Source organism: Mustela erminea, chromosome 9 (genome assembly GCF_009829155.1).
Source record: "Mustela erminea isolate mMusErm1 chromosome 9, mMusErm1.Pri, whole genome shotgun sequence".
In the NCBI taxonomy this organism is placed as follows: domain Eukaryota; kingdom Metazoa; phylum Chordata; class Mammalia; order Carnivora; family Mustelidae; genus Mustela; species Mustela erminea.
In genome coordinates this window covers 40124947-40197035 of record NC_045622.1, presented here as the reverse complement: position 1 = coordinate 40197035, position 72089 = coordinate 40124947, and the positions used below count along the sequence as shown (strand labels likewise).

The 72089-nt window shown below is 36.2% G+C and overlaps 1 long non-coding RNA gene across 1 annotated transcript; it reads left to right on the top strand.

The window, feature by feature from the left end:
- The first annotated feature begins 28903 nt into the window (after positions 1-28903).
- LOC116598683 lies at positions 28904-48455 on the top strand. Its single transcript, XR_004289135.1, has 3 exons — positions 28904-28915; positions 45403-45408; positions 48382-48455. It is a non-coding gene; the product is annotated as an uncharacterized LOC116598683 (long non-coding RNA).
- Positions 48456-72089: the final 23634 nt, after the last annotated feature.

The window sequence follows — 72089 nt, the reverse complement described above, 5'->3', positions numbered from 1 at the left end:
TTTTTTTTCTTTTTTCTGAGATGGATTTCCTGCTCATGGTCCTTTCACTGTGAATACATATTCCCCACCAGTCGTCTTATACACTTCTCTACTTCTGCCACTTAACTCTCTCAATATTTTTACTAAGAAAACAAAAATGTATATTCACAATTCCCTTATAACATACTTTAGTGCTTATTGAAAAATTTCTCTCTCTTTCTTTTTTTAATTGAATTCTCTAGTGTAATGATCAGAGAACTGGGATCATTAGCATTTGTTTGGATAAAATTGGTTGGAAATTACCTGGAGTTAAAGTTATTGAATCTGGGGTACCTGGGTGGCTCAGTCGGTAAGTGTCTGCCTTCATCTCAGGTCAGGATCCCAGGGTCCTGGGATCGAGTCTTACATTGGGTTTCCTGCTCCCCGGGAAGCCTGGTTTCCCTCTCCTACTCCCCCTGCTTGTGTTCTTGCTCTTACAGTCTCTCTGTCAAATGAATAAATAAAATCTTTAAAAGAGAAATAAAATAAAATTATTGAATCTGAACTTAAAAATAGTGTACTTTCCTCATTTCACTTTACCTTTTGCAGAGATGATAACAGCGTCATATATGTTAAAGGGAACTCTAGAGTCCCACCTTCACTGCTGCCAGAGGGAAGGCAGAGGAATGCCCCATTTCCTTGCATTTGCATTATCACAATTACCTTTGAAAATGTTGTTTTAAGTCAGGTTGACAAAGCCCAGGCATTGTTAGAGGCTTTCTCCTTCCAGATGTACAGACTGCAGAGGTCTACTGAGAACAGATTTTTTGTTGTTATTGTTGTTACAGAGGGGAAGGACATTTCACACTTCTTAAAACTATTAACAAACACCTAAGCCCTAACATAAATGCCTTGTCAAGACCTCACTCATCTCACTTTTGAAAAATGTTTAGGAAAACTGAATGCAAGCAAATTTGGGGATGCATGATGCCTAATGTTTCTGTAAAGCAAACATTAGTTAATAAATTAGTCATTGAGAATTCCACTTGTATTTCTTTTAGGAAGGGAAATTATTTCAGATTAAAGACCATGTTTCTTACAGGGAATGCTCTTTTGTTTTTAAATATTGAGTTGAGAACATTTCTCCTGGGCCTATTTTTTGTACATCTGATATTTCCTCAGTATTCCAGACCCATCTTTCTCACTCTAAAACACAGAGGTTTCAATGCCCCCTACAAATCAACAACCTGTAGAGCGCTAAATATGAGACTGGGTCCCAAACTAGAAAATTTTCCTATGTTCTGTATGAATCATTTAGAACAATTATTCTTCAGAAATATAAGATGTAAGTATCTCTAAATATTCTATTTTGTCTTCAATCAGTTCTTCCATTCAGAATACACTTGCTTTCCTAATATATGCTCCACATGCTTATTTGGCCATGTGGGGTTACAGCAGTGAATAAACAAAGCAAAACAAATAGAAATAGGTAAATAAATTGCTGACCTCATCAAACACATCGTCGTTGAGGGAATGGGACAATGAAGAAATAAAATGTGTAAAATATCAGCTAGGGATAAAAAGCTCTGGAGAAAAATGAAGCAGGAAAAGGAGATAAATGGGCCAGAGGAGAGCTTACAGACCAGGATGGGGCAGGATCTGGACATCTATGGCTTCCGGTGAGAACTGCTATCAACTAGGCTAAGACACAGGAATTTTTTCTGTTGGTCCCAAGGCAGATTATAGTAGTGAGGTACATATATTGGGGAAGAAGTGGGGGTCGTAGTCCCAAGCTTCTTCCTTGTCAGACTTGCCAAAGGTGACTTGCAAAGCCAGTGATCTGGATCCCTCTCTGATTTATCCAGAGCAAGTGGAGCCCAAGGGTGAGCTCATGACTTCAACAGTCAGAGGCATGGGGGTCAGGGGCAGGGAGGAGGGCACAGTTCCTCATATTTCATGCCCAAATCCTTTGATTCTATGTCAATTACCAGAACTACTTCACAATATGGAATTTCAGGTTTAGAAAACTGCCTCCTGAAAGTTTTTCTTTCAGCCTTCAAGGCAGAATGGGGGTAAAAACTCAGTCACAAACCATTCTGCATTGAAACATTGCATTGAAACGATTACTTCTTTGTATGACCCATTAGAGGGTAGGATCCTCAATGCAAGAACAATATGTTGTTCAACTGTCTACCCTGTATGCTTGACTTAGGGTAAAAGTGAACAACTAATGTACCATATGAGAGAGGCTAAAGCACTATGCTCAGAGTGTTCTGCATTGGTCCTTGCCTGTAGAGACTAAACTCCTTAGCCAATCCTCCAAATTTATAAATCAACTGTGTTCCTGGCCTGACTTGACTCCTATTATATTATTCCACTATAAACCACATTCCAATCATATTGAATGGACTTCTGTTCCCTAAACACAATCAGATATGTTTTCAGCTTTGTATTTTGCTCAAGTTCTTCTCTGAGCTTGACATATATCATCCCTCTTACTTCTAATATGTCATTTTTAATTTACTACTCTAAACCAACTCTCATATATTTTTTTTTCCTGTAGAGTTTTCCTTAATATCTATTACATTCACCTATGTCATTAACCATTTCCTCCTCTGGGCACCCACAGACTGATGCGGGAGAACTTATTCCATCATGGTGTAATTGAAATTAGTTGTTTGCATAATTGTCACATTTCAAGAAACACTGTCTCTTATTTGTCAGCAAATCTCTTTTCTTCCCTGCTTCCCCTAAATCCCAGGGGAATCGAGTTCATTTTAAGATGAAAATGACTGGCAAAATTCCAGAAAAGAAGAAAGAGAGGGAGAAATAACAGATTTAGGATTTGTTGGTGGAGGCTGCCTTAAAGCTAAACAGACTCTCCATTGAATTTTCCTCTTTCAACGCTTTGAAAGACGGAGGAAGGAAGATATTCTTGGAGAAGCTCTTTTAATAAGATTTGATCCCAGACTCAGGCATGTAAAGAGAGTTATTTTTTCCTTCCTCTGTTACTTATATTATATAAACAAAGTAAATATCAAAATATTTAAAGCAAAACAAAGTATCAGTGTCTTTCCAACAATAAAGAAAAGAGTCAAGGACATGCAGGGTTTATGAAGAGAATTTGAATAAAAGAGAACATTCTGATAGGTAACAATTTTAAGATTTATTTTATGAAGAAAAGTCTATACTGAATGTAAAAATTGAATAGTTACTTTTTGAATCCTCATTAGTAGACATTAAATTTTATTATTAATTTATATAGAGTCTCAAGTAAATTATTGAAAATTCTAATAAAATAGAGATAACAAAGGTAAGTAGTTTCAGAAAGTCTATTACTTTCATAAAAAGAGCTCTGTGCTAGTGTATATACATAGAGAAACACATTTCAACAAAAAAGTCATGTAATTTGACATCAGTACCATGCCAATGTGTATGAAAACTGCCGGTTTCTTGACTCAGCCCAGAGCCTCAAGTGATAGCCCTAACGTACTCTAGTTAGGCCTGGCGTCCAAGTTAATCTAGTTAAATGTTTTATGAAATTCTGCTGTTATTGCAATTGTTCTCTGTGTTTTCTAGGTGATTCAAGAAAAAGTTTTAACAATCACAATTCATTGAAATACTTCACAAATCTTTGCCAGCAGAGCTGTTTCTGTCAGTTACACCCTGAATTTTCAATTTCCGCTGCTGTTCCTACTGCGGGTTCTGCTCTTCCTTTCCCTAATTCTACATTTCCTAATCCCTCCCAGAGACTTGCTAACCATCAGAACTAAAACCAGCCAACACTCCTTGAATTCTTACTACATGCTAGGACCTGCTAAGTCATTGGTAGCTATCAGTACATCATGTTATCGCGTTGGAAATAGCTTTGGTGGACTAACAAAACAATTCTCTAAGTTTCTTCTTCAAGTTTCAAATTAAAATATTTTTAAAATATTTATTTATTTATTTGAAAGAGAGAGAGAATGTGAGTAGGGGAAGGAGCAGAGGGAAAGGGAGATAGAGAATCTCAAGCAGACACCACACCTCAGCATGGAGCCCCACGAGGGGCTCCATCTCATCACCCTGAGATCATGACCTGAGCCAAAATCAAGAGTCAGACATTCAACCAATTGAGCCACCCTGGTGCCCCTCAGATTAAAACATTTTTTATGACAAAATTTTAATAATCATTACAAAGTTGCTTCTGGGCTATTATATCAACAATACAAACTCATATACTTAAAGACCTTACATATGTAACATAAATAAGTGAAGGAGACTAAATTTAAGGTAATAAGGAGTGGTAGTGACTATGGTAAACTAGAAGGTGTGTACATCATATACAGGAACTGAAATTCAAATTTACTATTTTTGAACAACTGTATAGGTTATAATGAAGGCCAATAAGTTCCCATTTTTTTCAAGATTTATTTATTTATTTGGGAGAGAGAGAGAAGAAGGAGCAGGGAGAGAGGGGGAATGAGAGAAGTAGACTCCCACTGAGTATGGACCCTGAGGCAGGACTCCATTCTAGGACCGATGAGATCCTGAAGTGAGCTGAAATCAAGAGTTGGATCCTTAACTAACTGACCCATCCAGGCACACCAGTTTCCATTTTTTTTTTTTTAATGAGAGTTGATGGTTATCATGATGATCATAAGGCAAAATGAGATTTTTGAGTATTTTTAGAATACCTTTAGATTTATTGAAAGGTTTCAAGGACAGTACAGAGTTCCTATGTAACCTCAACCCAGTTTATACTGTTGTTAACATCTTACATTCATATGGCACATTTGTAAAAACTAATAAACAGATATTTCATTTATTATTACTAAAGTGAATACTTTATTCATGTTTTTGTATCTTTCATTAATGCCATTTTTCTGTTCTAAGATTCCATAAGGGTATACATACAATCATCATCTCTGTTTAGAACCCTATAGCCTAACATCTTTTCTCAGATTTTCCTTGTTTTGAATGACTTTATATTTTTTTAAAAAAATCATTCATTTTGACTTTGGTGTTTTTTTATGGTAGACTGGGTAGACATGCCCCAGCTGAGAAAGTATCTGTTAGATTTCTCCACTGTAAAGAAGCTCTTTAAGAAACTCTTTTTTCCCCCTTTCCATATAGTACACTTTCAAAGATAATTACTCTTAAGGAGTTCACTCCTTAAGGAGCCTATCTTAAGGGATGATGTGTTAGGTTTCACCTCCTTGAGGAAGGAGTATCTACATAAATCATTTGAAATTCCTCTGTATAGGATATTTGTCTATTCTCTCTCATTTACTTATTTATTCAGTTATTTATTTATGTTACTATAGACTCATGGATATTTGTTTTATACTTTGGGTTATAACTCAATATGGTTTTATTTATTATCTTGTTCAAATTATTCTAGCTTTTGATACTGGAGGCTCTTCTAGCTATGTTTTGTGTCTCTTTGACACACATTCATCATTTTTGGTGTGGTTTGATACTTCCTTACCTTCTGTGCTAAAAATGCCCCAGGCTCATCTTGTATATTCCCTGCCCCAGACCTAGAATCAGCCATTTCCCCCAAAACCTCGGGTTGCTTTTGTTGGAGAATAGCACTAGAAACTAAGATCTGGGCACTGGATATATGCACTTCATATACAGATAGCTATAATTTTGATATTTCACTATTTGAATCTATAGTAAACTAACCATGAATAAATATTCATGTCTCTAACTCCAATCCAGAACCTCATGATTCATTCTAGCTTCCATCCCTTGCTTATTTGTTAGTCCCCACTCTAACAGGGAGACTCTTGGCTCCTATTACAGACCATACATTGACTTACTTGTTCAATCCAAGTATCTATCTATAGTGGTTTCAAAAAAAAAAATAAGATTTTATTTATTTATTTGACAGAGACAGAGAGAGATCACAAGCAGGCAGAGAGGCAGGCAGAGTGAGAGGGAGAAGCAGGCTCCTTACTGAGTGGAGAGCCTGATGTGGGGCTCAATCCCTGGACCCTGAGATCATGACCTGAGCTGAAAGCAGATGCTTAACCAACTGAGCCACCTAGGTGCCCCTCAAAATTTTTAACTTGCATTGCCACGGGAAACAATTTTACCAGTTTAAGAATAGTGGGGATGTATCTTTCTTTGGCCTTTAGTTTTACAATTTCTGCTAATTTTCAAAGTTATTGACGTCAGTAACCTCTACAACTCTTGCATTAGTGAAGTTATGTCATGCATTTTTAATAAGGATGGATTCTTTCCTCTGAGTCTGCATTCCATCCTGGATCCCTAGATCTCATTTACTTTTAAAATTTTTGTAACTATTAAGGTTCACTATTTGTGCTGTAAGAACTATGGGCTTTGACAAAAGCATGTATCCACCATTACAGTATTTCAGACTAATTTCATTGCCCTAAAAGTTACCTGTGCTTTGTCTTATTCAACACCTCCCGCTTTCAAACCTTGAAGCACCAGGCTGCTTTCCACCTCTGTAATTTTGTCTCTTCTATTGTGTCATGTAAATGGAATCACAGAGTATACAGACTTTTCAGAATGGCTTCTTTCACTTAGCTATATGCATTTAAGATCTTAAAAGTTCTGAACACAAGGGAAAAAATGTTACTATGTGAGCTGGTGGATGTTAACTGAACTTAAGGTGGTCATCATTTTGCAATAGATACATATATCAAATCATTATGTTGTACACTCTAGCATAATGTTATATGTCACTTATATCTTGGTAAAACTGGAGAAAATGAAGAGGGTCTCTTGTAGATAGCAAAAAATGGAATTTAATTTATGTTGCATGCACAGATAGTTTTTTATATTTTTTTAACCTCTAAATAGCACTCACCTATATGGATTTCTCCAGGTTAGTTTATCCATTTACCTACTGAAGAAGCTCTTGATTGCTTCAAGTTTTTGATGATCATGATCACTCTGATATAAATATATGTACACAGGTTTGTGTGTGGATATAAGTTTTTAAATTGAATGAGTAAATGGGTTGGGCTAAGACCCTGTATGATGAGTATAAGAATGTGTTTAGTTTATGCACTTGTGCTGAGCACAGCATAACTTGTAGACTTGAATCATTGTATTATACACTTGTAACTAATGTAACATCATGTGTCAACTATACCTCATTTAAAAAAATGTGCTTAGTTTTATAAGAGACTGCCAAAGAAACTGTCTTCCAAAATGTCTGTACTATTTTGAATTCATACCAGTAATGAATGAAAGCTCTTGATACTCTGTATTCTTGCCAGTGATTGACATTGTCTGTTTTCTGAGTTTTAGCCATTCTTACAGATATATAGTGATTCTTATTGTTTTAAATTACAATTTCTAATGAAAAATGATTTTGATCATCTTTTGATATCTTTATTTCCCATATGTATACATTTTTTGCTGAGGTGTCTATTTTTAAAGTTTTTGCCCAGTTTATGGGGGCTATGTTAAGACTGAGTTTCATAATTTTACTTTGTTCTGGATATAAGTCATGTTATCAGACATGTGATTAGTAAATATTTTTTTTTACTACTTTATGACTTGTCTTTTCATTCCCTTTAAAGTTTTGTTTTTTTTTTTTCAGGAAAAAAACATGTTTAATATTAATAAAGTTCAGTATATTATTTTCTCATAGGTTGTAATTTTTCCTTGTTTGCTTTTTCAAAAAAAATCACAAAATTTCTCTTAATTTTCTTCTAGATATTTTATAGTTCTGTGGTTTAATTTAAACTTAGACAAATGATACATTTTGAGTTAATTTTTATCTAAGGTGTAAGGCCTGTGTTTAGGATCATTTTTAAAAAAAATATGCATGTCACCATTTATTCCAGTCCCTTTATTGAAAAAAAGGTTATCCTTTCCCCATTCATTGTTCCATCTTTGTTCCTTTATCAAAGATCAATTGGTTATATTTGTCTGGGTCTATTTCTGACATCTTTATTCTGATATATTGGCTGATGTGTCTATTATTTTGCAAATACCACACTGTTTTGATTATGGTAACTTTAGAGTTAGCCTCAAATAGAGTAATGTGGGTCTTCCACATGTGTATCTTGTTGTTGGATGGAATATTCTAGAAATGCCAATTAGAACAAATTGATTTATAAGGCAGTTAAGTCATATATAATCCTTCTGCTTTTCTGCCAGTTTGACCATCCGTTACTGATAAAAACAGGTTGAAATTTCCAAATAGAATGTGTCTAGTTTTGGGCGCCTGGGTGGCTCAGTGGGTTAAGCCGCTGCCTTCGGCTCAGGTCATGATCCCAGGGTCCTGGGATCGAGTCCCACATCGGGCTCTCTGCTCAGCAGGGAGCCTGCTTCTCTCTCTCTCTCTCTCTCTCTCTCTCTGCCAGCCTCTCTACCTACCTGTGATCTCTCTCTGTCAAATAAATAAATAAAATCTTAAAAAAAAAAAAAAGAATGTGTCTAGTTTTCATTTCAGTCCTATCAGTTTTTGCCTCATGTTGTTTGATATTCTGTTGTTCGGTGTTATAGTGAGATCAATGGTGGCTCCCCAAAAGATTTATCCATATCCTAGAACCTGTGAATGTGACATTATTTGGGGAAAAAGCTCTTTCAGATATAATTAAATGAAAGATCTCAAAAGGGAATCATCCTGGGTTATCCAGGTAGACCCTAAAGGCAAAGGCAAGTGTCCTTATAAGAGACATATGGAAAAGAAATACAAAGGAAAGAGGAAAAGGTCAGGTGAAGACAGAGACACTCTGTGCTTACATAGCCCCAAGCCAAGGAACACCTGGAGCCACAGCAGAGGCAAGAAAGGAGTTTCACCTAGAAATTTCAGAGGACATGACCCTGCTGCCATCTCGATTTCAGACAATTGTCAAAGAATACATTTCTGTTGTTTTCTGCCACTCAGTGTGTAGTAATTTGTATGGTAGCCTCAAAAGTAAATACAGGTATATACATATTTAGAACCGTTAGGTCTTCTTAGAAATTTGACCCATTTACCATTATGTAATGTTCTATCTATCCCTCATGAAATGCTTTATTTGACCATGTGCTTTGTCTGAAATTAATATAGATATTACAGTTTTCTTCTGATTAATTAGTGTTAACATGGTAAGTCTTTCTCCATTTCTTTATCTTTAACATATATGAAATTTGACATTGAAAATGTGTTTCCTGAAAACAGTATATATTTTGGGTTGTGTGATTTGATCCCATCTGATGTATTTTTTTTAAGATTTTATTTATTTATTTGACAGAGAACAGGAGAGAGAGCAAGAGAAAGCACATGCAGGATGAGCAGGAGAAGGAGAGGGAGAAGCAGGTTCTCTGCTGAGCAAAGAGCCCGATGTGGAACTTGAACCCAGGACCCAGGGATCATGACCTGTGCCAAAGGCAGACACTTAACTGACTGAGCCACCCAGGCATCCCGCATCTAATGTATTTTTACTGGAATATTTAAACATTAACATTTTAAGTAATTATTGATATGGATTAAAATCTACTATCTTTGTAACTTTGTTACGCCTCCTTCTTTTTTTAGCTTCTCGAGTTTTAACTGAGCATCTTACATTTCCATTTCATTTCTAGTCTTAGAGTCTTGTTTTTTTACTTATTTCCACAACTTTTTGGTATTTTCCCTGTGGTTTAGGGTTTATCTTTTAAAATAATCGAGAACAACCTTCAGATAACACTATACTACTTCACATGTGTTGCAGGTACCTTATAATAGAGAATTCCCAATTCCTTCCCCCTTTCCCTTGTGACATTATTGTCATTCATTTTACTAATCCATATTCTATAATCACCCAGTACTTTTTTATTACTGCTTTAATCAAGCAGTTGCATTTTATATCAACCAAGAATAATAAAAATAATTGTTTTATTTTTATTTATTCTCTGATGTCTTTCTTTTTGTGTGTATCTGTTTCTGACCCATATAATTTTAATTCTTGAAGAACTTTTTAATATTTCCTATAGGACATATCTGTGGGCAATTAGTTCCCTCAGTTTTAGTTTGTGTGAGAAAGTATTTCTCTTTTATTTTTGAAGAATAATTTTATTGGATGTAGAATTTTAGCTTGTAGTTTTTCTTTTTGACACATTAAATATTTTATTTCACTCTCTTTTTGCTTATTTGGCCTCTATCAAGAGTAATCTTTTTTTTTTTAATGTTTTATTTATTTATTTATTTGAGAGAAATAGAGAGAGCAGGCATGCACGTGAGCGTGGGAGGAATAGAGGGGAATCTTCAAGCAGACTCCCCGCTGTGTGCAAAGCCCCATGTGGGTCTAGCCATGAAGCTCAAGTCCAGGACCCTGAGATTATGACTTGAGCCAGAATCAAGAGTCGGACACTTAAACAACTGAGCCACCCAGGTGGCCCAAGAGTAATTCTTATTTTTGCTCTTCTACAGGTGAAGTCTTCCAGCTCCACTGCTTTCAAGATGTTTTTTGTCCTCATTTTCTTCAGTGTGAATATCATTTGCCTTGATGTTTTTTGTTTGCTTGTTTGAGGCCGGAAGGTGAAGATGGTTTTATCTAGATTGGTCTTCTCCAATTTCCTTAGTCTTCTGCTGTGTTCTTTTTCTCTTCTCTTTCAGTATTCCAATTATGTGTAGTACAACTTTTGATATTATCTTTGGGTTCTTGGATGCTCTGATGTGTTTGTTGTTCCTGCTTTTATTGTTTTATTTCCCTTTGAGTTTCAGTTTGGGAAAGTTCTATTGACCTATCTTTTGAGGTCACCAGTTCTTCCTTCAGATATTTTGAATATACTGAGTAGCCTGTTGAATGCATTTAATCCTTATTATTAGTAGTATTGTTGTTGTTACTGTATTAATATTGTTGTTGTTGTTATTCTTTCTAGCACTTTCTTTCTTATTTTTTCTCTATCTTTGCTGACAGTCTTCTGGTCTTTACCCATTAGAACATTTAATATATTTCTCATAATTATTTTAAATTCCCTCTCTGAAAATTTCAATATTTGTTTCATATCTGAGTCTGATTGTGATTCTTGCTTTGCTCTTTCTTGCCATTTGGTATGCCTTGAGACTTTTTTGTTTAAACTTGGGCAATAGATTCTACAGCCTTTAGTTATAATCTCACCAGGAATTTGGTTATGTTAAATCTTTCTGTATCTATACCCACTGTAGGCTTCAAATCTCTCCAAAAAACAAAAATTGTTTTCCTTTCTTCTTTTGGCTGTGGGCTTTCCTGTGTACTGCTACTCAAAACCCATCTATAACTTGCAGCTTCAGATGCCATCCATTATTATTATGCTAGAGGTTTCTTAGTGTGGGGTACAGTGTAGATGAGAGGAAAATTCTACAAACTTCTGACTAACTCCTAGCCTTTCAGTGGGCCAGTGTTTCAGGGGTATGACCTTCACAAGTATTTTGTTCTCTCATCCAAGGTCATAATTGTTACTGTTGTTTTGTTGTTCTTGTTCTCTGCTTTCCCACACCATTTCCTGTTTGTGATACTGATTTTCTATTTTCTTCAAAGGCTTTACTTTTTTGCTTATTTATTTAGTTAGCTAGTTATTAGAGAGAGAAAGAGAGAGAGAGCACATGAGTGGGAGTGGGGAGGGGCAGAAGAAGAGGGAGAATCTCAAGCAAACTCCTTGCTGAGCCCAAAGCCTAGCTCAGGGCTTGATCTCATGACCATGAAATCATGACGTGAGCCAAAATCAAAGGTGGGAAGCATAGCCAACTGAGTCACCCAGCACCTGGGTTTTCTATTTTCTTGAAGCCATTTCCCTTGGGTAGAGGATTCCCCTTCCTTCAGCCAGAGTCAGGTTAACTGTGCTATGTAAAACTCCTGCCTCACAGACTAAGTCTTCATTAGAAAGACGATCTGGGTGGGTATCATGGAGGTCCTCTTTTCTTCTTTTGCTAAGATGGGGAGGAAATCCTCTGATTTTCTTAGTTGAAGCCTGTTAGGCCAACTGCAATGAAGCATGTAAAAATGTGGGGATTCTCCTATGATTGAGGTTCCCTAGCATCTCACATTCTTATGCTAGCCTGCACACCACATTCAACACTTCATCGGAATGACCAGTTAACTCTTTCCAGCGGTTTAGTGTGTCTAGTCACTTTTGGTCCAAATAAGTCAATGTCAGTTACGTTTCAGCATGTGCCTCTCTCTCCAGATTTTGGGAGATGCAATTAGCCCTGATGTCAGTTCTCTGCTGAGATGAGAAAAGTGACTGTTTTCCTGTTTATTCAGGTTTTTCTTATTTCTTTACATGTTGAATCTGAAACTAGAAGCCCTAAGTTACAAATTTTTGGTAGAAATATTTTTACCATCTGAATTCTGAATAATTTTATTGTGTATCTTTTATCAAATAGTAAAGGAATGGGAGCACCGGAAAATCCTAACAGTCTTATGACAATAAGATACCAAATGCAGAGGGTCTAACTTCACTGTCTAACTGCCAAGACTGAGGACACAGAACTTAAAAATGTGTACATACCTCACTGATGCAGTAAAGTCTCAGAAAACTCATTGGATGGCAGTTGGGATATACAGAAAAACAAACAGCTCCTTTACTCTATCCATAATTAATCTCCCTTAGAATGTCATTTACTGGTTAATTGGAAAATTAAACATTTTATTTAGTCCCATTAGGTAAACTTAGTCTGCTGAGTAGTTTAAATAGCTCCTCTAGGTAATATTATCACATGGTTAAAAATCATCAGAATTTCTCTGAACCCCTGATACATTCCCCAAGATTCTGTCTAGCTCCTTAATGGGAAAGATATGATTTATGAGATCCCATGGCTTATTTTTTGATTGAGAGGGACAAGATCCTCAGGTGTTTCTGATATTTTTTTATTGTATTCTATCTCTTCTGGCCAATGGGAGCTTTGTTGACTTCCATGCTGAAGTCTGGGGTTGGTATAACGTTGTCTTCCATACGTGCTTTCATCAGATACTTCATCTCAAGACCTTCTCCTAGTTTCTGCTGGCTGTAGATCCTTGAATATTTTCTCTATTCTCTATTCACACTGTGGCCCCCTTGGTCTTTGGGGAAGGGTACCGCTTCCCACCATGGCAGAATCCATGGAATCTTCTGGCTCTCATCTCACTTTTTACAGCACTGGGAACTGAAAAAAACTAAGACTGTCAAACTTAAATGGCTGCCTCCAAGGGTGGTGTCAGAATTGCCAGAAAAATGATTCTTCCTGATTCCTAATCTCATTGCAGGGGCCAAAACCCCTCTGTAAATGGTAATGTCTTCATTTGCCCAGAGCATCTCCATCTTCCTTGAGCTGAAGCCAGTAAAAAAAAAAAATGGAAATACATCGAATCCTCTAGTTCTCTTTCTTTTTTCTCTCCATTCTCCTTTTATTAATCCTTTTGGTCAAAAAGGATAATTCTTTCCTATTAAATCCTCTTTCTTGATTTCAAATTTCTAGCTAAGACTAAAATCTGAACACTTCATACTTGGCTTTTATTATTGAAAATATGCAGAGATAAAAAAAGAATTTGAAAAATCCTTTCTTAATATAAAACTTGGGGGATTACTTTCTTGAATTATAACTTTAAATACAAGTCACAAGTTGAGTATCTTTGTTGTTTGTTGTCATTGCATTCCTTACTTAAAAAAAAAAAAAAATGAAACTCTCCCTAGTTATCTTGGTTTAAGGAGAACAAAGCTTATGTATTTAAAAGTTTAAAAAACAGGGGCGCCTGGGTGGCTCAGTGGGTTAAAGCCTCTGCCTTCGGCTGAGGTCATGATCCCAGGGTCCTGGGATCGAGCCTTACATCGGGCTCTCTGCTCGTCAGGGAGCTTGCTTCCTGCTCTCTCTCTCTCTCTGCCCACCTCTCTGTCTGCTTGTGATCTCTGTCAAATAAATAAATAAAATCTTTAAAAAAAAAAACAAACACATTTTTGACTTCCAAAATGGTCACCCCCATTAAATTAGCAATCCTGATAGTTAGGTTTGTCCCTCATAGATGAAAAAACCAAGATTCATTAAGATTTTAAGTGTATTGCCTATGTTCACTTAAGGAACAGGGGGTGATGACAATATTGGTAACTAGGGCTTAACACAGAGCCTGGGTTATTTTCTCCATGCTGCTTCAAATTTTATCACCTGTGAGGTTCTCATCCTCCCTAAATTCAGAGAAGAGGAAGTTCCCTTATGCCTTCATAAAATGCATTCAACATTCATGCTATAAAATTTACTGATCTATACTATGTGTCAAGCACAGCACTAGTCACTAGGAATACAACTGTGAGGAAGACAGAAATAATTTGTCAACTTAGAAAGTCTTCCAGGAGATACAGACTCTCAACACAAAATTGAATAACTTCATAAGTGGAGAAAGATGGAGAAAGGACAGTGTATTCTTTATATTTTGCTTTGCATTTTTTCCCCCAAGTGCTTTTGTTTCCTTGTTATTTTTGTTTGTTTTGTTTTGTTTTCTGTCTACGTTACATTTCAAATATTGTGGTCATTGTCTTATATATATACAGGTCTTTTCTTCCTCTGGTCTATTTTCCCCTTAAAGGCCCTAAGGGCCTAGAGTAAGTTATTTCATAAATAGACAGCCACTGGAGTTTAAATAGTATTGAATTGAGAGTCAAAACAAACAAAACAAAAACCCAGGTTGGACTCTCAGCTCAGTTGCTTTATTAGCTGAATGACCTCAGGCAAGTTACCACACTGCACACTAAATTTTGTTCATCTATAAACTGAAGGTGATAATAACCACTTGGCAGAATTGTTATGCTAATCAAGTGAGTAATACATGTGCATAACACTTTAAGTGTACAAAGAGCTACAGATGTATAAGATAGTAAAGAATTATTTTGCAAGTGTTTAACATTCTAAAGACTTTAATTACATATGCTAAGCATCAAAAAGCAGACAGTATATTAAAAACCTTTTATAAAATATTTTTAAAGCCTTTTTTTTAACAAAATATTAGATTTCCTTATAATTGCAAGCCAACCTGTATACAAGTAAAGATTTTGTCATTCTAATCATGACTTCACATCTACAAAAGAGTTGCTTAAAGCATTACCTCCTTCGAGAGAAATGCAGTTATTCTTTTGGTTGTTTTCTAGAGAATTATCTTTCAGTGTGTTAAGTATCATCACACAAAATATGACAGAAAGTAGCCTCACATGGCAGCATACAGATTATCAGAGAAGGTTTCCTTGAAGACATGGCTCCTCTGACCAGTTCCTGCCATAGAATTTCATATGATGAGATTTAAAAGACAACTGCCTACAGTTTTTTGGTAACAATAATGAGACCTAGCATTTTATGTTCCAGTAGAAGTCATGTTACTCAATATTCCTGCTTTTTGTATCGCATGTGCTTCTTTCTCTAAGCCCTGGGCTACTCTGGAAAACACTATCCTGTACAGATGAGTTTGGTATCAACTAACATACTCTTATTCATAAACACCTAGAAAAACTAGGGACAAGGAATGTTCCAGGGCAGAGACTGGAGAGGGGAGTTGAGTTTGTACTTGCAGACTAATAAGCAATCCCACCCATGCACTGACTGACTGAAGTTACTGAAAGTCCATTCAGAATTCAACACTCAACTCACTTTTTGGATGCCATAAATTTGATGTAAGAAAAATTTATAGTATGGCTAGTTTCCCAGATATTGGAATTAAGTGAGTTGTTGAGGCTTATAGAAAGAAAACAATGTTTTAAAGACCGAATAACATATAAAGCATTTTTAAAAGACTGTGGTAATGGTAAATGGAATCTATAAATATGATCAGACCAGAAGTAGGATATCATAGGGAAACAGCTTATATGGTTTTACAAGATTGTGAGACCAGATAATACGTCAAAAAATGCACTGTCACAAGCTTGTTTTATTGAACTGGGGGGAATGGCTGTATTCTTCGTTACCCTGACAGGAGATCTAGGAAACCCAAATCAGACAAACTGTCTTCAGGCTTATCCTCAAAGCATCTAAAATGAATCAGATGAATAACCAGAAACTTAGTCAATTTGTAGAGTTTTTTGGCCGCTTCAGATTTCTTAAAGAACTCAAGAATGGTCATATGGATTAGAAAGCACAGCAAAGCATAGCAAAGTCATGTACACATCTCATCTCCCTAACTGGGCTGGTAACTCCCATACAGTGGATATTAGAGGAGGGGTGGCAATAAACTGTTGCTTTATAAATTTAAGGAGTTGCATGGATCACACCACAACAAATAAATGGAAAATTAAAAGATCAACAGTGATGTTTCCATTTTAGTAACAAGGACTCAAACAAGTATCTTGATATTAAATACATGAATCCAGACACAAAATTTTATCCTGAGACCATTGCTGTACATTGCAAGAAGGCTGGCGGGGGATCGTGCCCAGTCAAGGACTACGGCAGGTACCCATCCAAGAATTACAACGAGTTTCCAGAACATTGTTTAAGCAATCAAGCTGGCCTACCACATAATCCCTAATACCACCTAAGCCAATACCATATGGCTATCTGGCCAAAAATAATCTAAAAAAATTCTGAATCTTTGTATTTCTGGAAGAATGGGCTGAATCTACTAGTCTGAAACTTGAGAAAGAGTGAAAAAGACCTACATTTGGGTCTGAACACTAATTACATAAATATGAGGTGAAGAGTTCAGAGAAAAGCACAAAAAAATAGAAAATCTAGGATATTTAGTTGGTATAAGTTCCTAATCAATCAACCATGTGATATGGGTGCATAGATTTGAATTAAGAAACAACCCAGTTGGATAGTTGTCAGAAGCATCAATCTATAAATACTTCATGTCATTTTTCAGAAGAGGAAAGAGAGGTATGAAATTTAAGTAACTTGTCCCAAATCACAAATCCATTATTATAGCTGAAAATGGAGCCAGGTCTGACTCCAAACGCTGTGTGTTCTTTTTGTTTCCTGAAATCACACTAATGAGGGAATTCAAAACCATAATACAGGGGAAATAAATGATTAGAAGAACTGTAGATGTGTCCTCTAGGGATTAGAAGAGATGGAGAATGCTGAAGATAAGGAAAAGTCATGATTCTGCTATTCAGATATCTGATGATCCATTAATGACACAGGATAATAATATAGGAGCAAGGGGGTAGAATTTAAAGATAGCAAGCTATCCAGAGAGCTAGAAAAATCAAAAGAAATGAATGGGTTACCTACGGGGTAATGAGTTTTCTGTCAAGAAATGTGCTCAGGTAGAGGACAAATATTTGCCAAGAGAACTATTACCAAGAGGATTTAAATATTGTGAAATGGCCATACTACATGGTATTAAACTCTGACCCTCAGGGTTTTTATGAGTCTGATTAGAAAGGAAAAGCTTTCAACTAGTCTATCTCAAGACTTTAGTCCTGACTAAAAGTTAACCAAAATATGGCTACCAAGAGATAGAGGAAGGAGAGAAACAAGGAAAGAATCTGTTGGCTTCAGCAGGGCAACACCAGTTTAAGTATTACATAATATCATTGCCCATGATGCTTGGTTTCCCAAGAGATGCTCAATGATTTGATTTAGGAAACTGCATCATTTTTACTCACCTCAATACCTGTTTGATGTCCTGCTTCCCTCATGGACAAGATAACACCTATCATTGGTCTAATAATACTCTGCCCTGAGGTCTCCTACCTGTGCTTCCCTCCATTACTGACTGGCTGCATGACCCGATCAAGTTACAGCTGTCTCATGGGTGTGCTGAACAGTGCTAGCAGTCTTTCAATCTAATTTACTATAGGAATGAAAAGTAACTCAGGAATGATCTATACAGTGGTGACAATACACAGGAGAACTGGTGAACTCTAGAGCTTGGTGTTTGCAGCAAGAGATATCCAGGTCAGTAATTTAACATCCAGCTCAGAAAATAAAAATGCAAATATTCATTTTTAATATATAATTAGGTAATTTAGATATCACTGATTAGATAATTGAGATATGCATTGCAGAGAGCTAAGTGGTTGTGGGGATTCATGTAGTCTTTTCATGCTCTTTGATTATGGGAGCATCTCATGTAGACACAGTACCATTAATGGAGTCCTGGAGTTCTGATGAGGGATATCAGAATATCTGATAAGATATTCAGTAAGATAAGGTCAAGAGTAGGATAAGGTCAAGCCATCACAGTTCTATACCAAGCACTATCATAGCTGTTTGCACACATTATCACCAATAATCCTCATGTTGACCATAGAAAGTATGTACAATTATCCCCATTGCACATATAGGGACAATTTCATCAGTGAAAGACAATGATTGTCTCAGTTCAGCTCTTACTAATCACGCTATTTTGGCCACATGACTTAACTTCATTGGACATGCAACTTTTATTACATGAAATGTATGTAATAGTAAAGCCTACATTTTATTGCCTATGTATTTTAATACATAAAATGTGTAGAAGAAGGAGCATAATATTATGATAATGCTAGCAAAGAATTGTAGCAGAGCAAAACACTGTAATGGCATGACCTGTAAATTTGCATAATATGTGATCTGCAATTTCCAATTGTCTTTCCTTCACCCAACCAAAGCTTTCAATTGGAGGCAGCTAAAATTCTTGTATTTGGTGGGGATGGGCAGAAGAATTTAAAGGGTAGGGATAGTAAAAACAGGGAGGAAGGAAAAGTCAGGCTGAAAACTAATATCAAACAAACCCTTGTCAGGAAGCAAGGAGGCAAACTGTGGATCCTCCTGTCCCTGGAAATCTCCTGGTTCAGTTTCCCCCAATAGACCCAGGAAAACAAGTGTCAGAAAACCAGGACTTTTCTGGGAGTCCAAGACAGCTGGAGGACTCAGAATTATTTTCACCACTAGTTAAGCTACAGCTAAAACACAGTACCAGAGTACTTGAAGCAACAGCTTGAACTGGTCCCTGTTTGCATCACTGTGGCTACCCTGAATTCCCACTTGACAGGTTTACTTCGGGTATATCATTAATTTCCTTACAGTCAGCTCTTTGTTTTACTTGAATGAGATTTCTTTCACCAAATCTATCAAATCATAACAATATTTTCCTTTAATAATAACTACGATTATAGACTGAGATCTCCTGTGTCGTCACTGTTTTAATCACTCTTCAACTATTGTCTCATTTAGTAATATTGATTCTGTAACACTAGTACCATTACTATGTCCTTCTGTAGATGAGGACTTAAAGCTCAGAGAGGCTAAGCTAAAGCTAATCTATAAGGCTACACAGTGTTTCAGTTATCTATCGATGTGTAACAAACCACCCCCAAATTTAGCTTAAAAACAGCAGCCCTTTTTGCAGTACCTGTCAGAGATTTGGCTGGATGAACTGGGGGCAACACCACCATTTCTGAAGCCTCAGTCTGGATGCTTAAATGGTTGGAGCTGGATGGGGTGTCCTTGATGAGCCATATGTCTGTTTGAATTCTGGCTCTTATCTGTGTTCCCTGGTTTTTCTCCATAAGACTAGCATGAGCTCTGCGTCGTAATCTCAGGGTTTCGAGAGAAAATGTTCCAAAAGACAAGTCTGCTGCAAAAGTACTTCTTAAACCTCCATTTGCATTATGTTTGTTAATGTCTCATGGGCCACAAGTCACGTGAAAAAGTATGGTCACTGTAGGACAGAACTAAACAAAGTCTAGCAGACATGAAAAATTATACATGTATTCTGGAGACTCTGAGACCCAGCAGGAGGCACAATTATACCAAATCAGCATGAGTGTCTGGGTAGAGAGTTTGCCAGGTGAGATTAGCGGAAAGAAAATCATAGAACTATAGTATTTCAAAGAGATTCAGCCCTTCATTTTACATGTAAGTAAGTTGGGTTGTAATAGGAAAGGATCCAGGCTAAAAAAGCAAATCTAATTATTGGCAAAGGTTAGATTCAGAATGAATATCATTTGAATCCAAAGGAGAAACTCTTACAGAGTTTGAAGCGTGTGGAAATACTGGCAAAAAGTGAGAAGAATGCATGGGCCCAATGACGCTCTGGAGGGATAAGAACAGCCCAACAGCTTTGAGTCTAAAAATTTAGTCCTGAGAGTTTCTTTTAAGTAGCCCACTCAACAATGCATTATTAGACCCACATCCTTCGCCTGTCCTGGTCAGGCTGAACAGCCAAGTCTGTCCTCCACAACATGGCCCCGAATCCCTCTGCTTACTTGGGAGTACTTACATTCTGCTGTCTATCTACCTATCTACATTCACATCTCTGTCTTGGTGTGTAAACTCCTAGAGAATAAAAGGTCACTCATTTTAAATAGAGAGTAAGTAAAATTGAGGATGCAGTCAGTGTTTTAGGGTTATAAAAATGGTGGCACACATGCAGTCCCTAAATTCACAAGGGGGAATAATATGTCTAGAGCATCTACTAGCAGCAAAGTTCGCACGATTTTACATAAAGCTTTTATTTATCATCTTAAAAGGAAACTATAAGAAAGGGGTGTGTGTGTGTGTGTGTGTGTGTGTGTGTGTGTGTGTGTGTGTGTTTTCCTTTTTTTTCACAAAGGAAACTAAGTGTGAAATGGTTAAATGACCAGCCCAGCATCACAGAGCTAGTAAGTGGCACAGCCAGGATTTACAGTTTGACCACTATCCTCATGCTACCCTTTCTTTTATGCAATGAAACCATAATCACTTGGAAAACCAGGATAGTGTGTTTAAAACCTACTGGGGTTTAAATGTAGGGTCATACATTTATCCCTAATGTGGTCCTGCCGAAATGATATCAGCTGTCTGAGTCTCATTTGCAAAATGAGAGGCTAAACAAAATTATTTCTAATGTGCTCTCTATCTCCAGAATGTTTCTGGCATTCATTGACAATTTAAAATGCAATGCTATTCAATGCAACGCCATCTGGTGTTCATTGATAAGATTACTTGATGGTTCTTCCAAAAGGAAAGGGAAAAAAAAAAGTTGGTCCAAAGAACTCCAACCTACGCAAGTAATAAATATATACTATTTACCCAAGATGTCCCCTGCTGTGGATTTAATTCATTTCCTGTATAATGTATATAGAGTAGGTGTTATCAAGAGCATTAAAGTGACTGAATGGTTGCAAAGTTGTATACAGGGATAGATACGACCTTCACACACAAATGTGGTTGGTTATACCTGTACATTTCATATTCAAAATAAAAGCAGTAATAAGTACCATCATATTTTTAAGTAATTAGTGTTAAGTACATCCTAATCCCATGTAGCTACATGTATTTGAACAGTAACCAGCACTATTGTGTTTGAACTGTGTAATTACATACTGGATCTCTCAGTGACAGAAAATGTGTAATTACGAAGTTCTCCACAATATCAGAAAAAAACAGCTCTGTGGAGCTGAAGGAAATCACAATGGGATTGTACTGCCTGTGATCCTACATTTCCTAGTTCAGTGCCTACTCAACTTTCTATACAGTGTAATTAGGCATGGGGTTGGGTTGGAAGACAAACCATATCTAATATATTAACAGCAACACTTATTCACAAATAACGAAAGAATATTCCGCCAAGTTCATGCCAACAGTCTCCCTTGCATATAGTACAAGTAATTCACCACTCTGCATGGAGTAATGCTATTATATTTTCTGTCTTTTCAAACAAGATTCTAAAAATATTTTCCCAGGCCACTCGGAATGCATCCCCGGTGTTGCTATTATATGAGTTTTGTAGATTCATGAAACATAATGACATGGGGGAGTAAAGGGGATAGGAATGCTCAGTAAGAAAGAAGAAATGCAAACTGAATAGGAGTTGATGTTAGATTTCTTGTTTGCTCTCTCAATAGATGAGAAGCTCTGTAATGATTTTTAAAAGGTCATGGCTGCCATATGGCTTATTTTTTGTGATTCTCTGGCATTTAAATATAAAGACATTCGTTTACATTTATTTAAAGATTAATTCAGTACCTATGGAATTTGGGAGTGTGGTCTTTATAGCAACTCCAAGAAAACCTTAGGAGGGTAGAGGCTTCACAGGAACCACCGGGCAGCACTTGTGAGTCAGATGTCCAAGTCAGCAAGGGACAGTCCCATAATGCTTTGGTTAGGAGAGTGAATGTTCTGGAGAAGGTGGATGACAAGCAATCAAGGAGAAAGCATCTGGAAGGCCTTATGTTTAGTCTGGGCTTAGAAGGAATTTATATAATAAAATTCTCCAATCATTAAAAGTACTACCTAAAGGCAAACGTGCTGCAATAGAGTGGCCTGGGAACACAAAAGCTGTTTGAAGGAAAGTGGAGAAGAGGTGACTCTTCTGAGAGAGTAAGAGTTCAGCTTGAAGCTAAACCATGAGAAGGAGGGAGCTTCCCTGACTCTGGCAGGGCAAACGCAAGAGCAAAGGCCCTGGGCACAAGTAAAGAAAGAAACCCAGAGGATCTGAAGCAAACAGAGCTAGTAGACTGTTAGCAGTGACCCCCCTAATACTGAGTGTGGAAACCAGATTAAATGTCCTGGGTTCAAAAAGAGGGTGGTGTTATTTGAGAGTTAAACCGGGAAGGAGCAAGGATTCCTAATATCCAAACGGTAGAGTCAACTCAGATGTAAAAAGAGGTCTTACTGCAGTGAAATCCAATTTATTCTCCTCTTATTTCAAAGAAGTTATTCATTATTCTAATTATTCTAATTTAAAATATCTTATGCTACACGGCAATTCACCTCATCTTTGTATGCTTAAGTTTTTGGAGGTATTTCTTTTGCCATTTATCTCATTTCTACACAATTCAATAAGCATTAGTGAGATGGTGAAAAACATTTCAGGGTATTAAGGGCTATTTGTGGATTAATACACATGATTAGTTTATTAATGAACTTTTATTTAACCAAAATGTTTGGGCTTTGAATATTAAGATGTCCAGAGAGTTGTTTTTTCTTTCTTTTTAAATTCGACAGGAAGAAGATTCTATCATTCTTTCCTCTAGAAGCTATGGTCTTTGTTAGGGAGACCATACTGTGTGAAGCAATGAGAAACGGTTTGTGCCTAGCCCTGACTCTGCCACTTACAAAGCCTAGGAATTTGGTAAAAGTCATGAGACTCTCTAAGCCTGTTGCATCGTGATGTAAACTGAGAGCGCATGTTATGGTATCTCTCTTTATAATTTTCTCCAGTCTTCTAATGTTCTAAAACTATTATATTTCTGTTCCATCTTAAGAGAAATCAGAGAAGGAGATAAGTCATGAGGAACCCTGGACTTTGGGAAACAAACTGAGGGTTACAGAAAGGAGGGGGTGGGGTAATGCGGTAACTGGATGATAGGTACTAAGGAGGGCATGTGTTGTGATGAGCACTGGGTGTTAAATGCAACTAGTCAGTCACTGAACAACTCTACATCAAAAACTAATGATGTACTATATGTTGGCTAACTGAATATAATAATAATAACAAAAAAGAGAGACTCTCTGGACATCCTAACCCTTATAACAGAATTGTATTTTTTGCAGTAAAATATCCATACACACACACTCACACTACGTGTTAAGAATATATATTATTTAAAAAAAAAGATTTTATTTATTTGACAGGCAGAGATTCAAGTAGGCAGAGAGGCAAGCAGAGAGCGGGGGGGGGGGGGGGAGGGGTAGGGAAGCAGGCTCCCCGCTGAGCAGAGAGTCCAATGCAGGGCTCAGCCCCAGGACCCTGGAATCGTGACCCGAGCCAAAGGCAGAGGCTTTAACCCACTGAGCCATCCAGGCACCCCAAGAATATATATTCTTATAATGGATTTTTAAATATCTGATGTGTTTTTCCAATCCTAATGCAATTTGCAACTATAAGAATGTATTCTCCTCTTTCTACTACACATTTCCCCTTTTATTTCATGAGACAATATAGTTAGTTTCTCCTTCCACCTGACTTTCAGCGTCTTATATGTAATCATAACAGCTCTTTAGTCATCAGACAACCTCAAGTATCCCTATTATTTTTCTTTCCTTTCTCAAATGAGTGAAAGGTATCTCCCTTCCTCTCTCCTTTGTCATTTCCCATTCTTACTAAATGGTGGATTTAGAATTCAAGTTAGCTATTAACACCTAGAAAACTGATTTTTTAACTAAAAAAATTTTTAATTATTTTTACTGTTTTTCTTGGGAAACTTCTGGTATTTAACTACAATAAACAAACATATATAAAGTATTTATTTTTAAAAAGTCAACAAAAAATTCCCATATATTTCTGTGGCCTATATCACTTAAAAACACTAGCATGAACAGTTTTGTTCATTCTGAATTATGGTATTCTTAGTAAAAGTAGTTATTTTTCTCAACCTTAGGTCATGTTCTGTACTCCAAACATAAGCTGTCTGAAAACACCATGTAACAGATTTTTTTTTTTTTAAAGGATTTTTGACGCTTCCTGATTTCTGATTTAGAAAAAAAGTGAGAGACTCAGGCACTTTTGTGGTTAGCAGCAGATTAATGGGTTGAGGACCAAACCAATGTTTTTTTGTTTTGTTTTGTGTTCAATAAAAAGGTGGAGAAAATCTAACCATGAACACCTCCCATCCATGACCTTGGAACCCATAAGTTCAGTCCACAGTGGAGCATCCTTAGCGAAGACTATTGTTTCCAAAGGAGCCCTTAAGTTCTATAATCAGAAAGGTTTTGTTTGTTTTGTTTGTTTTGTTTTGTTTTTTTGCTTATGCTAAAGTATATAGAAGGTAAAATCCACCATTTTAACTATTTTTAGGTGCATAGTTTAGTGACATTAAGTACATTTTCATTATTGTGTGACCATCACCATCGTCCATCCGCCCATCTTCAGAACTTTTCCTCATCTTGCAAAATTGAAACTCTGTACCCATTAAATAATAACTCCCCATACCAGAAACTTCTAACTTTCACCCTCAGAATGGTAAACAGACAGAAAAGACATCTAAGAATAAACCACAGGAGAACTTATTCTCTCCTGAGGCTAAACATAAGATCTCACTCATGAGGGAATATAGGATGTAGTTCCACAGAAGACCACATTCTCCCTTGAACTTCATAGCTTCAAGGCAAGAACCAAGATCAATCCATTCCCTGCCTTGCTTCTTGGGCACAATTGCAAAGAGGAACAGGAGAAGCAGCTCATACAAGCATATGGATTGCGTGCATAATTTTCTAGCTATAAGTAGCCCAATGCTCCTCTCTAGCTTTGCACACCTGTCTACTGAGTACCAGATGGCACCACTCAGTGCAAAGGGACCCATCTCTCCTCCAGGAACTCATTTGTCCTTAAATGGAGTGCATACGTTTAAGTTAATCCTGTGGTGGAAAACCAGAAACTTTTCTGAAGTTAGTCTCCTCTTAAAATAAGTCAGAAGAGTAGGGAAACAGAACAAAGTTGAAGACAATGAAGGGAGAGAGACGACAATATTTACTAAATAGCACTATGTTAGAATAAATCCAGGGGCACCTGGATAGCTCAGTGGGTTAAATGTCTGACTTAAGCTCAGGTTATGATCTCAAGGTCAAGTCTTGTCTTGCGTCTGGCTCTGTGCTCAGTGGGGAGTTTGCATGAGGATTCTTTCCCTCCCCTTCTGCCCCTCCCTCTGCTCACACATGCTCTCTCTCTCTCTCAAATAAAGAAATAAATCTTTAAAAAAAATAGAGTATCTCTTTTATCCATACAGTTTTGTGAACTCTGTATTTTTATTCCAACTTTATAGGTAGTAAGCTAAAAATGTATAGCTCTTTACTTTTCCCAAGGCTACATGTCTATTAGAGTTCGGTTTGAAACTCACTCCACAGTCCTTTCCATTAGCTCTAAGGTCTGAAGAAAGATGTTTGGATGGAGTCTTCTAGCACTTTTCCGTGCATATGAAAGGATCATGTCACTGCTTCATGTATGGCATCAACACAAACATGAAGGACATGCTGGCCACTGACAGAATTGGAGACAAAACTAGATGGCTTACTCAAATGTGCTCTAAGCTTCTGAATTTACAAAGCTTATGATAATTAGCATGCCACTCTCGTAAACTTTTTCTACTTTTTAGAGGCACAAAATGTATAGAACTGAGTTGGCTCATCCAATATATTTCATGAAAGTTTTACTATTGAAAACTTGACTCATGGAAACTAGCACATCCAAGTTAAGGCGAAAATAAATCAGCATTGGCTGGTTTTTGTGCTATGCATTACATTAGTATTTGATCTATTTACTCTTCACTGTGCTAGGTAATCCAACTCTCTTCTAAACACTCTGGGGAAAGAATGATATGTCCCAGGAGGTGTGTGGATATGTGTGTTTGTGGTAGAGGATGGACGTAACAGGACTGAAGGACTGAAACAGACTTGGAGAGAAGCCTGTCTTCCCAGAGAGAATTGAAAACTATTTGATTCTTGACCATGAAATTTCCCTCCAGAGAAGGAGAGCATTTTAAACTCTGAAGTCATTCAGGGTTGCAAGAAACTTGCCTGGATAACAGCCAATAATTTGGGGGTGAGACACATCTCTGAGACATTAAGTCAGACCAAATGTATTCTTTTCATGGAAGAAGAACAGGAAGGAAAGAAAATCAGATGGTCTGGTTTCAATACTTGGTGAGATGTTCTTCAGGTTTTTTTTGGAGCAAGGAAGTGCTATGAGGAAACTTAGGTTTAACATAAAGATCTATTACTAATGGGGAATTTAAAGGTAAATCGTTTTATAGTAAAAAAATGAAGAATATGTTATTGTAGGGTAAATGATGAGCTAAGCATAAATAATGTTGGAGTTTTTATTCCAACTATAGTTTTTTTTTTTTTTAAGAATAGCCATTTTGAAAAAAAAAAAAAAAAAGAACAGCAATTTTATACATTATGGACACTACTGATAGAGACTATCAGCCAAAGCTTTGGATTTATTTTAATATTTGTAATATTTGAATTTGGATTTATTATAATATTTTTAAATTAACGTACTGAATGTTTATTATTTGTATCTAGGTTGAATGGAAATGGGTATGAAATGGATTATTTTTACTTTTTAATTTTAATTCCAGTAGAGTTAACATACAGTGTTAAAATAGCTTTGTGTACAATACAGGAATTTGATAATTCCATACATCACCAGGTGCTCATACAAGTGCCCTCCTTGATCCCCATTACCTATTTCACTTGTACCCTCACCCATCTCCCCTCTGGTAACCATCAATCTGTTCTCTACAGTTAAGAGTCTGTTTCTTGGTTTCTCTCTCTCTTTCTCTTTTTAACCTTTACTCATTTGTTTTGTTTCTTAAATTCCACATATGAGTGAAATCATATGGTATTTGTCTTTCTCTGCCTGGCTTATTTCACTTAGCATTATACTCTCCAGCTCCATCCATGTCACGCAAATGGCAATATTTCTTTCTTTTTTTAATGGTTGAATAATGTTCCAGGATATAAGATGGTTCAAATAAGCTCTTGAGCCATTTATTGAAGGACATTGTTCAAAAGTGTCACAGTGAAGTATCATGTCATTTTCCAAAAGGAAAGCCATATTAAGGTCAGACACTAGCCAGAAACTCTATGATTTCTCCAATGGGACAATAGAAAGATGTGATTCTGTATATATTTGAGGTGTACAATATGATAACTTAATATATGTATACATTGTGAAATAATTATGATAGTCTGACTAATTAATATGTTCCTCACATGTTTACCTCTTTCTTTCTTTCTTTCTTTCTTTTTTTTTTTGTGATAAGAGCACCTGGAATCTAACTTTTTAGTCAATTTCCAATATTTCATACAGTAATATTAAGAATAGTCATCATTCTGTGCATTAGATCTGTAGACATGGTCATCCTACATAACTGCAACTTTGTACCCTTTGGACAACATCCATGTCCCCCTTCTCTGTCCCTAGTAAGCACAGTTCTACCCTCCACTTCTGTGTATTCAGTGCATTTAAATTCTACAATAGGTGAGAAATAGCAGTTTTTCTCTTTCTGCCTCTGGGTTGTTTCACTTGATATAATGTCTTCCAGGTTCACCTATGTCATTTGCAAATGACAGAATATCCTTCTATTTTTAAGGCAGAATAACATTCCATTCCATTCCATTCCATTCCATTCCATTCCATTCCATTCCATTCCATCACAAATTCCTTACCCATTTATTCATTAATAGACATTTAGTTTGTTTCCATATATTGGCTATTGTGAAAAGCACGACAATGAACATGGGAGAACAGATATCTTTTTGAGGTATTTAATATTCTTTGAGTATATAGCCAGAAGAGGGATTAATGGATGATACAGTAGTTCTACTTTTCTTTTTTCTTCCTTTTGGTCACATCTAGAGCAGAATATCAAAACAAAACAAAACAAAATTTTAAAAAAATACATAAAAGAATTTGGGTAACAGAGAGGCACAATTAGCCATAGCTTCTCATGAATGAGTCAAGAAAATAATTTCTGGGCAATAATTTATAGAAAGATTTTGCAAAGCCTACTGGAGAAAAACAAACTTCCTTCTACCAAACAATTAATAAAAGTCTTAGAAAGTAAATAGAGAAAGATCATAAGGTTTTTGATATATGAGTAGTATTGAGGCATAGAACCTCATGATGTAAGCACAGTTTAAGAATGTGTATGGGACTTAGCAGAGAATGAAAGAAAAGAATAAGGATCAGACATGAACAGAGAATATTCTCTAAACCTTATTGGCTAACGTGTTTTATATTAAAGAGAAACTGGAAACTTAAAACCTAAACTCAGTGTAAAACATTTGTTGTTCATGTTATACACTCATGTTTGCATTGACTATACTGGAAACAACTTAAAGAGTTTTCATCCCATAGTTTGAACTCATTCAAGATAAACTTTGGTTGATTCCATGAAGGTCCAAAGTAAAAAATGACACTTGTATTCTGATGGATAACAAGGTTCATAAAACTAGCATCTAAATATACCAATAAGATCACTGTGATCAGAGCAGGTAAGAAAAGTTAGGATTATTCCTAGGTTAACATGCTTATGTTAACATGGATGCTGAACCCTGGAAAAGCTAAGATGACTGAGTATATTTTTCTACAGCACCTACTAATTGAGCAAAATTAAGTAAATTATTTAACCTCCCTGGTTTTTAGATTTCACATCTATACATATGTGTGTGTAATGATTAATGATATATGCCCATCTCTTTACAGAGCTAGTCTAAGTATTAAATGAAGTAAAAACAAATGTCCCTAAAAGAGTCCATACACTATAAGACACTATAACTGTGTGGCATCATGGCACTGGTAGAAACTATGCAAGGCTAGTAGACACTACTAGTTGTTGCTGATGGGATAACTATGACTATCTTTACTAAAACAACTAATACTACTTCTGTTACTGATCCCAGTATTGAAGTCATTTCTTAATGAATGGGATCTTCACCTTTGTCAAAGATGCTCAGCTGGTCATTTGATATGTCTATCTCCTCCAGAGTCCACTACAAAATAATAGATAAGGAATAAAAATAGTATAAATCAACAGAGATGAGACATAATGTGGTGACTGATTAAAAAAAAAAAAAAGAAGAAGGAAGGAAGAAAGAAAGGAATGAAGAAGGAAAAAAAAAATGGAAACCAGCAGTCACCGATTTTACAGTGAGGAAGAAAGTATAGCAGAAGTTCATGGGAAGGGGTTTTTCCTTGAAGATTTCAAGAAAGTTGTAAGATCCAGTGAAAGATAAAAGAGTGGGAATGAAAACAGGAATCATTTGAAAAATCTCTATACCGGATATCTGACTCCACCCTTGAAAGAATGTCAGCAGTTAGATGTTTACTTTACAGCCAGAATTTTTAAGCATTTTCCTGGAGAAGTTTATCTAGAAGCAGATACAAGGACATTCACAATCAGCAGATATGAGGAAAGGTGCAAGGGAGGCAGAGAACTTATAACAAGGAAGTAAAATGAACATTTGCCTCCTGCCTGTGGTTAGACATATGCCTCCCACTTGGTGCCTGAGCAGGAACAGTGACTGCCACATCCTTCCCCAGGGGGCTAATGGAAATGTCAACTCTAAATAAACTGAAGATCCTCAGAGAAATAATACATACACATTCATATTTTGGAGGGGTATCCTAGAAGAAGAGCTAGCTGGATACCCAGGTATTAGATCTAGCTCCTGATCCTTTGGTCTACCAGAACACAAAGGACTTCCAAGTTGCTATTATAATGCCTCCCTTTTTATATAAGAAGGGACAATTAAAGATCACCTGACACTTGAGGAAAGACCTCAAAATGAAAGTCACACACATAAAAAAAATTAGAAACATGGTATTTGTCCTGAGGAAAGACAGATAACTCTTTAAAATAATCAAACAAACAAACACTTTTAGCACTCTATCCACAAAGACAAGGTTAATGCATGAAAATATTTTAAGTTCTGTGAGAATAAAAATCAGAAAATAAGAACTCTTGAAAATTAAAGTATTGCAAAAAAAAGTTCAATGAAAAGTTGTAAAGAAATTTGAGAAAATTTTTAGAAAGCAGAACAAGACATAAAGTTAGAAAATATGAAATCAAATCTACTTAAAGGATCAAATCTAAAAAGAATAATTTCTGAATAGCATGGTCCTAGAAAGCACAGACGGATATAGTAAATGAAAGGAATTACCTAAGAAATTTCTGGGACAAAGCACATGAGTCTACAGACGTCCTAATGTAAACAGTGAAAAAATTTTATCCCAAGGCCAATTGTCATGAAAGTGCTAAATATCAGTGATAAAGGGAAGAGCTTCAAGTCTTCTAAAGAGAGGAGGGAACACACCACATATACGAGATAAGAATTACAGTGATTTCAGATTTCTCAGTAGCAACTATAGGTTCCAGAAGATGATTGTTTTCAAAATTCTGAAGGCAGAGAATTCAACCCTGAATACAATGCTAAGCCAGTATATCCACTCATTTTGACAGTAGAATATTTCTTGATTTTTTTCCATGAACTCAGAAATAAAAAAATATTTTATTTATATTTGTATATTTTGTATGTACATTATATATAATATATATGGTACTTTTTCTTTTAAGAAAAGAGTGTTGTGCTTCAGAAAGTAGGTATTAAACCACAAAAGTGGATCAATTCAGGAAAGAAAAGAATTAGGGAAAAGAGGTTCCCCATTAAAAATAGAGCTTTAATAAAATGATACGGCATTTGGAAAAAAATAAAAAAAGGCTACTTGGATAGCAAATTATGCAAGTGGAACTAAAGGTAAATTATAAAGACAAGAAGACCAAATAGTTAAATGAAAAAGGGAATATCATAATACTACTTGGTTCTGTCATTGTAACTACGTTGTTCTAATGACATAAAATTCAACTAATTCAACCATAGTGATATAAATATGGGAAGACTTTGAAAGTACCCTTAGAGTTCTAGATATTTATCTACCATAAAAGGGTACTTTTGTGTAAGAGTGATCAGTCTTCCTGGTTTGCCTGGTGCAGGATTTTGGGCATTAGAATCATGACAGTTCCTAAGAGGAAAGAATATTGTGAAAGGCAATAAGAAAAGGGAATCCTTCCTTCCCTTCTTTCTTTCTTTCTTTCTTTCTTTCTTTCTTTCTTTCTTTCTTTGTTTTTTACTGTATTTCATTTACAGTACATACAAATTAACAAATTGGTTCTCTCTCATGACCAAAAGGCAGGCGAATATACTCATACAATCTGACACAGACCCTGAAAATCTTCCCCACGTCTTTCTGAATATGCATCATAAAGTTGTCTTATTAAATCAGAATGCATTTTTGTCTAAAAGATTGGAATGGGATGATAGAAACCTTCTGCTAACAATATGTATAGCCTCCCTACAGCACACATTACCAAAACATAGCCACACACAAGAGAGATGACTTAGACTGTCTTTGACAATTCAGCATCCCTAGGATTCAGCCAAGGCCTTTAGAGGTCAGACAGAGCCTCCTAACTGAGTGTTAAAGAAACATAGACATTCCTGTTACTCTCTTAAAAGCTACATCTTTATCAAGTTTTATTATGATCTTTAAATCCCACATGACAAAAATGCACGTTCAAACAGCCTTTGTTCCAGAGTCACACAGTTTACCTGGAGTCAAATTACAAGATTGTATTTTTAAGACTGCAGAGGCCGTGAACCACTTCATCTCACGGGAGGGGGGGTGGGTAGTGGGAAACATCGCTAAAATGAACCCATGCAAGGTCTAATGAGATACTGACATTTGAAGAAGAAAGATTTGTTTCCTAAGACCGAGATCCACGCTCCATGGGCCCTGTTCCGATAGAGGGTTGCAGAGAAGCCAAGTGTGAGGGTTAGACGCTGTGTCCTTGATACCACTGGATCAGCAGGACAGAAGGGCTGACTGGCTAGTTTCCATTGTGCAGGCTTCAGCACATTTTCAGTGCCACTTACAAAATAAATGATTCCCTTGTCCTCATGCGAACATTCAAGGCACGTTCATCATTAATTCACAGGTCAACCGAAATGAAGAGACTAAATGGCATTGAGCATAGAAGAGTTCTACCTTGTCATGATAATACAGGGCTTCGGGGAGAATAGTTTCTTGAAGTTCCTTCCACCCAGTTTTACACAGACATCCACATTCTTTCTTTGGTTTCAGCGTCTTTTAGAGCACATGAACCTTGAGCCAGAAAACACACATCCCATCTCTTTTCTCATGTTCATGAGGGACTGTGTAATGCAAGTTCTAACTGTACCTTTGGGTGATTGCCCCTTTGAACCCTAAACACCTCAGTATCTCCTATTCTCAACTTCTCATTTGTATGTTTCAATATTTTTCTGTTATGACTAAATCTAATCAGACTCAAAACCTGCCTCATATCAAAATGAATTAAACACACAGCTGAATCTTTTGAGAGCTCAAGCCACGAAATGTCTATGATTCTCATTTCTAGTGATGATTTATAGGTAAGATAATAAGAGTTGGAGTGTTAGAGCTTTGATATCATAAGATAAAAACAAAAAATATACACAAAACTATAAAAAAGATAGAGGCTATTCAGACAATATTTATTTTTTATATTTGTCCACTGAAATTCCCTACAAAAATCAAAACCACCTTTCTATTTTCCTAAAGTAGGTTTGAAGAAATTCAGTATTTATATAGTTTATGTATGTGAGTTGAATACAAACATGAAAAAGATTGGAATGGCAATAAAACCATTCTTGGAATCCCATATGTTTCAAAACACCCACTTATTAATATAATAATTAATCAAATCCAGGAGGCTAAGTCATTGTAAGAGCAGCCCCTTCCTAGTTCTATAAACTATGTGCTCACAACACTAAATGTTTATATATAAACTGAAGAATCTAATCAATTATCAAAGTATTTAAAAGCATTTAGTAACAAAAATATCCAGACATCAGGCTGATCCTTTATTGCCATTTTCAAACACATGTTTGGAATCAAAATCACAAAAGTTATGTTAAACAGTTTGTCTTGTAAGATGAAAACCAATATGAGACTGTGCCTACTTACTGATTCTTTAATATGAAAATGATCTCACCATAATCATTACTCATGGAATAGCACATCATTTTGTTACTCACCATTAGTGATTTATCACATTATTTAAAAAACAAGAATGGAAACAAAAAACTTGTCCACCAAAAAGTCAGGACATCTTCCTGGAAAGTAAACATAGCATTCACACATCCAATTGTCTCCACAGTATATTATTCAGATATTTGTAAACCATATCCCACCATCTTAAGACATCTGTAAAGACATTTTGGCCACATCAGCAAAGCAATACCATGCCAAAAATATCAATATGCTTTACACTTTGGTTACAATCTTTCCTAAAAAAATTAAAGGCTTTTACCAACCTAATCAGTCAGGCTATTTTATTTTACATAAGTACTGACAAGTGGTATTTATAATGAGAGTTACTTACAAAGTATAAAACTAAATTTGTCAAATAAGCAATAATAATCAATAAGTATGTTTAGTGGGGTGCCTGGGTGGCTCAGTGGGTTAAAGCCTCTGCCTTTAGCTCAGGTCATGATCTAGGGGTCCTGGGATGGAGCCCCATATCAGGATCTCTGCTCAGTGGGAAGCCTGGTTCCCCCTCTCTTTCTCCTGCCTCTCTGCCTACTTGTGATCTCTCTGTCTGTCAAATAAATAAACAAAATATTTAAAAATAAATAAATATATGTTTATAAAAAATAAAAAATTTTAAAAAAAGATACAAAAAGCAATTGGTCACCAATTAAAAATAAATAAATAAGTTAATAAATAAATAAACATGTTTAGTGATCAGAAATCAGAGAAGAAAAAACATGCTCAGTTATTCTTTATTATGGCATCAAAATAAAGAAAATGTTATTAAAGCATTACTATACCTGATAAGAAATGGGAGCCTGGATGGCTCAGTTGGATGGGCAACTGCCTTCAGCTGGGGTCATGATCTCAGAGTCCTGTGATCGAGTCCCATATTAGGATCCCTGCTCAGTGGGGATTCTACTTCTCCCTCTGAAAGTCCCCTCTCATGCTCTCTCTCTCAAATAAATAAATAATTTTAAAAAATCTTTAAAAAAAAAGAGAAATGACTCTCACAACTTAGTCTTTATTTTCTATGTTGACTGAACTAAAGTGAACTTCTAATATTCCAAACTTCCAAGAACATTATGTGAAGATACATTTTTTTAAAAAGATTTGTTTATTTATTTTAGAAAGAGAGAGAGCATGGCAGGAAGGGAATAGGGAAAGGGAGAGAGAATCTCAAGCAGACTCCATGTTGAGAGTACAGAGCCCAACACAGGACTCAATCTCATGATATTGAGATCATGACCTGTGTCAAAACCAAGAGTCGGATGCTCAACCAACTGAGCCCCCCCAGATCTCCTGGACAGATATTTGTATATATTATATGCATGTACATATATGTATATATGTTATATACACACATAATTTATATATTTAGATATGTAAATATATAATTTATACATTTTATATGTAATTTTTAATTATATATAATCCATACTATTACTAACTTCTAACAGCATCATATATACACATATTATTTTTATAGGTCTAATTTTTTAAACATATATATGATTTTTAATAGGTTTCACAGCATGTAGAAATAGATATTATAGTGATACAGTCTCTAATAGGGTGTGATCTTCAGTTCCGTATTAGAAAAGAGGCTTGTTTTAAACAAAAAGCACAAAGAGACCCATAAAAATAGAGAACAAACTAATGTCTGCCAGAGGGGAAAGTGGTATGCGGATGGGCCAAATAAGTGAAGGGGTGCAGGAAATACAGAGCTCTCTGGTCATGGAAGGAAGGAGTCAAGGAAATGAAAGGCACAACACAAGGGTATGTAGTCAATGTTATCACAATAGTGTTGTACAGTGACAGACTGTAGCTACAACTGTGATGGGCAAACATGACATGTTTGCAAGCATGATATACAGAGTTGTTGAATCATGATATTGTATACGTGAAACTAATGTAACACTGTGTGTCAACTATACTTTAATTTTTTTTAAAGTCTTGTTTTATCAGTAATTCAGGACTGATATTTGGTCTCCCATTAGCTCCATTATACAGGTGGTAATCTTTTATCTGCTTATGATATACCCAAGACAGTTGGGTAGGACTTCTTCCCATTTCTATCTGACTCAATACATATTTGTAATGGTTCTCTGGCTCTTCTACAACCAAGCTTGTGAGAGAAGCTAATCTGAGATTTACTCATTCACCATGTTATTTGTGGTCCAGTAAGTAATTTCCACCATTACTAAATGCTTGTTTACAAATGGATGAATACCACAGCTCCTACTCAGATATGCCAAAGTGAAGCAATTGCTTTTAAACTGAATGATAGTGAAATGCTAAAACTGGGCTTGAATTTTATCTGAATTTATCTACTTAAAGACTTAAAACTGAAAAAAAAATCTTAAAACTGTACAGCACCTAATCAGCAGATATCCAATCTCTGATTATTATCAACTTGTTTAAAAAAAAAATTGATGTTGGGATCATGGGCAGGTAAGCAGCAGTGACACAGTGATATCCATTTATTTAGCAAATACTTATTGGACACCTAATTCTCTCCCTTAGGTGCTGGACCCATAAAAGGAAACAGGAAAGACATGAACCCTCTTCTAATGGAGTTTTTAAAACCCAGTTGAGAGAAAGAGTGTAAACAACTAAAGAAGTGTTTTTAAAGAGAAAGAAATTGTGCCATGTGAAAAAGTATAAAATAAATATAGGCTGAGATAGATTAAAATAGGGGAAGTGGAGAGAGAGAAAGAGAGTGAAAGAGAGGTTTAGAGAAAACCACTGGGGAGAAGAGGTATTACACAGAGACTTAAAGGTGGAGACTAAGACAGTCCTCTGAGGAGCAAGGAACAAGTATTCCAGACAGAGAAGACAGTATAAGCTAATTTTAGAAAGTCACAGAATGAAACATTGCATGGACTATACCTGCATGAATAAGTGTGTCTTTAATTTTTTACCTCAAATTATTTTCCTCTTGCTTTTAGAGTATGTTCTGACTTACCTTCTGGAACTCAAAGTGAAGATTTCTTTACTCATTATGAAAGGAAATTTTAGGAGCTAGGTTGTAGATGAATATACTGATATGGGAAGGAAGTCCTATGAATCCTTTCTGAGGAGACACCACTTAGGTGCTAAGTGAGTCATATAACCATGTTCTCATTTTTAATATTCACTGTAAGGAAATTTTTCCTCATGATTAACTTAAACTCTCATGCCATATATTTTCCTGCTCTGTTTCTCATTCCCTTGTAGAAACAGAAAATTAGAGTTAAACATTTCTCAGAGAATTTTCATTAAAATAATAATGTGTTTTCTCTCTCCTTTCTTTCCTGTATCAGACAGGGTTAAATTAAAGAAAGAGCCAGTAAGAGATACACACTGAGAGACTTACTGCAAGGAATGGGTGTGTGTGTGATTATGGGACTGGAAAAGTTCAAAACACAGGAAAAGTTCAAAAACACAGAGCAGGCCACCCAGAAGGTCAGAATAGAACTCTGAAACATGGTCTAAAGCTGCTGCCCAGAAGTGAAATTTATTTTTCTCAGGGAAGTCTCACCTCTGCTCCTCAGGTCTTTCAACTGACTGAATCAGGTCAACACAAACTACCTAGAACAACCTCCCTTACATGAAGTAAACGATCATGAACTTTAACCACATCACAAATATTTTCACAGTAACTTCTAGATTTTTGCTTGATTGATTGAGTGAAGATTTTATTTAGTGAGTGAGAGAGAGAGAGTAAGAGAGATCATGAGCAGGGTGGAAGGATAGATAGAGGGAGAAACAGGCTCCCCGCTGAGCAAGGAGACTGATGTGGGACTTGATTCCAGGGTCCTGGGATCATGTCCTGAGCTGAAGGCAGATGCTTAAATGACTGAGCCACCCAGGCACCGTGTGCTTGATTTAAAGGTGGGAATTATAATGGCACTGAAAGTATAGATTGCTCTAGGCAGTATAAACATTTAACATGTTTATTTTTACAATCCATGAGCATGAAATGGTCTTTTCATCTTCAATTACTTTCATGAGGTTCTGTATTTTCTCAAGTACAGATCCTTTACCTCTTTGGTTAGGTTTATTCCCAGGTATCTTATGGTTCTTGGTGCAATAGTAAATGGAATTGATTCCCTAATTTCCCTTTCTGTATTTTTATTGTTAGTGTATAAGAAAGCAACTGATTTCTGTACACATTGATTTTGTATCCTGCCACATTACTGAACTGCTGTATGAGTTCTAGTAGTTTGGGGGTGGAGCTTTTTGTATGGAACCAGAAGAGACCCCAAATTGCTAAGGAAATTTTGGAAAAGAAAAACAAAACTGGGGGCATCACGTTGCCTGATTTTAAGCTTTACTAAAAAGCTGTGATCACCAAGACAGCATGGTACTGGCACAAATACAGACACATAGGCCAGTGGAACAGAGTAGAGAGCCCAGATATGGACCTGCAACTGTATGGTCGGTCAAATAATCTTCAACAAAGCAGGAAAAAAATATACAGTGGAAAAAAGTCAGTCTCTTCAATAAATGGTGCTGGGAAAATTGGACAGCTATTTGTAGAAGAATGAAACTCAACCATTCTCTTACACAATACAGAAAGATAAACTCAAAATGGATAAAAGATCTCAACACAAAGCAGGAATCCATCAAAATCCCAGAGAAGAACATAGGCAGTAACCTCTTTGACATTGGCCACAGCAACTTCTTTCAAGATATGTCTCCAAAGACAAAGGAAACAAAAGTGAAAATGAACTTTTGGGACTTCAAGATCAAAAACTTCTGCACAGCAAGGGAAACAGTCAACAAAACAAAAAGGCAACCCATGGAATGGGAGAAGATATTCACAAATGACATTACAAAGGGCTGATATCCAAGATCTATAAAGAACTCCTCAAACTCAACACACACAAAACAGACAACCATATCAAAAAATTGCAGAAGATATGAACAGACACTTCTCCAAAGAAGACATACAAATGGCTAGCAGACACATGAAAAACTGTTTGTCATCATTAGCCATCAGGGAGACTGAAATCAAAACCACACTGAGATACCACCTTACACCAGTTAGAATGGCCAAAATTAACAAGACAATAAACAACATGTGTTGGAGGGGATGTGGAGAAAGGGAACCCCCTTACACTGTTGGTGGGAATGCAAGTTGGTGCAGCCACTTTGGAAAACAGTGTGGAGATTCCTTAAGAAATTAAAAATAGAGCTACCCTATGACCCTGCAATTGCACTACTGGGTATTTACCCCAAAGATACAGATGAAGGGAAAAGAAGGGCCATCTGTACCCTAATGTTCATAGCAGCAATGGCCAGTCCCCAGACTGTGGAAAGAACCAAGATGCCCTTCAACAGATGAATGGATAAGGAAGATGTGGTCCATATATACAATGGAGTATTATGCCTCTATCAGAAAGGATGAATACCAAACTTTTGTATCAACATGGACAGGACTGGAAGAGATTATGCTAAGTGAAATAAGTCAAGCAGAGAGAGTCAATTATCATATGGTTTCACTTACTCGTGGAGCATAAGAAATAACATGGAGGACATGGAGAGATGGAGAGGAGAAGGGACTTGTGGGAAATTGGAGGGGGAGATGAACCATGAGAGACTGTGGACTCTGAGAAACAAACTGAGGGTTTTGGAGTGGAGAGAGGTGAGGGGTTGGTTGAGTCTCATGGTGGGTATTATGGATGGCATGTACTGTCTGGAGCACTAGGTGTGGTGCATAAACAAAGAATTCCAGAACACTGAAAATAAATAAAAATAAATAAAAATTAAAATTATAGGTAAAAAGGTACACTTGTCTTGATGAACACTGAGCAGTGTATACATTGTTGAATCACTAGGTTGTACACATGAAACTAATGCTGCATGTTAACTATACTACAATTAAAAGGAAAAAAAAGGGGGTGGAGATTGTAGCCTCACCAAGTTGACACATAACATTGATCATGACAATGATCAATTGATTCCCTTCCCTACCCTTTCTTTCCCTCTCTTCCCTTAGTAAAAAAATAGGTATGGGTTTTATCACCTGGATCTGAGTAAGATAGGGGTCCCCACAGAAAGGAAGGTTTGAGGAGTTATAGTAGTCTAGCATGATATATCAGAGTAAGAAAGTCATCCTTGGTGGGGGGTTGGGTGGTGTATGACAGCAGTAGTGATTTAGGGTGGGCTGTTCCAGCCTTACAGAGTGAAGAGACATTTATGTAAGTAGGATAGCCTAGCTTGGTGGGGAAGGCCTATATGGGGTGAAAAGAACATCTACAAGGCAGCAGTAGATAGAACAATGGTCTGTATGAGATGTCAAAGCCTCAGAGAAATGATGAGTATGTCCACATGGGAGACAGTGGAAAGAGGTGGCCATACAAGGGCTATATATGGCCCCTTGGGGAAGTAGCTAACTCTGGGACTGGGGAGGAGAAATACAGGATAAGCTTAGAATATCTTATAATGACAGTAAGTAAAGAAGTGCTCAAAAAATGATAGGGGCATGCTAAAAGAATATGGGTGCCTGGGTGGCTAAGTCATTAAGCATCTGCCTTCAGCTCAGGTCATGATCCCAGGGTCCTGAGATTGAGTCCTGCATTGGGCTCCCTGCTCAGATGGGAGTCTGCTTCTCCCTCTGCCCTTCTTCTCACTCATGTTCTCTCTCTCTCTCTCTCTCTCTCTCCCTCTCTCTCACAAAAATAAATTAAATCTTAAAAAAAAAAAAATCGGAAGTCACCTTCTCCAGGGTTTCCACTGAGTAAAAGTTGAGAAAATTGGAGTTTCAAAGTAAATAATGATAATAATGGATTATTATTTATAGAATAAAATAAGCCCTACTTATATAAATATATTGAAAGTTTCTGGGGAACAGAATATATCTCAGTCTCAAAATATCTCTACCCAAAATACTAATTACAAGAGAAAAAAAAAGAGTAATTTTACAATGAAGAATCCCAGCAGATACCATTTTAATTAAATGATCAAAGTCAATGTCACCAGTAATGGGACAACATGAAATCCCTATCACCTGAGATAATGTCATAAAAATAGCATTGCTCCTTTAATATTTCTGCTAAAATTAGGTAACTTATACTGAATTAGGAGAACATATCAAACAAAAACTGAAAGACATTCCATAAACTAGTTGGTCTACAAACTTCTAAATTATCAAGATGATGAGAGTCAAGAGGGAATGGAGGAAATGTTCTAAGTAAAAGAAGTCTGAAGAGAAAGCATGTTCATCTAACTCTTCCACTAACTTGGAGAAGAATGTAGGGTGAATTTTTTATTATTTTTTTATATTTATACATAAAAAAGAGGTCTAGTGATCATAGAAACAAAGGGACTTTAGTGTCTATGAGGAATGATTCTAGTTAGAGAAGATTTGGGCAATTAGTTGAAAATATAGTGGACCAGTGATTACCATTTTCAAATATTTTCAGTGATATCCTCTGCACCAATGTTTTTCAAACATTACTGCTCATAAAAATCACTCAGGGATTTCACTGATATGTCAATTCTAAATCTATAGATTTAAGGTGGGGCCCAGGTTTCTGAATTTGTAGTTAGCTTCCAGGTAATGTTGAGGCTTTCGGTCTGGAAACCACGCTTTGAATCACCAAGTTCCTAACAGAAGGCATGGGTAAGGTAGGATCATAATATAAATGCCACCAGTTTTATGCAATTGTTATAATTGGTTTAAATATATCACAAATGGAAATAAGGGTTTATTTTTATGGGTTTAATTTCTTGAGGAAATGATATGTTCGTGCTACTTTTAAGTTGTATGCAGATATCCAACGTTGCTGTAATAAATGAGTGCATGCATTTAAATGCCGGTAAAATGAATCACTCTCTTTTAATGGCTGCTTAAAGTTCTCACTCCACTCTTCCTTTCTCAGCAAATTTAATCTTGTAATCTCCAACTGGCTAGATGCATTCTGGTTTATGTTTTGTCTGCCCCTGAACCAGCAGAAATGGGCCTCTGCCAGAGAGGGCTATTAGATTAAATGGACAATTAATGTGATTCCCTGTGCCAACTCCTGTGGATTTTAGCCAAAAGGCTAACGTGTCACAGACTAAACACTTAATGTAAAGTGGAAGTGACGTGGATACAGAGTTCTAGGAAATTTGTTATCTGGAAAAGGACTGCACTGCATTCAAGGAATAGATTCTCTCTACAATCTTTGTGACTAACAATTATAAGCAGCTGGCAACCCAAGTGCCTTCTAACAGGGCCAAAGTGCTTTGATCTAAAGAAAGAAATCTTTGAATCTGAACCAGTGAGTACATTAGAATCCTATTCTCCAAGGATTCTGTTTCACATGCCGTGCACCTGTTTTCCCAGAACCTTCCATAAGGAAGAAATTCCCTCCCCTTACTACAATCTATCTCTGGCCCAAAAATGTCACAATTTTATAGGTTATCCAAGTAATTAAGTCAAACTAAGTCACCTAAGATGGTTTGTAAGGATCTCTCTCTCTCTCTCTCTCTCCAGGCCTTCCGCCAATCCGGTCTTAGATAAACCATCCAAAAAACCATTTCACAGTACCCCCTAATTAGCTGAAAAGGTCTTATCAAGACATGTACTATCCAAAGAAGAATAAAACAGGTGACAAAATATGTCCAGAGAGAAAAAGAAAGATGTAGAAAGAATATGGCAATAAATCTATGCAGTAGTAATGGAGAGGAGCAATCTGATTTAGCCAAACACAGCCAGAGATTGAACGGAGTAACAGTCTTTCTACCAAAGAAACTAACAGTCTGTGGCTTTTAAAATTTGTTTTTCGACTTCTGGAGTTTAGTGTTAGTCTAGCTTTGCAAGAATAAGGTCCTGTTGATTCGAAATAAATCTATTTATTCTAAGTAAATCCATCGAAGGGAGGAAAAAGGATCATTTTGAGAATATAAAATTTTTGGTATCTGGTTCAATTTGCCTCTCAAGACCACAAAGATCTGTGTCTAAGAAGCTCACTCACACTTACTACAAAGAATTATTCCTGTTTCTCTTGAGTATCACAAATTGCAACAGAGAATAGGAGGAGGTAGCAAGATACTCTTTCTCAGGACAAGAAGATGAAAGGGTTGTAGACTCCAGCGCTCTCAAGAAACTCTTCCTTTGATTAGGATGGCTCCCTGGGGCGAGCTTCCGACTCTGAGCACTGCACAGAACTTTGACTCCAGAACCAGGAAGCATTAAGCCTTGGCACACTCAGACTCACGCACCTTGAAATCAGTGGAGGTTTACAGGCAAGAATGTAATTTGGAAAATCTCACTTGATCTTTGCCAAAAGGCTAAGAAGCGATAATTTAGAAAATCTCATGTCAAACATTTCCCTTTATAATTACCCCATGGTTCCTGACCCTCCCAATGTGTTTGTGATCTCAGTGACCAACACCACCATGTTCTTTTGTACCCTTATCACAAAACTGGATTTACCACCCTCTCTTTTCCTCACGTCCTCTAGCCAGTCCTATAATCCTGTCAGCAATCATTTTCCCATCCCAAGAGTACGCTGTTAAATAGTTAACAAGAAGATCAATGAAAAAAAATGTGTCTATATGTAGGTATGTAAGTTTATCATACATTTTACTATTATATAACTTTAATATAGAGGATATATCACACATAATTTACAAATAATCAAAATATACAATACTCGATTGAAATCCCACACAGCCAGTCAGGTCTCTCCAATGCTTTAGCAGATTTTGTTGAAGTTTTGTAGCACAGCCATTCCATCATAGAGGAAAATAGATAAATAATTGCAGTTCCTACGGAATTGCTGGTTCATATTCTCATTTGTATTAATGATGAAGACAAAAGTGAAGCAAGTAAGAAGCATGTGGTAACATAACTCATTAGTAAATGACGGGAGTGATGTCTTTGCTGAACCAGATAATATTTTTTGAGTACTGGCAGAATTTTTCCTCAATTTTTTGTACTATTTTCAATGTGATGGCACAGGCAGACTTTTAGGATTAACCTGGATTGTTCAGTTTTTTTCCCACTTTCTTAAGTCTAGAAAATTATGAAACAGTACATCAAGCCTACTTCATAGCGGTTTCAGATTTCCATGGTGAAAATTCTGCCACCAAGCTACCGACGTATCGACGTACTACTATCTCTGAAAGCAGAGATCAGCAACAGCATGCGACTGCATGTATTCTCACCATATGGATAAAATAGGTGTAGAGAGTCTCAAGACCATAGAGGGTAGTTAATGTTATAAAGTAATACGGAAATTATGAGTTTTCAGTCTTTATTACCTTTATCTTCAATACAGTCTACCCCAACTATATAGGACTTATACTATTTAGCTTTTATTAATAGTCATGTTGACCAGCCAGTTTGCAAAAACTTGCAAATTTGATAATGGGCGGTCATGAACCTGTGGGAGCTGGTTTTCGCACCCGGTTACCTGACCTATCCCTTCACCATCCCACCTAGTGTAGGCCTAACAACAACTTTCCTTGTCTGTTATGGTAACATCCCAACTGGCTGACTCCCTTTGAAGCCAGAGAAAGCTTGCACAAATGTTTACATGACATATTCCTGTTTGAAGTTCTTCAATAGTTTCATTTTGAGGATGAAAACAGGTGCTTTGTTATCATAAACTTTCAAGTTATGAAAAGTATATTTTTCTTGATTTTGCCTCCCCAAACACTAACAAAAAAACTAGAATGCTCTAGGCAAAATAAATCACTTACTATTTCCTGAACACTTTATCCTTTATGAATTCCTACATTTGATTTCATCACCTTTTTGTATTCCCCCGATTTTTTTCTTAAAGATTTTATTTTTTTGAGAGAGAGAGAGACTGAGTGAGAGAAAGAGACAGAAAGCATGGGCAGGGGGAGCGGCAGAGGGAGAAACAGTTCCTGCTTAACAGGGAGCCTGCCCAACATGAGACTCGATCCCAGGACCCCGGGATCATGACCTGAGCCAAAGGCAGATGCTTAACCAACTGAGCCACCCAGGCGCCCTCTTCCCCCAATTTAATTCCCTTGATTTATTCAGCTCAAACAAACCTTTGTCACTGAAACCCCACTTCACCTCCCTTGATGGACTTTCTCTATGGCCCATCCATGAACAATCTGGATTTTAATAGTTGATTTGACTACATTCTTAAATAGTTTGAGAGTTTCTTGCGCAGAAGCAAATTAACATGGATTTCTTCAAGGTGCGGAACACTGCACTAAGCAGTGTCCATATTTATCTCATTTGCCTAAAGGTATGATAAGTAATATTTGACATATCAGGAAACAGGGTCTCAAACACCATATACACATCACCCGAGGTCATGTGGTTCCAAAGGGTGGCACTCGTAATACATTTAAGGCATTCATAAAGACAGAGATAAAGCTCTGCCACATGCCACGCTTCTTCATTTATCTCCAAACTCCAAGAGTCTAGCACAGCACCTGGAAAACAGCGATGCTTGGTAAGGGTGGAGAGTTTCACGTAGAAATCCAGTGATCCTCCAGAATGTCCCCGTTCATCACTTTGAGTAGGAGAGCTGATTAAAAGTGCAGATTCGCAGACCCCACTTCAGACCCGCGGAACATGACTCTTCATGTACATTAAATATTGACAAACTCTGGATTAATCGTGTGTGTGTCTGGCGGGGGTCTCATTAACTTTAGAAATTATTTCATAGTTTTTCATACTGCTATTCAGTGCAGCCTGATAGACAGTGGAACACAATTACGCACTCTTCTCTGCCATACAGACACAATGGGCGTGAGTGGTCTCAAGAGCGGCCTGAAACGGCATCTTCTGTGAATGGAGAGCAGATCATATGATTTCTAACACAGAAATCTGATTCCTTTTGTTAGGACCCCACACTGTGCCTGTTGTTGAGAATTAGACAGCCTCCCCCTGAGGAACGATCTGTGTTGCAGCCGGCTCAGACTGCTCATGGACATTTCACCAGAGCTCCATGTTTATGGAACCCACACTGTTAGCTTGAAATTGGCTTTGGTGGGATTATCTATCATGGAAATCAGCAAAGGCTATAGATCAGACATCTCCGTCCCCTCACAAAGAGCCAGTTTCTACAGTTTTACCAGAATGCTACTGAAATCACCAACCTAGTACCTGGTCACTAGGAAACAATCATTTTTTATTTTATTATTTTTATTTTTAAATATTTTGTTTATTTGTCAGAGAGAGAGAGCACAAGCAGGGGGAGCTGCAGGCAGAGGGAGAAATAGGTTCTCTGCTGAGCAAAGAGCCCCATGCGGGACTTGCTCCAGAGCCCTGGGATCGTGACTTAAGTCGAAGGCAGGTGCTTAACCAACTGAGCCACCCAGGCATCCCCAGAACAATCATTTGAAAGGTTGGTGATAGTGTCTCTCTTAGGTTTCCTCAGCCTTATATTGTCAGGCTCATCTGCCAACAACATCTTATTTCAAAACTATTACCATATACAATTTTCCTTGTTCAATCAATATTCATTTCCTTGTGTTGTGTGCTTTCCTTTTACATCCTTAAATTGTCAGCAGCAGTGCTGTGCTGTCTTGGATTCATGATGGCTGTATATATTATCATGTAATTTAGAATCATGTGTGAAATCAAGGTAATTTTTTTTTTCTCCCTGAAGTTGACCTTGCTAATATCATCCTATAATCTGAGTATCATTTCCTATCTCATTACTCACTGGTTTCAAGACTTCACTGAACAACTAATCCATGTGATACTACTTTTTGGCAATTCATTTTAGTCAAATTTAAAAGTAAGATTATAGGAGGCAGAGAACATTATTTTCACATAATATTTACTCTTGTCTCTCCATTCTCAAATTTTGTTTTAGCTTCATTCCAAGTAGAAATTTTATTGTGGTAAATAGCTTATTTTAAAGCCATAAAATGTATTTTTCTCCCCTTTGGATGCTTAAATATTTTAGCTCATTAATTGAAATTGTGAATCTGAATTATTTAGTATGGAGAAGAGAAGGCTAATCTTATAAAGTAAACTGCACATAAATTCAAATTACAGAGCTAAAAAAAAATTTTTAAAAATAAAATAAAAATAAATCAAAATAAGTGAGGAGACAGTATTGCCAAATAGTACCACTGGTTACCAAGAGTGTTTTAAATTTCCTTTCTTGTGCATTACTTGAATACTTTAGACTCTGATTGCATATAGCAGATACTAACTTGAGACCACTTTATTTAAAAGAAGAGTACTTATTAAAAAGCTATAAGGATATATCATAGCAGCTAAGTCAAGGATGAAAATTCAGCTATCCCACATTAAAATAACTGAAATCAGGAAATGGAATGTTACTTAAGCCAGAAAGGATTATTTTTCTACTTACTTCTCTGTCTCTGCTACCTTATTATTTTTCCGTAAACTGGCTTTTCTCCTACTCAGCCCACACTTGAGGTGATTACTTCTTCCCAGTTCCCCTTTGTTAAATTTCTTCTACTCAAGACACAAGCCCAGACTGAGATTGAAAATTTTTGGTTCCAATTCCAAATTCTCTGGGAAAGGACCCTAATCATTTTTACTCCTAGTATCTTAACCACATAATATAAACATAGCTGATGGCTACTGTATTCATTTTCTATGCTGTATAACAAATGACTGCAGATTTAGAAGCCTAACATAACACACATCTATTATCTAACAGTTTCTATGAGTCACAATGTGGATGTACGCTTCTCTTAAGCCAGCAGGAAAATGTGTCTCTTTGGCTAAGATGGTGTCTTATATTATATATTATATAATCATGGGAGTGGCATCACATTGCTTTTGCCATATAATATAACTTAATCAAGGGAGTGATATCCTATCATGCTTGCCATATTCTATTAGTTAGAAGCAAGGCATTGGTTCCACCATCACTCAAGAGATAATAAAAGGGCATGATTCATTGGAGGTTATCATAGAGTGTGTCCATCACAAAGCCCCACCTCTATATCCGATAGATCTGGGAAGGAAGGGAAACAGTTCTCAGTGGAATTATTATTACAACTTGGATGAGCTGGCAGACATAATAAAAGGTATGTATAACATCTGCTAAGACCAAATGACATTGGAATGACTTGGTGCCATTCTGTTAGGAGTTTAAGCAATAACAGCTGGAAATCTGTCACCAGTTTTTGACTTTAATGAGAACATCTTTAATGTTTCTTCTTTAAATAATGTCTTAGAAATGAAACAAGATGAGATCGGGAGGGAGACAAACTATAGGAGACTCTTATCTCACAAAACAAACTGAGGGTTGCTGGGGAGAGGTGAGGTATGGAGAAGGTGGTTGGGTTACGGACACTGGGGAGGGTGTGTGCTATGGTGAACGCTGTGAAGTGTGTAAGCCCGATGATTCACAGAACTGTACCCCTGGGGCTAATAATACATTATATGTTAATTTAAAAAAATGTCTTAGATTTGGGTAGGTATTCTTTTCCATGTTACCACAGCATTCTTTTCTTTCTCACTAACAAAGATCTTCTAATTCAGGAGGAATTTTAAATATCATCAAAGGTGCTGTAGGCATCTCTGAATTGTTATTTTTTTCCCTTAATTATTAATGTGATGAATTGTAATGACATATTTTCTCATTTTGAACTTCTTTACCTTTGTGGAATAAATCCTATTTAGATTTTAAAAAAAATGTAAGTATTCCACAGGATTGTGATATCCTCATACAGAGAGATTGTCAGTGTTCATTATTGCATGCAATTTTTGTCAGCTCTTGGTGTCAGCTGACGTTGGTAGTGTAGTTGCCTTGTCACTATTGTTTGCTCTGGAATGGATAAAATAAGAAGGAAAGTGTATGTTGTGTTTGAAATTGCCTGAAACTTGCATTAGTGCAAAAATTTAATAAAGATTAGGAAGCACTTCTAAGGCAGGTTTAAAAGATATTTATAGTTATTGGATAGTTCAAGTTCTATCTTTCATAGGTCAATTTTCCTACATCAATTTGTAATTTATATTTGGATTACCACAACTTATGTTAGATTTCCACCCACCACTTGACCATAAATCTCACTCATTATTTATTTTATATAAAACTTAGCTGGTAGTCTGCTGCTGACCATAAGCCTTACTGGTAGCATAAACAGTTAGTTAACACATATTTTGTATGTAATACATAGTATATACTGTATTCATACAATAAAGCAAGATAGATAAAAAAATTATTAAGAAAATCATTTATAGTACTGTACTGTATTTATTTTAAAAGAACTGCATGAAGGTGGGCCAGTGCACAGCTCATGTTGTTCAAGGGTCAACTACGTTTATTAATAATTTTTTAGATGTTCCCAGTTTACTTTCTAATAACTTAAAGCAATTCACCTTTACACAAGAAAGATGAATACTCTTTTGCTCACATCCTTCCAGTAGCAGGTTTTGAAATTCTTTTACATTTTCAGTGTGGCTAGTATAAAGTATTATTTTGTTATTCCTATGATAAATGTAAAAAAATATTTGCAATAAAGTCTATAGAGAGGCAGTTAAAATTATAGTATAAGAAACTCTTGAAAAATCAACAAGACAATAATGAAAATCCCATTTTGAAGGACAATTTGCAGAAGGGCAAGTCAAAATCTCAACAATCATGAAAGAAATACACACACTAAACAGGGAAATGAAAATGAAAATTATGATAGACAATATATACTCTGATCTATTCCTGAATTTCCTCCCCTATTCCTACTGATTTGATTAGAGCAACACTATTGTTCTTCAAAATTTTCTTGACTATTTTTCAACAAATTACTCGTTCACATAAAGGTTAATATTCCAGTTGTGGTTTGGTAAATATTATTTATACAAAATTTATGTATTTATAATACGAAGTCATTCTAAGCAAGGAGATAGTCTGTATGTTCCTTGTTTTTCACTAAGAATTTATAGTTCCTATTCATAAAATTCCTTCATGATTATTTATTTCTAAAAGATTTTATAATTTTGTTTACTCATGTCAATAGCACTTTTATACAAATATTTGACTCATATTGAGCCCTCTTACAGATTTTTTAAAAATGAGGCTAGCTGTATATTATTTGGAATTTCTTGGTTTTGTAAACATACAATCATATTGACAAAAAATAGATATCACCTACCTTTTCCAATACTTATAGTAGCTTTTAATTGTTTGACTCATTACATTCACAGGGCAATTTTAAATAGTATACTATTAGTAGGCATCTTTTTATAGTTTTAGTGAATTTGATTTAGTGTTTTACCATGTGATAATACATAATTTGATTAATTTTAATATTGTTGCAATTCTTTCCTTTTATATTTTACTTACAGTGTTATTAGAAATAGCTGTTGAATTTTATCAAATTCCTTTTCATTATTGATTCATATAACCAAGTTATTTTCTCCTTTTAATCAGTTGCTATAATGAAGAGTTAAAATAGGTTTCCTGATATTGAATCACATTTTCTGCAATAGACTCACATTGCCACAGTATAATATCCTTAAGACATGGATGGATTGTATTTTCTATTATAATTAAACTTTTCATTTATGTAAAAATACAGGATGTTTCATGTATTTCTCTTTATGTGATATCTTAAATTTTATTATTAAAGATATTCTTTAAAGTGACTTTTTAAAGTGATCTTGGAAATTTTCCACTTGTTTCTATAACTCAAAGAGTGTTTTCCAAATATGAATGTCATCTGCCATTTAAAAGAAACAAACTTTTTAGGGGCTCCTGGGAGGCTCAGTCAGTTAAGCCTCTGCCTTCAGCTCAGGTCATGATTCCAGGGTGTTGGGATCAAGCCCCACCTTGGGCTCCCTGCTTAGCAGGGAGAGGGCTTCTCCCTCTCACTCTGCCACCCCACCCCCCCAGCTTGTGTTTGTGCGCATGCTCTCTCTGTCAAAGAAATAAATCAAATGTTTTAAAAAAATTAAAAAAGCCAAAATTTTTGACAAATCCTTGATTAAGCCCTATTACCTTTTAAGCAACAGATTTCAATCACTCTGTAATCTATTCTAGGATAATTTTTCTATTTATATTTCTACTTTTGTGTCAACTTTCATAATTTCTATTTGGCTTGGAAATCATTTCTTCTAAGTTTTGAAATGAAATATCTTGGAGTTGTAAGCTATTCTCTTATAAATTTTTAACCCCCTCTTTTATCTATAAGTCAGGTCTTTTTTCTCCCATCTAATCTTTTCCATTTTTACTATCCTCTTCCTAAAAAAATCAGATTAATGATCATATCTTCATTTATAATATCTTTTTTAATCTAAACAAAATACTATGGAATAGTTATTGTCATATCTGATTTAGATATATGAATTTCTCCCAGTCAAAATGACATATATATTTTAAAAGTATAAAATCCATTTTCTGTGCTGAAAAGTGGTAGCATTTTATAGTGCTGGTAAGCTTATATAGTAAGAAAATATTTTGGTTGTCAATTGAACAGCAACTGAGAATCATCATGACAATTCTTGTGCTCTTTAAACATCAAAACTGTACTTTTAAGATTTTATCCTAAGGAAATAATTAACGTTATGCCGAAAGATTTCACCAACTTGGAATGCTTACTGTAACAAATACGAAATTAAAAAAAAAGAAGGTTGAAACAAAACAAATGACCCTGAGAAAGCTTTGCATAAGTAAATAGTGGTATAGTACTATAATGAAATGATTAAATACATAAAATATGCAATCATTATAAAGTTGCTATAGCATTACTGATATGAGAAAATATCCACAAAACAATATTAAGATGACAAAATTTTACATCCAATATGATCCTTTTTTTTTGGAAACAGAGAGCATATGTGAGTGTAAATTGGGGGAAAAGGGGGGAACAGAGGGAGAGAATCTTAAGCAGGCTCCACACCCAGCATGGAACCTGTCATGGAGCTTCATCTCTCAGCCCTGAAATCATGACCTGAACCAAAATCAAGTATTGGTCACTTAACTGGCTGAACCACTCAGGAATCCCTAATATGATGTAATTTTTTTTTTAATTATGTAATTTAAAAAAAAAAAAAAAAACTTTAAATAGGCCGCCTGGGTGGCTCAGTGGTTAAAGCCTCTGCCTTCAGCTCAAGTCATGATCTCAGGGTCCTTGGATCAGGCCCCACATTGGGCTCTCTGCTCAGCTGGGAGCCTGCTTCCCCCCTCTCTGTGCCTGGCTCTCTGTCTGCTTGTGATTTCTGTCTGTCAAATAAATAAATAAAATCTTAAAAATATATAAATTAAATAAAATAAAAAACTTCAAATACATTCATGCAAAAAAAAATGCCTGAAATGTTAACACTGGTGAAATTGTGTTACTTATTTCTTATTTGCTTGTTTATATTTTATGACAATTATATGCTTAAGTAAGTGTATCAAAAAACATGTATTTAAATATTTAAACTAAATATAATTGTTTTGATACCATTAGAAGTAACCACAAAACTTGAGTTCTCGAACTTTCTGACATAGTGAATCATGTCAGTGAGGCAGAAGAGCTGATGCTTTCAACCTATTTATCTGTACATTGATACAAGTGATACATTTACATGAACTAAAAGACCCAGAACAAATGTCACCAGCAGAGTATTTGATTTCTATGATCTCACAGCCAAAACTGCTCTCTTCAAACTCTGACCTTTATATCTCTTTTCAAGACATTATTACTTCATAATTTTAATATAGATACTTGTAGAATCACCACTCTTAGATTATAATCTCCATAAAGCCAGGGAACATATTTACCCTCCTTGGTATCTCTTACCATGCGTGCCACAGTGATAAAAATATTCCAGACTTCAAGCTCTATTACAAAGCTGTCATCATCAAGACAGTATGGTACTGGCACAAAAACAGACACATAGATTGATAGAACAGAATAGAGAGCCCAGAAATAGATCCTCAACTCTATGGTCAACTAATCTTCAACAGAGCAGGAAAGAATGTCCAACGGAAAAAAGACAGCCTCTTCAACAAATGGTATTGGGAAAATTGGACAGCCACATGCAGAAAAATGAAATTGGACTATGGCTTACACCACACACAAAAATAGACCCAAATGCATGAAGGACCTCCATGTGAGAAAGGAATCCATCAAAATCCTTGGGAAAAACACAGGCAGCAACCTCTTCGACCTCAGCAGCAGCAACTTCTTCCTAGAAACATCTCCAAAGGCAAGGGAAGCAAGGGCAAAAATGAACTACTGGGATATCATCAAGATCAAAAGCTTTCCTTTGCACAACAAAAGAAACAGTTAACAAAACCAAAAGACAACTGACAGAATGGGAGAAGATATTTGCAAATGAATACCAGATAAAGGGCTAGTGTCCAAAATCTATAAAGAACTTCTCAAAATCAACACCAAAGAACAAATAATCCAGTCAAGAAATGGACAGAGGACATGAACAGACATTTCTGCAAAGAAGACATCCAGATGGCCAACAGACACATGAAAAAGTGCTCTACTTTACTCAGCATCAGGGAATTACTAATCAAAACCACAATGAGATACTACCTCACACCAGTCAGAATGGCTAAAATTAACAAGTCAGGAAATGACAGATGCTGGCGAGGATGCGGAGAAAGGGGAGCCCTCCTACACTGTTGGTGGGAATGCAAGCTGTTGCAACCACTCTGGAAAACAGCATGGAGGTTTTTCAAAAAGTCGAAAATAGAGCTACCTTACGACCCAGCAATTGCACTACTGGGTATTTACCCTAAAGATACAAACGTAATGATCCGAAGGGGCACGTGCACCCGAATGTTTATAGCAGCAATGTCCACAATAGCCAAACTATGGAAAGAACCTAGATGTCCATCAACAGATGAATGGATAAAAAAGATGTGGTATATATATACAGTGGAATACTATGGAGTCATCAAAAGAAATGAAATCTTGTCATTTGTGATGATGTGGATGGAACTAGAGCGTATCATGCTTAAGGAAATAAGTCAATCAGAGAAAGACAACTATCATGATCTCTCTGATATGAGGAAATGGTGATGCAAACGGCGGGGAGTTGGGGGGTAGGAGAAGAATAAATGAAACAAGATGAGCTCAGGCAGGAGACAAACCACAAGAGACTCTTATTGTCACAAAACAAACTGAGGATGGCTGGGTGGAGGGGGTTAAGGAGAGGGTGGTGGGGTTATGGACATTGGGGAGGGTCTGTGTTATGGTGAGTGCTGTGAAATGTGTAATCCTGGCAATTCACAGACCTGTGCCCTTGAAACTAATAATACATTATATGTTTATTTAAAAAAAATTAAAAATTTAAAAAATAATAAGTAAATAAATATCCTAAGTAATGGATTTTGTAATGGATGGATGAATGGGTGAATGAATGAACTAGAATTGGTGAGAAGAAGGAGGCATATCTTAGCTTAGGGTCCCTAGAAACAAAGCCTCAGCAAGGATAAAATATCAATACTGTATTTGGTATGTATAATTTCAGATCAACAAAAGGAAAAGAGAGCTGAGGCATTAGAAGCAATGCAAGGCAATGACTTACTCTGATGGCCATTCCTTCTTGAAAAGCCATCAAAAAATCCAAGTTCCCCCAATCACTCAGGATATCGTATGCAAATCACAGAGGAACCACTCTTCAGAACAGTATAGCAAAAAGGAAAAGAGAGGGAATTCATCTGCCTATTTGTCTGACTCCAGTCTCCCCTTGCTCAAACTCTACCCTACAGGTAGTTAACCAGATCAGATCCCACAGCTCCTTACACTCATTTCCAAGTTATATAACCTTTTGGCAATGGCTCAGTAAGTCAGATCCTCTACTATGTGTTGTGTCTCCTGAGGTGTCTAGAAGCTTTGGGGAGAGCCAGAAATTCCAGCCATGGTGCTGGTGGTCCTCAGCAGACATAACTTGTGGGCTGGCTTGGCATCTGGAGGCCTTTGCAGAGGCCAAGAGGGAGTAAGTGGCTAAGGGTATGGAAGGCAGATATGACTGAGAGAATTGGAGAAGGGGCAGAAGATGTATTCAATACAAGGCAATACCTAATTTCACTGAAATACAAATAAATCATGAATTATTTTCAGGATCACAAAGAAGTATTATCGTCAGTAATTGGGTTCTATTGTGAGATGTTTTCCAAAACTTAGGAAAAACTAAATAACATTGTCCTATGAAAATAAAATAAATAATGTACAATTTATCTGTGCAAGGATGTGTAAACAATATTGAATGCTTGCTATTATCCAGCCATGTACTAAATATTTTTAATTTAAAAAAGTTATCATTTGACATACACAAAGTTCTTAAAGGTGGATATCATTACAACTTCAAATTTAAAGATTAGAAAAGTGAGGCTTGGAAACTAATTTCCCCCAGATGACATAGCTAGTATGTTATGGAGGTGATTTTTAAACCCAGGGTGTCTGATTTCAGAGACCCCTAATGCACTTAGCCCATTAGTGTACCACTCCCAAATTGTAACAAGACAAATTACTGCAAAGTGAGTACTGTGTGTTCCTTGAACATATCCAGCAGTGATTACCAAGCAGAGTCAATCATCCATGGCAGCTGAGGACAAAGAATCAGAAGGAAAAAGCACTGTCCATAGATACTGTGCCTGAGTCTGAGTTTGAGACTGTACCTGAATTTGATGGCAAATATATATAAGGAAGAGGGATTTTCAGATCCTTAATCCAAAGGCCAGGGCAATGTATTATAAATGAAGGCAATTCCATTTTTGCTTTCTATACTAGTTTCTGGAGTTTACACAATGTATCAGACACTAGGAGACAGAGCTACTTTACATATTCTGGAAAGCACGTTTCAGAGATTGTTAAAGTGGGGCCAGAATCCTGACGGTAGTGAATTCACCAAAGAACTTGTGTTGTTTTTGTTTTTGTTCTCCTGAGGTTATTTTTTTTTATTTAATGCCTTTTACATATATATATATATATATATATATATATATATATATATATATATAGTTAAAATAAGAGATACTACATCTCAAACTTGATTTCTTCCCCCAAATGTCTACTTAGCAAGAAGCAAACTTAAGAGCATAATTCTGTATCTAAGCCTATATTTTGCCATAAGACTTCAATTACCTTTTACTTCCTATTGAATATGGCCAGATACCCAAGAAATCTTGATTATAGTCACTAGGTACATGTGACTGGGGTCTGGCCCTGCCCATTCAGGGTTTTACATTTGGACATAGAAGAATGTAGCTTCTTTCTGAATTCCTGGCCCAGTTAGCTGTTTTAAACTCACTTCATACGGACGTTGCCATGTCTGAGCAACCATCTTTCAGGTTAAAAACTTATTGCATTTCTTTATCCCTTTCTGTCCGAAGTATATTGCAAGAATCGAGAATCTATGGGCTTAATTTTGTTGCCTGGAATACTTGCTTATATCAGCCATCATTCTGACTTTTATTCCTTTCTTGTCCCTCTCATGGATTTCAAAGAGACTTTCATAACAAATGTATATAAAAGGTTTTTTTTTTGTTTTTTTTCTTAACATTGAAATTTTACCAACACTTAGGTTTAATATGACCTTATTAGTCTGAGACTCTAAGGAACTGAAACCTAGCAATCTTGCTGGGGATATGAGACTGGATCTCTAGCAGCCTTTTGACAGATTCTATTGAGTACAGCAGGTGTACCAGGAAGGAGCACACATTGTCAAACCCAAGAAAAGAGAGGTTTTTGCAAATTCATAACTCACCCAAGTTTCAAATTATTTGTTGCAAAGCCACCATACTTTCATTAATTGAAGTTCTATAGAAAATATGAGTGACCTAAGCAGAGTTGCTTAGCTATGTCAAACTAATGAGATTGTATTAAAGAGAATTTTTGGTGTCTTTTTTTTTTTAATTTACATTTGAAGGAAAACAAATTCAGATCTTTAAAAATGAAAGAGAAAACTTTGACTTATATTAGTATTCAGTCTGGTCCCAAACTGCCAATGATATTCAAATTTGCATATTCTGCATTTTATTCACAGAGAGTACTCTCATAGAGTGATCTTTGCTTTGGTACATTCAACTCTTAAAATTTCCCTAGTTCAAACTGCTCTGCTCCTTGTCTAAAATGATGTTATTATTTTTTTAAAGGGAAAAGAAAAAATAAAATGATATTAAGGCAAAAGTCTTATAAATAAAATTCTTAGTCTTTTTACATATTTTCATTCCATACTTAGGGCAGTATTTCTCAACTCTGCTTCAAGTTTGTGAACAATGCAAATCTTCTACCAGAAACCCAGAAATGAATAAGGGATAACACACAAAGAGGCAGAGAAAGAAAATTAAAGAAACAATACTTGCAGTATTCTTGCTGAGAATGAAGCATGAGCAAGGGGTCACTATTGAGACTCCTTCCTCTGTATGTGTGTGTGTTTGTGTGTGTGTGTGTGTGTGTGTGTGTGTGTGTTATGTTAGTCACCATACAGCACATCATTAGTTTTTGATGTAGTGTTCTATAATATAGAAAGAGCCAAGATGCCCTTCAACAGACAAACGGATAAAGAAGATGTGGTCCAGGCACCTGGGTGGCTCAGTTGGTTAAGCAGCTGCCTTTGGCTCAGGTCATGATCCTGGCAGCCTGGGATCAAGTCCCATGTTGGGCTCCCCTCTCAGTGGGGAGTCTGCTCCTCCCTCTGTCTCTCACCCCCATCTCATGATCTCCCTCACTCTCTCTCAAATAAATAAATAAGAATTCTTAAAAAAAAAAAAAAGATGTGGTCCATATACACAACAGAATATTACTCAGGCATCCAAAAGGATGAATACCCACCTTCTACATCAACATTGATGGGAATGGAGGAGATTATGCTAAGTGAAATTGAGACCCATTCCTTAAACCAACAAGGCTAGGCTATAATACCTTGGAGTTGTCAAATTTGCTTTGTAACTACAAGGCGATGCCAATTTTCAGAATGTAGAAATCTGCTCTGCTGCCTAATTAAATTAAATATTTTCTATACTTTTTATATGATTAAATTAAATACTGAAAAGCAAGAAAATTGGGATTCTTTTTCCTGTCAACAACCTTTCCAAAAGGGAGGATTCTTCTCATTATTTGTGGCTTACTGATTTACAATTATCTCTTAATTGACTTTTGATAACCACGTTGAATATTTAATATTATACTATCATTAGCACATTTATTATTCATCTAAATCATACAATTGTGGCAATTAAGTTGGCTGCCTTTTAAACACTTGGTTCATTGATCCTTAATTACACTTATAAGAACTGCATTGAACAGGAAAGTTGCTAAGTGGTACAATTACATTGTGTTGCCCTAAAATCTGTGATGGCTTCATGTAAATTTAGAAAGAAGGATTGAAATTTTTCAGTGATCTATTTTTTCTTTATATGTTGTACAAAGTTTCTATTTCTTTTAATAATTCTTCTGTTTTCATTTATCAATTTCCAAATATTTAATGAGAACCTACTGTTCCAGACACCATACGAGTAGGTATTGGGTATAAAATGACGAATAAGACCAATTAAGTTTCCTTGCTTTTATGGAGCTTACATGATTGAAAATAGATGTAAGAAATAGGAATAGATAAAAGCTAAAAAAAAAAAATAGAATAATTCAAATTGATATTAGGGAATTAAGAGGAGGATTTTTTTTCCCACATAGAAATAATAAGGACATAGGAGAAAAACTCCATATTAGATAAAATGCTAAGGATGGCAAAACCTGCTCTTAAAGAGATAAGTTATAATTTGAAGGATAGGAAGGACCAAGCCACTGAAGAAACAAATAAAATAAGCATCATCGAGGCTCCTTCTCTCTTTGAATCCTTTACCATAGACAAGAGAAGGTAGAGTCTTTTGCTCCAAATCTCAGCCCTTCCCCTCATTTGCTGCTTGAGTTTGGATTAGGTGCATAACTCCACTGTGCCTCAGTTTCTAAATCTGTGAAATGGAGATGAGTTTTTAGAGGATAGTTGTAACGATGAACTGTGTTGATTAAGCAGTAAGAACAGTGATTGTTACACAGTGAGTTCTTTTTAAGTAATGGCTATTGTTATAATCATTTTTCTTATTACCATTATTAGAAACTCATCTAACTAGCAGTGCCCATTTGGATCCTAAATGAACTGTATTCACAAGCGGGACAGTAAGATGGGAGGATGAACGGACACTGATGTTTGCTGTGAAGGGGAACACAATATGCCACCCCAAAATATGCTCTGTTGGCATAATAACTTTATGAGCTGGTTATTTATAAGAAACAGGAGTAGTTCTGAGAACAGAAATTATCCTTTTGTAAGAAACACCTACATTTATAAGGGAAATATCCTTTTGTAATGATGTCTCCCTCTTAGTACTAGGAAGAGAAAGAAGACTCTCTAGGAACCCTTATCCATGAAGAAGTCCTACCTTTGTCACTCTGCTTTCCCTGGTGACCTCCCATAACTGGCCTCCAGCCCACACCCTCACAACATCTTTCGTCTATTGCTGGAGATGATATTTAAGGTTGTGGTTTGGGCCATTTTGGAGTGTTACTCAGTTTTCCTGTGCCTCTCCCACATAAATATGTTATTTTTTGTTTATTTTTATCTTGTTAATCTTTTTATTATGGTGCAGAGGTGTCCTTAGTCAAGATTGGGAGGGTAGAAGGAAAATTATTTTTTCTCCCCACTATGTCAATTACTGTGCTACTCATTTATAGGGAATAGTTCATTTCATCACACATCAAACTATTCAGATGGATATATTATTTATCAGATGGATATAATTATTCTCTCTAGGATGTAAGTTTCATGAGAGCAGTTGCTGCATCTGTCTTGCAACTAACTCTGTGATGGTTACTTTCATATGTCAACTTGGCTAGGCTATGTTTGGTCAAATACCAATCTTGATGTTATTGTGAAGATATTTTTGTAGATGTGTTTGACATTTAAATCAGCGGAATTGAGTAAAACAGATTATCCTTCATAATGTGGGTGGGTTCATCCAATCAGTTGAAAGTCTTAAGGGATAGGACTGAGGTTCCATAAAAAGAAAGAAACTCTGTGTCTGTGTCCAGACTGCCTTCAAGTTCAAGGTTGCAGCATCAAGTCCAACACCAGAATTTCCAACCTTCTAGCCTGCCCTGCAAATTTTAACACCTCCAGTTCCCACAACTGGGTGAGCCAATTCCTTAAAATCTCTCCACATTTCTCAGTTCTGTTTCTCTAGAGAACCCTCATACATGCTCCTAACAATGTTACTGCACATGAAAGTTAATCAGGAAATTTTCACATGTGTCCATATATACACTAACAAATGGATGAATGAATGGATAAATGAAAGGGGGATAAAGAAGATCAAAAAAGTTAAATAAATGTTTTCAAATTCATATAGCTGGCTTGGAGTGAAGCTGAAGTTCAGGCCTATATTTATCTAAATTCAAAGCCATGATACTTCCTCTCTTAGGTCATTCCATCTCTTTTATAGACCTGATAAACAATAACAGTAATAATGTCATCACTATTACAAGCAGCTAATTTTCTCTCACTCAACTATTTATTTCCCACACATAGCTGAACAGAGAACAAAATAACTCCCCAAGCCCAGGTCACCTGATTCTAACTTTTTTGTTCTTTTTGACTGTATTTTGTTACTCAAACCATTTCCAGTTCTTTCTTCTCTGTGACAGGTTATTATTCTACTCTTTCCAAAATAAATCATTTAATTTGAAGTCTACCAGTGAATGACCCTGTGATCCTACACATGTGGATCAATTTCTCTGGTAATCAATCCCTTTATAGTGATTCCTTTATAAGTGTCTCTAAGCAGAAAATATTTCATTTAAAAATATGTCAGACTCCTATGATGTACAAAAATATCCAAGCTGTTAAGCACACCAGGCACAGATTCCATGACCTTTTTGCTTCTCTCTCTGTGTTTCTGGTTATGTCTCACTCTACTTATAATCTTCAAAAATAGGAAACTTATACAGAGTTCTGCACAAACCATTTTATACTGCCATATTTTTGCTTTCACTTCTCTCCATTTGGAATGTCAAAATTCAGAAGTATTACCATTATGCCAAGGATTTGTTTCCTAAAATTCTTGATGGTACCATGTGCCTAGATTTGTATACCTTTACTTCCATATGAATATGTGTACCTTATGACAATTTCATTACACTGAATTTATCTATGTATATATCTAAACTTTTGATAGTTAATTGTAAGTAATTTAAGTTGAGAGACCACTGTAATGCATATAAGCATGCACTATGTAGTAGATTTCTACATATATAATGGCTTCATAAATGCTTTCAAATTTAACTAAAATAAGATTTCATTGGCTCATGGGTTCTATTTCAAAATTGTATTTGTGTGTGTATTTATGTGTATGTTACATATTTATGCTCTCTATATATAGAGATAGCTATAGATATGGATATACAAATGCAGTTATATATATGTGTGTGTGTATATATACATATATATATATATAGAGAGAGAGAGAGAGAGCACAAGCGCGTACAAAACTTTAATATAGCCACTTCCATCTGAGAAGTGACAAATGTCTTTTCTTTTTTTTTTTATTGACAAATGTCTTTTCTATGAACAAGAAGAAAAGTTATATAAAATTCAGAATTCATCTGAGGTGACTGGAAAACTTTTACTATAATGGGATTAAGAGATGTTAATATTCAAGTGAGGACAAAAACTCAGACAGGTGAGCTGGACAACTTGAAATTAACTTCAGAGAAATCACTGCAACAGCTCATGTGTGGACACTGTCCATGCCTGTTGCCATGTGGCCACTCAGAAAGATCACCAGAGATATTCACACTGTGAACCAGGAAAACCTGTGAGATTGTCACTGCTTGCCCTCATTTCATCTAAAGGTGCTTTGAACCTGACATCTAGAGATTTCCTCACCTGGCTGCTCTCCAAACTCAGAAACTGAATTTATAATTTGCTGGAACTAATAACCTCTGTTTTTCTTTTGTTTCCACAGAATTGCTTCTCATTAGATTACCTGATGGTTCACACCATAAAGGGGCCTAATTTACATGGAAGTACACTGGCCCTACCACTTTCTGACATAAATATTCTCATTTTCATCTTGTCCTAAGTAATCACAAGGATATGTGATTGCTGATATATCATGTTGTGCTTACATAAATGATTTCAAAAAATTATTGTCCATCTGAGTCACTTAATTGGTTAAATATTGGCTCCTGGGGATCTCTGCTCTGGGGAATCTTCCAATCCTTGGCTCTTGTTTTTCTTATAGTCATCATATTCACCTCTCCAGTGCACTGTATACTGTTGAATGTTTTCAGTGCCTGTCAGCAGCCATTCATATGCCAATTGGTATCCATGAGGCTCAGACATCTGGATGAAACCAACAATAATCATATAGATGATGAACACAAGAAGATAGTGACTCCCTGGCCCCTTTAGCCTGACAACTCAACTCATGGAAACAGAAAATGTGTGATTCCTGGGCCTGACTGCCTCAACGGTTTTATCAATGAGCCCTCTTGCTCAACTATAGACCCTAAGAGTTATTTTTCATTGCACTTTCTTGAGGCATTGAAAATGACAAGAATATTCCAACTACCAGACCAGAAAAGCCCTGATAGGAACAGAATGCCTAGAAGACCACACCCCATACATCCCTTCCCTGACCGTATCATGGCCTGAAAACATCTGCCCCCCCCACCCATGATCATGTGCCCACTGCCTGCTCTCTTGAATGTACGTGCCCCCCAATATCTCCCTATAATTTTCTAGGTGTCCATCTTGTGGTTGGAGAGGTCAGTTGTTAAGGCTTGAACTTGTCAACTCCCTTGGCACCCCACACCCAAAATAAATTTATTCCTTTCTCTTTTCCCAGTCTTTATCTTTTCTGATGAGTTTATCCAAGTTTGTTCAGCAACAATGTTGGCAAACCCAGTCAGGAGCTGTGCTCTCAATTTGTCAAGCACCCTCTGGCTCCTGGGATAGAGAGGTTGGTGGAAGCTCCAGGGCATCCTTGTTCATTTCCTGAGTTCACAGCTATGATAGATGGATGGGTAGCAGTGGTACCCAGAATAATGCTCTATGGTTGAGAATGCCCCAAGGGGGTATTGTTAAAACAACAACAACAACAACAACACACAAAACAACAATAACAACAACAACAAAAAACAGAATCCAGCCTTGAAAATTCCCTGAGCAGGCAAACCAGTGTAATCATACAAACAAAATCTAATTTACATTATTTTGCAAGATTAATTTGTCTTGGGCCATTTCTTGCTTGTGCCTCTGGAATTCATAAGCAAAACTTAAAGAGTTTCCCAAAATTGATATGAGGTAACCATTAGCTAATTATATCATTTAGGAAAATGTTAATATTATAACCAATCACTGTGAAAAATAAACAGTTATTGCTTTTTTACTATAATAGCTGCTTTATAACTATATATCCCTGAACCTCATTCTGTGTTTTGGTTTGAGTGCTGGTTTGCAAACTTTCTGGTGTATGCACAATGACCCTTACTAATTACTACTTCGGTGATTCATTGGTTTTACTTTTGTTATTTCTGAACTTCTAACAGCACATCATAATTGAACTGTCATAAACAACAGACAAAAAGAAAAAAAAAGTGAAGTTATATGTATTTTTTCTTTGCATGTGTATAATTCAATTAAAATATTTAAAAAACTGTAGAGAAAAAGAGCATTTTAACTTCAAAGGAACAAAAATACTGATCAGCCAGCTCCTCAAAATATATGATAAAAGTCATAAGATATATAATGATACCTTCAATATTTAAAAGAAAATAACTGCCAGTTTGGAATACTTTGTCCAGTAAAAATATTCTGCAAAGGTGGAACTCAGATGTTTTCTGATGAACAAGAGAATTGGTGACCAATAAACCTATATGATAAGACACATTAAAGAAAAATTTAAAGAAAAATTTCTACATAAAACTATCACCGGGGAAATGTTGAATTAAAGGAAGTCATAAACAGCAAAAAAATAGTGAATATGTGGGGAAATATAAATGAATACTCAAATAAATTTTGCAACAAAAATGGAAACAAAGGGACATGAGGAATCATTGAGGGGTGTTGGACATATATGACTGTTACTTTGATTATGGAGATGCTATCATGGATGTTTTGACTATTGCCAAACTAATGAAACTGTCCACATTAAATATATGCCATTTTTGATACATCAATTATACCTCAATAAAACTATTCATAAAATAAAACAAAATAAAATAAAATTTGATTGCACAAAACAGTAATTTTAATGCCTCATGGGATGAAAATATATGAAAATTAAAAATGCATGACAGCATTAACACTGATGGCACTGAAAGTGTCCTAAGATTCCTGCATTACTGGGGAAGTTGTAAAGTAATCATTTGTGTTTGGACTCCAATAAGTCAGGGATAGATGTTTAATCTCAAGTGTAAATGCTAAAAAATGATAAAGCTGCACAGGTAACAAATTAGCATATGGAAAAAAAGCAAAATAATAATATTTGATTAATCCAAGGGAAGCTAAGAAAGAGAGAAAAAGAATTATGAAACACATTGGCCAATTGTATATAAATAATAAAATGGTAACCAAATACCCAACTACATCTGTAAATATATTAAATACATATGGGCTAAATACTTCAAGTTAAAAACTAGTATTGTCAGACTGGATTTACAAATAAACAACAATAACAACAACAACATACCCCAAACAAACAAATGAAAAACCACATGAGGCTATAAAAAAGACACATCTTAAACAGAGAAGTATTCAAAACTAGTATGGTACAGATATACTGCTATCAGATAAAATACAAGAAAAATTGCTAGAAGTAAAGGATGAGATTATATAATGAAAAGAAGTTAATCGAACAGAAATATCATTATCCTGTGTATGCATGCACAAAATCACATAAATTCAAAATACATAAAACAAAAATTAATGATTACAATGTGAAATATGCAAATCTACAATCATGATGAAAATGTTAAAAACCTTTCTTTTGTAACTATGAGAATAGGCAGACAAGAAAAGCTCCCATAAGGACAGAGTATGTAAAACACACAATAAAATCTTGATTATGAATACGTAATTGATACACACAAAAACCTGAATCTAAATGACCACATAAATGAAAAATTTTATTTTTTCCAATTCCTACTTAAAGATATCTAAAATCAAGAGGAAGGCATAAAAGCATTTTTCCACTTACAGTGAATTCTTACCCAAGGACATGTTTAGATATAAAGGCTATTACATGCACCCAAAAATAGAATTTGTAATCTCTTTTACCACAAGGAATACTTCCATTTTTACTTGGACAGTTAATTTAATAAGGTGAACCCATGCCCCTCAAAGTCTAGCTCATGAGATAACAAGCACGATGTTGTTCTCTGGCTCCATTACTGTGGCTCGAGTCAGGTATGACAAAGCTCTAACAAAAACAGAATTCAGCACATATGTCATCATCGCTGTTTATTGTAAATAGTTCCATGAACTTTAAATCACAAGCAGATTCTAAATCTATAAAGAGTAAGGACCTATTTAGAAACTGTCCCTGCTCCCCTTCCCCCAGGGGATTTACTTGGAGACAAGTCCAGGAAACCAGCTTCAGGTAACAAAGCCCAGATACAAAGGTGGGTCAGGCCAGGTGGAGACATCTGATCAGTGGGGGGGATGCATACTGTCTCCCTGGTTACCAAGGAGTACGGGCCCCGCCCTTTGGGAGCCTTTTGGGCGCCATTCCCAATCAAGGTGTGATAGGCTGGTTCAAATGTCTACTAGGGTAAATTGTAACTCAATTGGTCACCTAGCATCATTGTGGAGTTTCCTGTCTGTGTTACAATCCCATTGGCCACCTGTGCGTGGCCAGGCCCGACCGCATGGCCTTTGCTCTTAAAAGCTAGACTGTGAAACAGAGAAGGGTTGCCCTCTCTTGAAAGCGGTGCAGCCCCAATGTTCATTTAGATTCTTGATGCTTGGCATGAAATAAAGCTTTGCTTGACCTTCGCTTTGTATCAGTCTCGCTCCTTTAATCACGGACCCATTATTGGGGCATAACAATAGCACTGGGTTAAAATCTTGAGCTTTAGAGTCAGACCAAACTAGATTTAAATACAATGTTGGTATTTGAAACCTGTGATCTTGGGCAGATAAGCTAACCTCACCACAGAATGGAAATAATAATGCCTATATCAAGGTTGTGATAAAAATCAAATAAGCCAATTAATACAAAATGCTCAGCAGAGGGCTTGGCATTTTATAAATCCAGACAAAACTGTGACTCTTCTTCTTCAGGAGTTAACCAAATTCACTATGTTATAATCCTATATCATTATATCTCCTTAGGCAATGCAGCAGGCAGGGGAGTGGGGAATAGCTAGAGGAGAGGAACAGAGGATCTTGGACATTATTTAGAAAAATGCAGCAAAGAAAATTATTCCCCAGCAATTGAGAAACAAAGTGATAAAAAAAAGTTATAATCATGCTTAATTTAAGAAGCTCTAATTACAAAAGTAGAACACTTTATGAAGTCATAGAATGCGTTAAAACTTAACTTGTACTCTCTAGACTAAATACAGGATATGGGTGTTAATCTTTCTAAAACATACTATGTCCTACTTGGCTCCCCCCACCCCATATAATAGCGTTTTGATGCCTCTGGCAGCATCTGACTCTCAGGCCTTCTTTCATCTATGCTGTCGTTATTGACCAATCTCCCTTCTAATTAACAGGTCTTGTTTTAATTATCTGCAAGTCAATAACTTCAATCAGATCAAGATAAAATCTTATCAATGCTGGAGCCATTGTGTACCTTCAGTAAGAAAATATATATATATATATATATATATATATATATATATCTGACCTTATCAATAATAAGCTGAATTAACTCTCTAAATCTCAGAAAGCAAAAGTCTCACCATCATTTCCAAATTATCTGAGTGAAAATCTCGGGTCCACATCTGCACATTCCTAAAACCCCAATCCTGTCTGTAGAAAGGGCCATCAATCAAAGCATTTGAGGGGTACACACACACACACACACGACACACACACAGTTCCTGATTTTACATTTATTCCAAGTGTGCAAGTGCACAAAGGCTAACCAACAGCTTATCTTACTCATTATAGAGTATACATATACACATATACATATAGTGTGGAATATACATAGATTCCTTTTTTTATTCCCTAAAGTGTACCCACTATATCTCTGTGTATCTATTACTCTTGTAGAATAACACAAAATAATGAACTGAATACTTCTAACCAAGACCTCTAGTTAACACTCAGTAGAATCATTTGGTTATATGTCTCTACAGCTTGACCATGGGTCAGTTGAGGATAGTGACCCAATCTTATATAAATATTTATACATCAAACCTAAAACTGATGAATGAATAAATTATGGCCAGTAAAACATTATAAATGGAAAATTTTCATGAGAGAAATATATTATTATATTGCAACCTCTCTCTCATTTTTTTAAACCTTTAAGTAATGTGTATTATTTTATAACACTATCCCAAGAAAACTTTTTCCAACACTTCACATTCCTTTTTTCCCACCTCTCACTCCCACACTACCTTTGCACAGATGAAGAAGAAATTAGGAACTGGGCCATTAGAAATGCAGTGGTGTTTCCTGAAAGTACTGGAGGAGGGTGTGTGTGAGTCTGGAACTTTATCCACCAACTAATTTTGTTTCTTACTATGGGGCAACTAGACAGTCCTTCATGATTCTTCCCCAAGTTAAAAAAAAAAAAAATCACTGGCAGCAATGCATCATTTGGCTGTTAATGATAACTTCTTAATCTATTCACTTTTCCTTACAGAATAACAATATTTTAAAATCAGCCTTCCAAAATCTTTAATAAGAAGATAATTCTTCAGTATAGGAAATATAGGCAAAGTGCAGATCATTTCAACCAAGTCACTCAGTGCTCCTCATTTGTGACTGTGGTGAGTTGGAGTAAGGCTTCCATTTTTATTTGACACGTACTCATTTTCAAGTAAATATACTTCTAAAAGGTAAGTGATGATAATGATACCTAACCTCACAAGACAGTTTTAAAGATCAAGTGAAATAATAATGACAAATGCACTTTGTAAAATGCGAAGTGTCAGAGAAATAGTAATTATCATCAGCAGTATCATTATTGTTACTAATATAATTATGTGTGAAATACACTATTATCTCTGTGATACAGTTTAAAAACACATAGAAACCACTGTGATGAAACAAATTGTCCCAGCAGCCCCTGAATACTATAATACACTATTTACTTGTTAGAAATAAAGAAACACCATTTGGAGGGAGATGAATTTGTTATTCATTCACAAGCTAGTATAAATTAATTAGATCAGATCATTTCAATCTTAACCACTAGTTGCAAATAACCTATTGAAGTGTAGGAGGAGGGGAGGAGACACAATTTTATGGCATGGAACACTAAGAAAAAATGACAGGCCTGGTAAGTATCTTGAAGAGGACAGCATTCTGTTAATGTAATATAGGACAATTCTATGTAATTACAAGAAATAGCTGTAGGAAAGGTAAGTAATGTAAAAACAAAACAAAACAAAACAAAGATCAAGATTAACAAAACTTGTTGGCCTTTTAAAAGTCTGAATGGCCATCTGTCATCGAAGCCACTAAGCCAGGGAGGAAAAGCTAGCACTAGTTTGGCAAGGAAGAACATATTCATATTTAGCTTAACCAGATAAGGGAGGCTACAACTTTGATTTCAAGAATCTACTACCACTACCACAAACTCGGATGCACTCGATAGATAATCAAGGCTATTTTCTGTTGTATAAATTAAAGTTACAGGGAAATATGGGAAAGAATATGGCAAACAATAAATAAATGTGTTGCTTTAGGTAACAATACAGCCTTATATGTCAACTGTGTAAAGAGGGAGTCACAAGAGGAGAATGCAAAACCTTTTCTGTTTTTAACAGAAAATGAGGTGTTATAATCACGTACTGCCTTGTTTTTCAGAACACACCTTGAGTGTGATATGAGATTTTGGCACCATACCTGAAGAGACACACCAACAAATAGCAATTCATTCATAGCAGAATATTCATTATGGTGAACTAAAAAAAAAAAAAAAAAAAATGCTCTTATATGAGGCACAGTGAAGGAGCTTGTAGAAAAGGAGTCTTATATACCAAGGGAAGTAACTTCATGGAAAAGGAAGACACAGGGATGGTTACAGAAGAGATATTCAATAAGCAGATACGAGGGACCCTACAGCAGGAGTGTTGCGCTGGGGAACTGTGGGCAACCATACACACCCGATGTTGTGGATCTGCCAATGAAAAAAAGCGAAATTTAGGAGTCATAATTGCAAACAAATCATATCGGGTGAATAAAAGAAATAATTCTCAGACAAGACTCCTGGAACTCTAGAGACCTTCTCCCCAGCAAAACAACTATGATTACTTGATTAGTGAAAACAACAAGAAAAACCCAAAAGGCAATAACCTTTAAGTCTCCAGAAATTGCCCTAAGGGCATACAGAAAATGGAGAAATGTTTATTGGAGAACCTTTCTAAAATCTTGCTAAGGGGCGCCTGGGTGGCTCAGTGGGTTAAGCTGCTGCCTTCGGCTCAGGTCACGATCTCAGGGTCCTGGGATCGAGCCCCGCATCAGGCTTCCTGCTCCAGGAGCCACTTCCCTCTCTCTCTCTCTCTCTCTGCCTGTCTCTCTGCCTACTTGTGGTGTCTCTGTGTCAAATAAATAAATAAAATCTTAAAAAGAAAGTCTTTAAAAGAAAAAATAAAATCTTGCTAAGAATAGCAAGTCTGTAGCATTTTGGTTACTCACTCCTCACCCTCCAAGCTCCTACGACACAAGTTTCACCTGGGTCAAATGTGCCAAGAATGGGGTAGCCTAGTGCTACAGTTTCTTGCTGGAGGACATAGAATGCCAGTGTTTCTCATTCTCCTCATCCTTGCTGCCAGCTCCCTGTGGCAGAAGCTCTATTCTGGCAGTGCAGCTGAGAGGTCTGGAGCTTTTTTTCCCCAGTGAGCCTCCACTCACAGCCAAGAAGATCTACCAGTAATACGGGAAGCCATTAACAATGGGCCCATAATTGTATACCTGCTTTTCACTTCTCTCTCCCTTTTCTTAAAAGACACAAAACTATACAAAGGAATAATTTTAACTGGGCATTACTGGATTTTCAACATATATAAATGGCATATGTACCAATAATAGCATCAAAAAGTGGGAAGAATAAATAGAACTGTATAAAAATAAAGTTTCTAGGGGCACCTGGGTGGCTCAGTGGGTTAAGCCGCTGCCTTCGGCTTAGGTCATGATCTCAGGGTCCTGGGATCCAGCCCCGCATCGGGCTCTCTGCTCAGCAGGGAGCCTGCTTCCTCCTCTCTGCCTGCCTCTGCCTGCTTGTGATCTCTGTTTGTCAAATAAATAAATAAAATCTTTTTAAAAAAAAGTTTCTATATCTCAGAGAAATTAAGTTTATAGAAATTTGAAATTGATTCTTCTAAGTAAAAGTGTATACTGTAAGTAATCAAGTAGCCTCTAGAAAAATTCTGGAAAGCTTTAAAAATCATTTAGAAAGTACCATGTTATATAAGAAAATAGTCATTTAATGCAAAAGAAAGTAGAAGATGTCAATAAAGGAAAAAAAAGAGACAAATATATAAAAAACAAAGTGTATAATGTCAGGTGTCAATGCAGCAATATCAGTAATGATGTCAAATGGGAGTGGATTAAACAACCAAAGCAAAAGGAAGCAATTTTCAGACTGGTTTAAAAAATAGGGTCCAATAGAGGCACCTGGGTGACTCAGTTGGCTAATCATATGACCCTTGATTTTGGCTCATTTCATGATCTCAGGGTCATGAGACTGAGCCCTATGTCAAGCTCCATACTGGGCATGGAGTCTGCTTGAGTTTCTTTCTCTCCCTCTCCTTCTGTCCCTCCTTCCTCTCTCTCTCTCTCTCAAATAAATAAATAAATAAATATTTAAAAAATAGGATACAACAGTGCAAGGTTGATAAGAGACACACTTTGGATTTAAAGGCACAGATAGGTTCAAAGTAAACGATGTTTAAAGATGCACCATAAGAGGGGCGCTTGGGTGGCTCAGTGATCGAGTCCCGTATCAGGCTCTCTGCTCGGCAGGGAGCCTGCTTCCTCCTCTCTCTCTGCCTGCCTCTCTGCCTACTTGTAATCTCTGTCTGTCAAATAAATAAATAAAATCTTAAAAAAAAAACAAAAAACAAAAAACAGTTGCACCATAAGAGTGCTGGAATGGCTGCGCTAATGTCTGACAAAATAGACTTAAAAAATTTAAACAACAAAAAAAAAGAGTTCCTACAAAGTAAGACATTTTATTATGAAAAAGAATCCATCAGAAAATACAATATTTACAAATATATATGCACCTAATGATAGAATCCCAAAGTACATGAAGTAAAATGTGACAGAATTGAAGGGAAAAATAGACAAATCAACCATACGAGTTGGAGACTTTCATATCCCCCACTCTCAATAATAGATAGAGTCACGAAGTAGAAGGTAAATAAGAAAACAGAAGATTTGAAAAACACTATAAACCAATGAGACCTAAGAGAAACCCATAGAATCCTCCATCCAATAAGAGAAGAATCCTTATTCTCTTCTAGCACATGTGTAACACTCCAGGATAGACCAAATTCTGCAAGGCAATAAAACAAGCCTCTATAAATTAAAAATTGTCAAACTCATACAAACTTGGTTTGTTCACCACAATGGGATGAAATTAGAAACCACTAATGGAAGGAAATTTTAGAAATTATGAAATATTTGGAAATAAAACTTCAAATACCTAAATAACCAATGGGTTCAAGAAGAGCTCAAAGGGAAATTAGAAAAAATGCTTTTTTAAAATTTTTTTTAAATTTTTTTAAATATTTTATTTATTTATTAGAGATCACAAGTAAGCAGAGAAGCAGGCAGAGAGAGAGAGGAGGAAGCAGGGGGAGGCAGGCTCCCCGCTGAGCAGAGAGCCCCATGCGGGGCTTGATCCAAGGACCGTGGGATCATGACCTGAGCGGAAGGCAGAGGCTTAACCCACTGAGCCAGCCAGGTGCCCCTAGAAACATGCTTTGAGATGAATAATACTACTAATAAAAGTCTGTTGTCAGTAGTGTTTAGAAAGAAATTTATAACTACAAATTCTATAATAATAATAATAAATCTCAGATAAATAATTAGGTAAAGAAAAAAGGTGTTTCATCTTGTTTTTTAAGTAACAATAGGGACAAACACCATGTAACATGATAGGTAACTTTGAAAGCCTGAATGAACATTTCTACCCTCAGATCTGGAACTAGACAAAAATGTCTGCTTTTGCCATTTCTACTACTTACTGTACTGGAAGTTCTAGCCTAGGAAGGCAAGAAATAAAATTAAGGTATCCACATTAGAAAAAATGAAGTCAAATTATCTCTATTTGCAAATGAAATGAGCTTGTGTGTAAAAAACTTAAATGAATCCATTGGGATTATGCATATACATTATCCATTGGGGGAAATTTTTAACAAATTCTGTAAGTTTTCAGGGTGCAGGGTCATTTCAGAAAACTTAGTTGCACATCTATACCCTCACAATGAGGAATCTGACAATAAAATTAAGAAAAGTATTTGGGGTGCCTGGTTGGATCAGTGGGTTAAAGCCTCTGCCTTAGGCTTGGGTCATGATCACAGGGTCTCTGGATCGAGCCCTGAATTGGGCTCTCTGCTAAACAGGGAGCCTGCTTCCTTCTCTCTCTCTGCCTGCCCTTCTGCCTACTTATGATCTCTGTCTGTCAAATAAATAAATTAAATTTAAAAAAGGATTGTATTGAATTA